The 57136-nt window shown below is 42.0% G+C and overlaps 1 protein-coding gene across 1 annotated transcript; it reads right to left on the reverse strand.

The window, feature by feature from the left end:
• Positions 1–44473: 44473 nt before the first annotated feature.
• On the reverse strand, positions 44474–54953 carry AKIRIN1 (akirin 1). Its single transcript, XM_075195384.1, has 5 exons — positions 54560–54953; positions 52749–52886; positions 52051–52182; positions 49937–50008; positions 44474–47282 (listed from the first exon to the last, which is right to left on the reverse strand). The coding sequence occupies exons 1-5, from the start codon at positions 54759–54761 to the stop codon at positions 47272–47274; spliced, it is 555 nt and encodes a 184-aa protein (XP_075051485.1). The 5' UTR covers positions 54762–54953; the 3' UTR covers positions 44474–47271.
• Between the last annotated feature and the right edge of the window lie 2183 nt (positions 54954–57136).

The raw sequence follows: 57136 nt of genomic DNA on the forward strand, positions 1-57136 counted from the left end.
ACAGGTTTTCTGTGCTCTACTACACTAGGCACAGCAGGATACATCCAATACCTATGGGGATTATAAATATGCAAAAGAATGCACAGGAAAAAAATTTAAAAATTGCATTATTGTTACCTGATAATAATAATAAAAGCATTATTGTTAAAACAGTAAACATTTTTTTTCCCATGAAATACATTTATTATAATGTTGTTAATGTCTACTGAGCAAAAAATACATTTGTAAGTTGCTTGTGATTGCAAACACATGTTATAGCATGCATATGATACTGACATAACTAGTACTCAGGACTTAGACTAGCCCTTAGCTGGAGCAGGAGATACAGCAGAAAAACAAGTAATTTTCAGGTGCTCAGAGCTTGATTCGGACGTGGGTGCGTGTGCTTGAGTTTGGCACGCCTCTACTGTAAATTCACTATGGCAAAACGCCCCTTCACTCCCTGCAATCGTAGGCAGTTGCGAGGGTCGCAGGGACACGGAAGAGGAATGCGTTCTTGGATGTTTCTGCCGATTCTGGGCATGCGCATAGTGATTTTGCATACGATACGTTCAAAATCGGTAGACGTGCCTTTATGAATATATAGGGATTGTCTTGGCTTAGTGCGACAAATATTGAACTGTAACGCCATGCAACAACACCTGTGTCCACATTCAACAGATATTGCTGTAAAACCTACATGTGCTGGGACCCCTGGTCGCTTATGCCCACGTCCAAGAGCTAGCCAGAGCAGGGGAGAGAGCAAGTAAGGAGTTGTATTACCTACCCATGCACCACTCCAATACCACACACAGTGACAGGGGTTTACACTTATCATGCAGTCCTCGCATAAAGCCCATTCCAGAAATCATTTTATATATCTACAGATCAAACATTATGTTGACTCCCGGACCAGAAGCTGTAAATGTGTCCAAGCAATTTCCACCTTTGAACATCTGTCAAGACCTCAGTGCCTGGGCGTCATCTCTTGGTCTATGGATTGTTGAAAACAGACATACTCTGTAACTAATTAAAGGACATAGGTCTTTGCCAACTGGGGGTGGTTAAGTGACTCACGCCAAGAGGAGCTGCTCAGCAGACAGAACAAAATCATATGGTATGTGGAATCCACATTTAATTTAAACCATATACAAAAAGCATAAGCTAATACATGTACCTATTATTGCCTCAGTATGTTTGCAAATGTCTCATAGAAACAAAAAGTCTGTGTAGCAGGACACAGGATAATTCTTCAAAAAAAACAAAGAAAATACCTAATCGCATCCAAATCACTAGTGAGCCAATGTCTCTGAGGAGGAGGAGGACCTGGGTCATGGTGTGCAGGAACACCAATAACAGCACTCTAATAGCTTCTTATACTTTCTAAAACAAATGTTAGTATTGAATTTACTATATAAATCTAGTGTGATATGATTGGGTAAACTACTATTTCTAAGATTTATGTTTTTCCATCCTTCAGCAATTTTCAATAATTATCTTTGCTGTTTATCCTTCTTACAGACATTCTGCTTATACATGCAAAAATAGAATACAATCTAAACATTGTTATCCATCACTCCTAAGAGACTGAAAAGACGTTAAATTGGTGACAAGCACTCAACTTCCACCATGTGAAGTGCCTGAGCAGCCCCGTATCAGAGAAGCCATGGTATGGCAATCTAACCACTCAGGGCCTTATTCATCTTCAAGCAAAGGTCCCTTTGTGTGCTGTATCTTGTGTAACATTGCTCTGTGCTTGCTCAGAAATGGACTTGCCTATATATGATCCTCTATTTAGTGGTGAATATTCTGTTCTTGAGGTTAATTTGTTGTTTTGCCAAAAACATGATGGTGTCAGTGATTGTGGGGCATTTCCCATAGCAAATGCTGGCAAATATAATAGCTAATGAATTCTACTCGTTTTACTCAGCATGCCTGATTCTGCCCCAAAATCAATTTCAGGTTTCATCACAGCATATTTAAATTCTTGTTGGCTTCCAAAAGTTCTTCTCTTTCTTGGATGGGAATTGAAGGAAACTTCTTTCAGGGAATTTTATAATTATATTGTAACCCTTCAGCTTATCCATTTATTAATGTCTTTTGTCTGCTTCGTTTCAGATAACAGATGCAACTACACAGGGCTGTCTGCTATCACCTTTGATTTGTGCCGTTGCCATATTGGGGGTTCATCTTAATAAAACATAATCTAAATTAGTTCTACATGCAGATGATACTCTTCATACACGCACTGACCGGAAATCTTCACTTCCATCACTCCGAGAAGAAATTCAATTATATAGTTCAATTTCAGGATACAAATTGGATCCATCAAAAACAGAAATACTAGATTTCAGTCTTTCTCCTATGACTATAAAAATTACATTTAATTATTCAGGGATGTATTTGATTAAAAACTATGACAAACTTTTTTCAGGCAATGTTGATCCTCTTCTAAATTAACAAAAAAGACTTCTCAAGATGGCAACTTTTATTTATTTCTTGGTTTGGAATTGCAGCTTCTGTTAAGATAAATGTTCTTCCAACATTGTTGTATTTATTTTAAGCTCTTCGTATTAGAGTCTCTAATTTTTATTTGTCTAATTTACTTAGTGAAATTAACTTCAAAATGAATATGGAGTGGAAAACGTCCTTGAGTTAAAATGAAAACAGGTTTTCAGAAATATTATTTAGTATTCATATTTCACAGTGCATTCAAATACATGTTCCCTTGAAAAGCAAAATATGGGTTGATTTTGAAGAAGAACTATTACAGATGGTATAGAGCGCTACTAGTTTATGGCTTTGGAGACCCCTTAGACCTCTATTAGTAAAATCCATACATACTGTGGCTTTTTCCGACAAAATTTGGGGGAAAGTGACATCTTTATTTACATTAATCTCACCAATACCTCCTGTTTGCCCTCTGTCGAACAATCCAAATTTTCCACCTTAGAATCTTAGTTCCTATTCAGCTTTGATAGAAAATGGTATTAGATTTGTTCATGAATTGACTATATTAGACATTCCACCAAAATTTTCTGCAATTCAAATGAAACAACATCTTTCATAAAAACATTTCTATTAATATTTCCAAATATGAAACTAATGATTCCATTTACCTCAATAGTAAAAGAACTTCTAGCTCTTTCCTAGTCTCTTTGTAAAATTTACTCAGATTGGAAAGGTCTTATTTCATCTATTTGAAATTTCTGATAACTTTACCAACAGCTGAAAAAACATAATTTTGAGATATCATGGGAGCAGGATATGGGGGTTATGTTTTCCTATAATGATTGGAACATTGATATGTACCAGAATTAAAGAACACTACAATAAAAATATATTATAGATAGTGTCTTGTTCTCGCCAGGATTCATGTCTTTTCACAATAATCATCTGGGGGTAAATGTATGAACATGCGGGTTCTTCAACACCCGCGTGTTCAGCGTGTTCGGCGATTAAATTTCAAGCGGCGCTGCATTGTAAAGGGAAACTTCCCTTTACAATGCAGCGCCGCTTGAAATTTAATCGCCGAACACGCGGGTGTTGAAGAACCCGCATGTTCATACATTTACCCCCTGATCGTTGTTGGAGAAATTGCTCACAGTCAGGTAGTTTTGCCCATATTTGGTGGTCTTGGGCTAACTTAGTAAGATTTTTGGGTGAAAATAAAAATTTGAACAACTGTCAACGTTCCTCTTTTACCAGAATTTTTTATTTTTCTGTTCCCAAATCCTGATGTTAATAAATTCTGTAATAAATGAAGATGCCATATCCACACCACTGCAACTACTTAATTGGCTGTAAATCTCCAGTTCCACCTGCAATCACCGCTATTGTTAATAGAGTTTGTTTACAAAATTGAGCACCTCCCATGCCTTCTTAATAATTCATCTAAAGTATTATACATTGCACCTTTCTAACTCCATGTTGGACGGTTGTCATACATATTGCCCTGAACAACCATCTCATCTCGGGTAGCATGGCATTCCTCCTCTCTTGATCATCATATTGCCTGCCCTGCTGTGCATGTGCAGTCCCAGAACTTTTCAAACTTCTCCTGGATCCACATTGGCTGATTACCGGCCTGGCACTATTTTAACAGCTTCCTCCTATCTCCCATTTTCAGATCTTCAGGACTCCTACCTGTATGGATGCAGTCCTCCGTTTCCTGTTTGCGTTCTGATTCCTGATCGCTTCCTCGCATACCTGCCTGCTGATTCCTGTGACAGCTGTACCATCATTGTGATCCACGGCTGTATTGCTAGTACATTGTGTCTTAATCATCGGACCTGTTCTTAGGCAATGACCTCAAGGGGATCTCAGCACCTCTATCATCGCACTCCTGGTTCTAACCAGTGTCACCTGTTCCACGATCAGATCAGTGGATATATCGCAGTGTCTGGTGCCTTATCATCGGTCCTGTCTATAGGCTATACAGCCCGCAGGGATCTCAGCGATCAGTCATCTACCATTCATCGTGTCCTCGTTGCTCATACCTGTCCTTATTCTGGACAGTGATTATACTGCTGAATATCACGTCTCATCTATTTATTTCTGCTCTGAGCTATTCTGCCACAGGGATCTCAGTGCACAGTTCTCTACAGTGCTCCCTCTACTGTTCCTGGATCATCTGTTCCTCAGTATATGTTCATGTAAAGCCAGCATTATATCGCACCTCAGCATTGATCCTGAATCAAGCCTTCGCTACCCATCTGGGTCCTCAGTGCTCTTACCTGCTCTAGTGTGTTCCACAGTTTATCTGAAGGGTTACTAAAAGGCATCGGGCATCATCAGAGCTGCCAAGAGGAATTCAGGGCCCCGGTACAACAACTTAATGGAGCCCCCCTTATATTTGAGCATTGTAAAAAAAATTGCACTGAAGGGTGTGTGGTCATACCATTGGGGGCGTGGCTATGCATCATTGAGTTGTGGCTAGCAGGTGAAAAGCGCTAGACCCTGAATTCGCCGGAGCGTGACATATGTCCAAGCACTCCTGACTTTCAGGACATCTAGCACAACAGTGTAGTACAGTGGTTCCCAAACTTTCTCAACTCGAGGCACCCTTAGGGTCACCATAATTTTTCCAAGGCACCCCTAAGCAAAAATAATTACTGGGTAGTCCCGTTTTTTAAGTAGTTGGGTCAAAATGACGTAAGATGTATTTAGACCCCTTCACCATCACATTGTGCCCCTTTATCATATCACTCTGTGTCCCCCTCTTCGCCATCTCACTCTGACCCCCCTTCAGCGTCTCTCTCGGCCCCCCTCCTTCAGCGTCTCTCTCTATCCCCCTCCTTTAGTGTCTCTCTGCCCTCCTCCTTCAGCGTCTCTCTGTCCCCCTCCTTCAGCGTCTCTGTCCCCCTCCTTCAGCATCTCTCTCTGCCCTCCTCCTTCAGTGTCTCTCTGTCCCCCTCCTTCAGCGTCTCTCTGCCCTCCTCTTTCAGTGTCTCTCTGCCCTCCTCCTTCAGTGTTCTCTCTCTGTCCCCCTCCTTCAGTGTCTCTCTCTGTCCCCCTCCTTCAGCGTCTCTGTCCCCCTCCTTCAGCCTGTCTCTGTCCCCCTCCTTCAGCCTGTCGCTCTGTGCCCCCTTCAGCCTCTGTGTCCCCCTTCAGTGTCTCTCTGTCCCCTTCAGTGTCTCTCTGTCCCCTTCAGTGTCTCTGTCCCCTTCAGTGTCTCTCTGTCCCCTTCAGTGTCTCTCTGTCCCCTTCAGGGTCTCTCTGTCCCCCTTCAGCGTCTCTCTCTGTCCCCCTTCAGCGTCTCTGTGTCCCCCTTCAGCCTCTCTCTGTCCTTCTTCAGCCTCTCTGTGTCTCCCTTCAGCGTCTCTCTGTCCCCTTCAGCGTCTCTCTGTCCCCTTCAGCGTCTCTCTGCCCCCTTCAGCGTCTATCTGTCCCCTTCAGCGTCTCTCTGTCCCCTTCAGCGTCTATCTGTCCCCTTCAGCGTCTCTCTGCCCCTTCAGCGTCTCTCTGTCCCCTTCAGCGTCTCTCTGTCCCCTTCAGCGTCTATCTGTCCCCTTCAGCGTGTCTCTCAGTGCCCCCCTTCACTTACCTTCTTCCCTGACGTCTTCTCTGCTGCTGCTCACTTAGACTGCCGGACATGATGAGGTCACGCCCCCGGCAGTCAGTGAGGAGGAGGATCCGGCGCTGGATGATGGGTAAGTTGTTTGTTTTTTGTTTGTGTTTTCTATTTTCTTTTTTTTTTTCCCTGTGACAGCGCCGCGGCACCCCAGGGAGCCACGGCGCACAGTTTGGGAACCGCCGGTGTAGTATATAAAGAATGCAGTGTGTACAGAAAGAGTTCACAGTCTTGCCCTGCACCTTACATTGGGCAGAACAGTCACCAAAAATTGGGATTGTCCCACTAGAATCACAACATTTCACAGACTCTCCTGCTCTCTCCTACCTGTCCTTGTCACTTTCACCACCTATGGTTGAAGGTTTTTTTAGTTGTGGCTTGTCTGGATCCTGGAATGTTGGGGGCCCTATTTGGAAAAAAATGGGTACATTTAGAAAATTCCAGCCTGCCCCGGCGTTAAATCAATAGCACCCACGTTTAATGATCAGACTTTCCTCCAGCCCCAACATTAAAATGATAGTATTCCCATTTAATAAATAAACCTATTTCCCACAACGATCACTGCCATTAAATTAATTCATAGTCACATTTAATAAAGAGACCTCATTCTCCCCAAACTCACCCCACATTCAATAGCCCCCAAACCACCCCATCTTAAATTAATAGTCCCCACTATTACATTGCCCCACCATCATCCCACAAACAAAATTGCACCCATTAATTAGCCACCACCTACCTCATACACACTACATTGCCAAAAGCTCCCTGTGCCATCACACACACATTACTATGCCCCTTCATCATCACCACGCTGTGCCTCCTTATGATCACGTTATGTCCCCTTATGATCACACTGTGCCCTCCATGCTGCTTTTCCCCCCTTCACCTGGCCCCACTTCATCACACTGTGCCATGCTGCTTTTGCTCCCCCCTACTCCTGGCACCCCTTCATCACCCTGTGCCATGCTGTTTTTGCCCCTCTTCACACTGTGCCATGCTGCTTTTGCCCCTGTTCATACTCTGCCATGCTGCTTTTTCCCCCTTCACACTCTGCCATGCTGCTTTTGACACTCTTCTCACTCTGCCAAGCTGCCCCCACTTCATCACTCTGTGTCATGCTGCTCCCCCCTTCATCACTCTGTGCCATGCTGCTCCCCCTCTTCTTCATCACCCTGTGCCTCCTCCTCCCCCCACTTCTTCATCACCCTGTGCCTTTCTCTCTCCCCTCTCCCTCTTCTTCATCACCCTGTGCCTTTCTGCTTTCCTCTCTTCTTTTACTTACCTTTGTATTGGCTTCTTTCATTTCTTTTCTTTTCTCCTATCTTCTCTCTTCTATCTTGGTCCTCTCTGTGCCGTTCCTCACTGAATGTCGAGCATGACGTGATGACGTCATGCCCATCACACTATGCTTCCTTATGATCACACTGCGCCATCCATGCTGCTTTCCCCCTTCATCACACTGTGCCATGCTGCTTTTTCTCTCCCCTTTTCCTGGCACCCCTTCATCACCCTGTGCCATGCTGATTTTACCCTCTTCACACTGTCACAAGCTGCTTTTGCCCCCTTCACACTTTGCCATGCAGCTTTTGCCCCTCTTCAAACTCTGCCATGCTGCATTTGCCCCTCTTCACACTCTGCCATGCTGCTTTTTCCCCCTTCACACTCTGCCATGCTGCTTTTGACACTCTTCTCACTCTGCCAAGCTGCCCCCCCTTCATCACTCTGTGTCATGCTGCTCCCCCCTTCATCACTCTGTACCATGCTGCACCCCCCTTCATCACTCTGTGCCATGCTGCTCCCCCTCTTCTTCATCACCCTGTGCCTCCTCCTCCCCCCACTTCTTCATCACCCTGTGCCTTTCTCTCTCCCCTCTCCCTCTTCTTCATCACCCTGTGCCTTTCTGCTTTCCTCTCTTCTTTTACTTACCTTTGTATTGGCTTCTTTCATTTCTTTTCTTTTCACCTGTCTTCCCTCTTCTATCTTGGTCCTCTCTGCGCCGTTCCTCACTGAATGTCGAGCATGACGTGATGACGTCATGCCCATCACACTATGCTTCCTTATGATCACACTGCGCCATCCATGCTGCTTTCCCCCCTTCATCACACTGTGCCAGGCTGCTTTTTCTCTCCCCTTCTCCTGGCACCCCATCAACCTGTGCCATGCTGATTTTACCCTCTTCACACTGTCACAAGCTGCTTTTGCCCCCTTCACACTTTGCCATGCTGCTTTTGCCCCTCTTCACACTCTGCCATGCTGCTTTTGCCCCCCTTCACACTCTGCCATGCTGCTTTTGCCCCTCTTCACACTCTGCCATGCTGTTTTTGACCCTCTTCACTCTGCCATGCTGCTTTTTCCCCCTTCACACTCTGCCATGCTACTTTTGACCCACTTCACACTCTGCCATGCTGACCCCCCTTCATCACTCTTTGCCGTGCTGCTCCCCACTCTTCTTCATCACCCTGTGCCTTTCTCCCCTCCTCTTCTTCTTCATCATCACCTTGTGCCTTTCTGCTTTCCTCTGTTCTTTTACTTACCCTTGTATTGGCTTCATTCATCTCTTTTCGTTTCTCCTGTCTTCTGTCTTGGTCCTCTCTGCGCCGCTCCTCACTGAATGTCGGGCGTGAAGTGATGACGTCACGTCCGACATTCAGTACAAACGGAGGAGTGAAGAGAGAGTATTTGTATCCCTATCTGTCTATACTGACACTCAGGTTAGTGTGTCCCTTCAATGATGATATAAACATTGGGGGATATTATAATGGCAAATAATAACTAAGGACACAGCACAGGGGCTTAGTGGTTAGCACTTCTGCCTCACAGCACTGAGGTCATGAGTTTGATTCCCGACCATCTCCTTATCTGTATGAAGTTTGTATGTTCTCACCGTGTTTGCGTGAGTTTCCGCCCACACCCCAAAAACATACTGGTAGGTTAACTTGTTGCTATTAAATTGACCTTAGTCTCTCTTGGTCTGTGTATATTAGGGAGTTTAGACTGTTAGCAAGAGTGATACTTTGTAGCAAACTTGTATCAAACAGTGTGGCAGGGAGTTACATTGTAAAAAAGTAAATTGAATCAATGTACTTTTAATTTGTGTTTACTCAGTTGTCGAAGTGGAAATTTAGAAGTAACGGTATGGAAAAATGTACGTGAACAGAATTTGATACTATTACAATGAAAGCAGTAGGAGAAGTGGCGGTATGACACACCATTGTATATCAGCCCACTTCGACCACTGTTTTTACTGATAAATAAATCAGGAGCAGGAAAGGAGTGGGAATGAAGGCTTAGTATATATGGTTATAAAGATAACTATAAAAATAATAATAGGAGTACTGATATCAACAAGCCCAATAATTATCAGTAAGAATGGAAACTGAGAAAGAAGCAAAAGTGAAACTTGGTAATAAACCTGTATTACTGTCAGTGGGAGGAAAATAAACAAAGTGGTGTCTCATAAAATCACCACTAGATGGTGAAATAACCTGGAAAACTAAGATGAATATAGAGGAAAACCCAATCTAAAATAAATATAGGAAGGAAAATTGTTTCCATGTATTTCAGATAATTGATGAAGTGAAACACATCAAAAAATATTTTTAATCACAAGCTTTAAAATTACACTTTCTTTAAATGTAAAAAAAAAAATCTACTTTTTTAAAAGAATTAATGAGCTATTCCGAAATAAATTTTAAATGTTTGAATAAAGAAATAATAATGTTTGACTATTGTAATAATTATAACTGCTATAATTGGTCCTAGTGTACCACAATCTTCTTAGAACTCTCTTTTGTGCCAAGATAAGTTGTACCAATATAGATCAGTGGCACCATTACTGCCAGTTTAATACATGAGAAATACAATTTCAAAATAATAAATATATAGACAGGGTGAGACTTGAAGGATTAAAGTTTCACAATTCATATTGACGCTGGTGCTGTGATGCTTTTCTTTATTAAGCATATACACTCAGGTTAGTACAGCAGGATGGTTTTCTAGTGCCTGGAAACCCCCCTCCAAGCCTGGGGCCCTGTATAATTGAGGTGGCTGGACCCTGCTTGAAAAGGGAGAGCTGTGTGCACCTAACAGTAGTGCATGCAGCATTGCCATTGTATAGTATAGGAATAGGAAGAGTTGGAGAGCAGCCAAGCACCATCTAATATTATAGCCATGCCCCCATGCATGCTGGTCACGCCCACTGGTGGCGTGGTGTGGAAACCCTCCTCTGCAAATCCTGCATTTGCCCCTGGACCAGTATCTTGTCAGATTCTGCGCACAAATCAAAAAACACAAGTTAGTTTTGTAGAACAAGATATCCTAATAAACTAGGTGCAAGAGATTGTTATGTCTGTAAAACAGACAGATTTTTAGAATACCAGGAAGGTTGCAGTAATCTGATCTTAGTTGGTACTTTCAATTAGATGTCCTTTGTGCTATCTAGGAAGTGCATTATGTGCTTATAAGCCAATGTGAATAAAACATTAAAAAGTAAAATTATGCTATTTATGATACAGGACGCCACAATGTCCCCTGACTGTCATGAGTTAGTTAAGACATAAATGAATACACACAGTGGGGAATTCAATTGGCCGTGTTATTGCCTAAAGTAACACGTCCTGCGCACCGTTACCATTGGTACGGTAATGTTTAGCACTGATTTCTGCTCGTGGCTCAGGGAGCCGCAAGCAGATATGTGAGTTAAAATTACCGTGGTAATCATAATAGTGCGCAGGCCACGTTACTTTCAGCAGTAATGCGGCCAATTGAATTCCCCTCACAGTGAAGAGAAAAATACCTCTCAACTGTCCCCATTTTAACAGGAAAGCCTCGATTCATGGAGCTCGAAAAAGGCAGGGGTTACATGAAAGTAAATGGTATTTCAACCAAAAGTAGTCATTCCTTAGTGGATAGGGGCGGAGTATTTGTGGATCAGCAAATGCTTATTTTGTCCAAAATGTGCATGTCTAAATGTAGGGGGGCATGGAGATGCAGTAGTGAAAATAGTTGAGGATACATGTAGAGATGTAGAACAGAGCACTGTCAGTCCAGTCTGGGCAGTACATAGAGACATGGGGTGGGGGACAGAGAGAAAACAATACATGTGTGAGAGGAACCTTTCTCCTATTACACACTCTGCAGTCCATCATTTGTTGTGCACAGCTCACCTCTCTAATGTGTATGACTGGGGATAAACAACTACATAACACCCTCAGCAGGTGGGAGGCCTTAATATCAGGAGATAACAGAAAGTTATAAAGCACTATGGAATTTGCTGGCACTAAATAAATAAATGTTGATGATGATGATGATGAAAGTGAAAGGTGAATCTTATCAGCAGCAGCACCAGCAACAGAAGCTATTTATATAGCGCCACTAATTCTGCAGCGCTGTACAGAGAACTCCCTCATATCAGTCCATGTCCCATTGGGGCTTACAGCCTAAGTTTCCTAACCTACACACACAGACACACACACACACACACACACACACACCAAGACAGACTACGATCAATTTAATAGCAGCCAATTAATCTACTAGTATGTTTTTCACAGTAATACAATAAAAAAATTGACTGATTCTCTATGGCTGAGCTGGGCCAGATTGAAAGTGCCAGGGTGCTGCACTGGCCTTGTGTCCAAGACATTCTCGGATCCAGGAGCATTAAGCCATACAATTCCAACAGAAGGCTGCATTGTATGACTAATATATCCATTCTCCATACCTCCCAATGTTCCAGGGGATAAAAATAAGACAAAAATCAACCATGCTCCTAACCTACATTTACATTTACCTGTGTAAGCCTCCATTTAGTAGGCAAAGAACCCACTGTTTTCTCCTAAGCAACAATGAGGACACACCATGATACATGTGCATGTAGCCCCTTTCCACAGGTGCTACATTACATCTGTGCACCTAAATACTACTCAGATACAAACTTGCCTAGTCTTCCAGAATGTCCAGGCGACTTCCAAATTTCTGGAATTTCTCCCAGAAGAGTAGGGCATGCTCCTGGTTTCTGCCCAATTTTCTAGTGAAATGGCCTTGATGATGCAATCTATAGCGATTCGCACCATCATAGCTTGCTCCATGCTGCCCGAAGATGCAAATGCATCATCATGGCCCCCTCCCGAACTTGCTCTCTGGAGCTCCCCTCCAAGCCCTCGTGAGGGGAAGCATGACAAGTATGCTCAGATACCTCTGGGCTTGTTTGGTATCTTAACATCCCTGAGCTCTGTGTGTTGGTATGTGGGAAGGGCCTTTACACATACATGTTTAAAATTCAGTTTTTAGATTAAAAGCCGCAGGATGAGAGGAAAGGAAACTCCAATAGATCAAGTGGTGTTTAAGGGAAGTCTAAGGTTAGAATAAATGTGCCTTGACGTAAAACAATATCTTCAACAGACTATAGAGACAAGTATAGTGAAACATTGAGGAGCATCCCTAAATACTAAGGGCCTGATTCATTAGGTATACATTCTGAGAGCAACTGACGCTTCATATTCTACGCACATATCCATGAGTCCTGGACTCCAGAATTCAACAAGGAACGGATCTCAAGATACGTGCGCTATTGAATTCAGGTGTAGGTCTGCTGCGCTCTACTACACAAGACACTGCAGAATGCATCCAATCCCTGTTGATTATAAATTCTCAAAACAATGCACAGGAAATTAAAAAGTATATACAATTAATGTCACATTAATGGAAATAATAAATGCATTAATGATAAAGCAAAAAAAAGTGTTTGTTTTAAAAAAACAAACAAAAACAAATTCCCATGAAATAAATTAATGAGAATGTGTTTAATGTCTACTGAACAAACAAATACATTTTACAGTTGCTCGTGATTGCAAAATCATGTTACAGGATGTATACAAGACTGTCATCATTACAGATCGGTGTTGGTTATACCTTCTGAAGTTACTAAAGGAGTTCAGCAGTGTTAATGTGGATGTTAAGCCACAACACTTTTGTAACTTAAACAGGTTGCTGTTTATTTAAAGATGATAACAACAGATGAATGCAGTTACTCACAGTTGCTTGTAGTACAGCAGTATTCAGCAGCAACAACAGTTGCAGCAATCAGGTAATACAGTTTATATATGCAGTCATGCTCTTGTGGCGATATATGTTGGTGGTGATGCACTCATATATATACACAGATGCAGGCAGGTTTGCTATACACTGCACAGCTGTCCAGTTTATGTTGTGGCAGACTCCTCTAATATATATTTGGGTACAGTAGGGAACTTCCGGTCACTGTTATGAGGGATTTGGGAACTTTATATATTATGTGCCACGCAGCTCTCTAAGCTGCGACTGTCCCCATATACTGTCTGAGTGTAAGTGTGGAGCGAAAAGCCAAACTTCCAGTTTCGGAGGTTTGGGCATGTGCAGTAGCACAAATCGGACATTGGAGTCCTGCCCCACTTCCTGTTTCCTCCTAGACCACCAGGGATTACAGTGGTTGCCATGGAAATGCAGCAACACACAGGAGACGGAGCGAAAGCGCTCCTACACACTAACAATTGGGACTTAAACTAGCCCCAGAACCAGTGCAAGAGATGCGGCAGAAAAACAAGTTTCTTTCATGGCCGTACAGTTTCATATATGGCCGTGGCTGCGTGAGCTCGAGTTGGCACTTCCCATTGAGTATGGCAAAACGCCCCTTCCCCGTCCACTTCACTCTCTGAAGTCGGAAACTGTAGTAAGTGCTCCTTGCGCTCACTATCGCCCGAGCATTGCTTGTGTACACGTCCATGTCTCTCTGTTTCTCGGGTATACGCAGAGTGATTCTGTGCACTATACGCTCAAAATCTGCAGATACGTGCCCTAATGAATCAGGCCCTAAAACTCTAAATTCTTAAAGCAGGTGCTGAATAATTTCACCCACTCATAAGTGATTTAAGGTCATAGTTTGATATGTTAATGCAGTTGAAAATACTTTCACTCAGCAAGACATCATGGATAGTCTGCAACTGACCAGCACAAATCTACAATAGAACAGGGAATGCCTACATGTGCAAATAAATTCGATTTTTTTATTTTAATACACTTAAAAATTGATATGTACCAGAAGGTACATAAAAGTAAGCTTATCACAGCTAGGCTGTATGATGTGGCTGCCTTTTCGTTATCTGAATGCAACATTTACGACACTTACTGCTAGCAGCCCTGACTCTAACAAAAGAGTTAAGGTGGGGCGTAGTTGGCTTTCAGTGATGCTGTGGTAGACAGGTTCTGGGTAGCCCACGGAGTATGAAAGACAAGACATGAACTAAAGGGGAGTAGAAAAGTGTGAAATTAATTAGAGGGTGGGAGAGGTCCCATTTCTTTTGCTTTGTCATTGGCTTCTTGTTCATTGAAAGTCATTGTGTGTTTCATCTGGTTTTAAGTGACTTGCTGAGAGCCATGGTGTTGGAGAGGCAGGTGCTGAGGAGACCCAAAGGCAGTCAGTGAACCATACAGTGGTGCGCTCTGGATTACAATGAAGAATGAAGGGAGTTGGAAGTGGACTAATACTTGTTAAGTGCTAATCACACACACTCCAAACTGGTAACACACCCTGCAATTAGCTGGCCAAGCACATAATATTTATTCGTGTTTATTATACATAAGAGGTCCATTTCTATTTTTGTACATGTACATCAATATTCTATTATTACGCATGTCCAACTTAGCATTAGCCTTATTGTGCATAAAAGATAATTTTCTATTGTGGAATATCCTTAGCCCATGAAATTAGGTCCATGGAGAATGATGAAGGCAAGAAAGATTTCTTTATTTTTTAGCAAATAATTCAGAACTGTATTTGCAGAGCATCAAAGCAGACGCTCTTTTGCCTTGGAACAGTGTCCAAGACTCATGTTATATAGAAACATTTCACATAGCAAGATATTAATGACCAATCATGTTACAACATGTATTAATCAATTAATTCATTCAATAACATAGATACCAAACGACACGGTATATTATGGTCCTATGACTGATATAACCTTTGTTTATTTACTCATAACTGAACCGGTGACCTTAGGGAGCTTTTCTTTTCTTAATGTATCTATTACCTTGTATCTCACGATATTACTGGAAAATAGTGAGCAATAGCAGATTGCTAAATTTTGTCCGTACCTCTTCCTTCTGCCCTATCTTTAGTTACATGAAGCAATATAGCAATGAAAAAAACAAAAACTTCCTCATAAAGTATTGTGTTGTATAAGGATCTTTAATGTTCGTTAACTGGTTTATTTCTTCCTACAGACCTACTGTAAGTATTTAATTAGAAAGAGAATCATACTGAGACACATTCCCATTAAATTTTCCATACCACCACTTCTAAATTCCCATACCGCCACTTTTACATTTCCACTTCGACCACTGCCTACAAGTGTGCAGATCCCACCTTTATCAAGTAACACAAAATCCAAGGCCATCCTATTGTGCAATGCTATTAGCTTAGTAGCCCTCACTTCCTCCCTAAGTTTGTCTAAAGCCTTGGTTATTTTATTTATTATCTTGTCTAATAACCCAGAAAATTAATTTTTGTGAATAACAGTGAAGTATACACCATAGCTTGAATTGTTACATTGTATGTCATATACCAGGGGTTGCATGAAGAAAGTGACATTTACAATGTTTGCTATTCCAATGGCACACATTTATAAGCTTTATTACCCCATATTGAAAAAATTATGAGGGAAGCACTCTATATCCCAGATTTCTAAGCACCCTAACCCCATACAGAAGCACAAGATCTATGATAATAGAGCCTGGGTCAGACCAATTTTTGAAGAGGTTATGCTACATTGTGGCAGTACCATTTACTGTGTGCTTCTCAAGTTCCAACTAATCTATATTGTTATTATTTGTACATCATGAGGTAAAGTTCTGATTACTATTACCAAGGTAGATGTTACCTGAGCGTTTCACACATATAAGTAATTTGGGAGAGAATAAAACAGCTATAATATTTTCAATTGGACTGAATTCTTTAACACACTCACTTGATGTCCTGGTCTCTTTTACCAAATTGAGATATTGATCTCTGTCAATAACAATACCTGTTGTAGGAACTAATATGAGAGTGGAAGGGGCTGCTATAATTGTAAGTCCTTCATCTGAATGAACAGGAATCTCTGCACACACCTAACATTTAGTCAGTTTTGCATAAAGTTTAGCTATTATGAGCTAAATATTCAAATGAGTCCAAATAGTTGGTCAAATTAATTGTCACAGTTAAACACTATACAGCAGCATGAAAGTGATACTTGGTATAGAGCAAGCCTTGGTTTGAAGAATCTGGTTCCAGGGCTGGTATGCCTGCAGAGTCTTGTTTTCCAACTCATTTGCAGTGGTAGGCATGCTTCCATGTAGATTTCCCTTAACACTTTACAGCAGAATTTGTGGTCAGTGTTACATCCGTATGTATCGTAGGAAATAAAAATTCTACAATGCGATTGCTGTGGTTCCAAAGCACAAGAGTTTTATTCGCAAAATTGATTACAGGCAAAGTTTCACATACATGCGATTGCGCAGTGGCACAGACACAAGCTTCTATCCGAACTCTCTGGTTTCCAAAGCCAGAGGTGAACAATTTTATACACTATACAGTCATATAAAGTAGTGACTTCCCAAAGATACATAGTTACAGTATTAAGGACCATGTTCATAGGTCAATGGATGATGACCTCCCAAGAACTTGATGCTCCATTGGTTGATTCCTCTGGTCATCCTCTGATGTAATTTTGTTGCTGTCTCAGCTGTTTGCCCATCTATATAAAATATTAAACTGTCACTTCATTGTTGCATTTTAAATCATCTTGGGGATCTACCATCAAGTGAGGTTGTCTTCCAAAACGTATTTCAAAAGGTGACAGGTTAAAAGGTGGTCTAGGAGTGGTTCTGATGCTGTGGACTAGTGGCAATGGTTCAAGCCATGGCAATCCAGTTTCAGCCTTAACCTTACTCAATTTGTTCTTAATAGTACCATTTACCATCTCTACTTTTCCACTGGCTTGTGGCCTATAGGGAGTGCGTAACTTACCATCAATAGCCATGAGCTTGCACATAAGCTGAAAGACCACTCCAGCAAAATGTGTACCCCAATCACTTTTAATGATTTTGGGAATACCAAACCTACAAACTAATTCCTGAATTATTTTCTTAGCAGTGAAAATAGCAGTAATAGAAGCAGCTGGATAATACTCTACCCAGTTAGAGAAAACATTGATACATACTAATACATACTTAAGATTACTGCAGGGTGGTAATTAGATGAAGTCGATTTGTATGACCTAGAAAGGTGTCACTCACCGGACGGTTAGTGCCTCTGGTCTGGTACGTGGCTCTCTCTCATTCCTGCCGGCGCCTGTCCTAAGCCGCGGCCGTCCGCCATCTTGACTGGATTGCGCATGTGCAGGACTCTTGAACTTAAAACCTTGCTTTTATTCCTATTGGTGAATCAATCACCACTCACTATTTAAGGCACCTGTGTCCTTAGTATCGTTGCCTGTTCTTGGTTCTCATTCCCTTGAGACTCCTAAGTGTTTCCTGTGTTCTGCTCGTGTGATCGGTTTTGCTGTGGACAAGTCCTCTCTGCTCATCCGTGGTAAATTCGCCCGCTACAGACTACCTCTACTCCGCTGCATGCCTACACCTGGACAAGCCTTATCCGCTCTTCTGTGGTAAACATACACGCTATAGACTGTTTGCCATTCCGCTGCATACCTGCACCTGGACAAGCCTGCTCTGCTCATCAGTGGTAACGTACCCGCCACAGACTATTTGCTATTCAGCTGCTTGCCTGCATTTGGACAAGTCTCCCTTGCTCATCAGTGGTATACTTGCCGCTACAGACTACCCTCTATTCCGCCACCTACCTGCACCTGGACAAGTCTTCCCATCACCGCAGTGGTACAACTTGCTATCCGCAGATCACTGACGCTCCCGCTACCTACCTGCACCTGGACAAGTCTTCCCATCACCGCAGTGGTACAATTTGCTATCCGCAGACCACTGACGCTCCCGCTACCTACCTGCACAAGTCTTCCCATCACAGCAGTGGTACAACTTGCTATCCGCAGACCACTGACGCTCCCGCTCTTACCTGCACCTGGACAACTCTTCCCATCACAGCAGTGGTACAACTTGCTATCCGCAGACCACTGACGCTCCCGCTCCTACCTGCACCTGAACAACTCTTCCCATCACAGCAGTGGTACAACTTGCTATCCGCAGACCACTGACTCTTCCCGCTACCCACCTGCACTGGCACGAGTCTTCACTGCACATCAGTTGTTATACCTAACTCAGCATTATAGTTGCAAGTCGCTGACTCTCCTGCTGCATAGCTGCAAGTCGCTGACTCTCCTGCTGCATAGCTGCAAGTCGCTGACTCTCCATTGACATTCCTTATCCTAAGTTGTTGTACTGTTCCAACCATTCACCATACTGCCCAGAGGATCGCTGTGATAAACTCCGCCCCTCAGGTAAGCATAATCACACCTGGTAAATCCTGGGTAGAAACTCCTAGTGCCCATGACAAAAAGTCCATCTGTAGGAGGAATGTTCAGTGGCTCTGTTGGCATCGTTCTTCCCATATACGGAGGACTCACAACCACATCCCGTTGATTTCCAGACAGCCAACTCCTGTAGGGAACACAAATCCTGCATTTCTATTAATTTATGTACACTGAGAGCTTCAAAAAAACATTAATTTGGTTACATTTGTTTTTATGATTGAGCCTTCTGCTCTCTTGGCAGCCTCATCTGCTCTATCATTACCAAGTGTTATGGGGTCCCTGGTGTATGTGTGCTATATACTTGATAATAGCTACTTCCTTAGGTAGTTGTATCACTGTCAGAAGTCCTTTTATGTAGTGTGAATGATTTACTGGTGTGCCTGCCTCTGACATAAAGTTCCTAAAATGCTATAGAGCCCCAAAGCCTAGGGGTATATTTACTAAACTGTGGGTTTGAAAAAGGAGATGTTGCCTATAACAACCATTTAGATTCTAGCTATCAATTTGTAGAATGTACTAAATAAATTGAATCTGATTGGTTGCTTTAAGCAACATCTCCACTTTTTCAAACCTGCAGTGTAGTAAGTATATCCCCTAGAGTCAGTATATTAACTAATTTGCCCTCTGCCAACTCATATGCTATTCTCAGTGCCATGAGTTCAGCTACTTGGGCTGAATGAGGTGGGCCAAGGAGTTCAGTTTCTATAACACCTTCATCACTTTTGTGCATCTCAAGGCACATATGGTGATATGTAGCTGGATTTAGCGTATTACACCTCTTAATTGTGATGTTTGCAGATCCCATTAGTGCTAACTCCCATTTTGTGAATCTTGCTAAGGAGACATGCCTAGTTTGGGCAGAATTTAGGAGAGCAGATACTGCATTTGGTGTATAGACAGTTGAATCATGACCCAGTACTATGTCCTCGACCTACTTACCAGAAGAGCAGTTGCTGCTACACTTCTCATACATGTAGGGAAAGATCTTGCCACAGTGTCTAATTGTACACTGTAGTATGCAACTTGGTAGCATGTTGAGTAAGAAAAGGGTGCATTCTGGCAATGTTTATAAGGTGGAATCGACAGGAATAGTAGAGAGTCTGGATGTGAGGAATAAAGCAGAGGGCAGAGTCAAGGCAGCAGTCTTGGGAGACTGAAGAAATTGTGATGTTATTAACAGTGAGGGAGATTTGAGGGGAGGTGGTGATTCTGGTAGGAGGGAAGATAATAAACTCTGTTTGGATATGTTGTGCTTTAGGTAGCATTGGGCCATCCATGTGGAGATAGCTAAAAGACAGTTGTTTACACAATAACCATATAATAATGTATAAAGTACATACTGGAAAGGTTTTTATGCAAATGGGAATACAATGAGACCAAACTTGGTGCAATTAATATGTTGGAAACATTAATTAGCTTTTTCAGCACATTATATTTTCTATTAAATTATAGAAATACATTAAATTTATTTACATGTTGCTATGATAATGTTTCGGTTGCGTATTAAATGCATCGCAACCGATTGTAGTGTACAGAAATGATTGATTACCACCTTCGTCCAATGATTAAACCTGGTACATTCCTTTCCACCTAGATTAAAGTGAATTATTTTACCCAGTCTCCAGGAAGCACCTTGTGACTCTGCAGGTCATCGTGGTTGGGCACCTGTTTAGAATAATAATAAGTAATTCACATTAAATCTTTGATAGTATTTAAGGGGGATTCCAGGAGTTAGGATGAGAGATAAATTGCTGGGTGTGCTTCCTGCAGGTAAAGGCATATATTAAAGTAATTTTATAGTTTTAAAATAAGCATTGCCCAATCAATTGTATGTGTTTCCAAAGCACAAAGTGATTTATTTTAGCAGATGTAAATAGTCAACAATTCAATACATTATTATATTATGATACAGTAAGGTACAGCCAATACCAGAAAATAAGTACATACCAATGCTATCGCATGCGCTCGCTGCGCACCCACGGGACCCGGTGGACAGTATATCTGTTAGAATACTGTGTCAGAGTTGACTGAGAGCCAGGGTGTGTGCAGCTATGATTATATACAGTACAGTGTTACACAGTGAACAATAGAGATTGTCACTCACCGGACTGTGAGTGCTTCTTCCCGTACATTTAGGAACCGTGGTCGTCCTCCATCCTGAGGGACTGCGCATGCGCAGCCCTTTCTATACCTCCAGTGTATGTTCCTTTAACTTAATTGGCAGATCAGGCAACCTCCCTATATTAAGCACCTGTGGTCAACACCACGTTGCCTGATCTTGGAGTCTCATTCCCCATGAGTCTCTGAAGGTGTTCCTGTGTTTCCTCGTTTATTCAGCCCAGCTGATTCCTGTGGTTTCCAAACCACTTCTACCTCTGTGGTTTCCAAACCACTTCTACTACTGTGGTTCCCATACCACTTCTACCATCTACTGTATCATCGTGACTGTGAGCTGATTCCTATCCGCTGCCTCCGTGCACTACAGTCTTCTAACCACTTCAACTCTACCTTGTATCATTGGGACTGTTAGCTGATGCCTATCCGCTGCCTCCGTGCACTACAGTCTTTCATTCACATCCACTCACCTGTTCATGATTGTGACTGCCAGCTGATTCCTATCCGCTGCCGCCGTGCACTACAGGCTTCAACCTGCAACTCGTCTGTGTTTCATCATCGTGACTGTTTGGCTGATTCCTATCCGCTGCCTCCGTGCACTACAGTCTTCAACCTGCAACTCGTCTGTGTTTCATCATCGTGACTGCTCGCTGATTCCTATCCGCTGCCTCCGTGCACTACAGTCTTCAACCTGCAACCCGTCTGTGTTTCATCGTGACTGTTTGGCTGATTCCTATCCGCTGCCTCTGTGCGCTTCAGTCTTCAGTCCTTGTCAACTCTCCCGTGTTTCCTTGAGCCTGCTGCCACTATTGCTACCCGCTACTCTTCGTGATCAACTGTTCCAGTTCAACTCTGCTCCGGTGTGCCATCGTACTGCACCTGCTGGTTGCTATTGGCTACCTCCGTGTTCCCGCAGAGACCCGCTGCTGTTACTTCTCAGCGCTACGCATCCATCTACTGCTGATCCGCTCTCCACGCCTTCCTGGGTTCCCTGTTGGTCTACCTACCTGTGCGCTGCACCTGCTAGACCACCGCTTCACCCATCCAGGGACTTTGCATCCTGCCGGCCTCCTGCCGTTCAGGTATCTCTGCACTTCTGTCTGACTGCCTTCTCCTGAACCACGGTATGCATACTTCCCATTGACTGTGCTGTGTATTGCATACCTTGCTGGACTGTGTTGGTTCTCCTCTGGAGTGTACTATCCGCTGAGTCTATTGCCATCATTGACTGTGTTATCTCATGCTGGATTACTTCAAGAGACTTTCTATATTGGCAGTGTTGTTCAGTCATTTATACATTTATATTGTGCATATTACTGTGGATCAAAGTCAAGGTGCCCGTGTATATATTGTGTTGCAGTCTCTCCCCGTGCACCTCCTCACATATATATTCAGTGGTACAACTTGCTAGTGGCAGACCACTGACCCCTGTTTCCAGTTTCACCTGCTCCAGTATCCTCTCACATAGCAGTGGTACAACTTGCTAACGCAGACCACTGACTCCCCGGATACCTCCACTTGGATTCCATTCCTTCACTCGGACAGCGGTACAACTTGCTATCCGCAGACCGCTGACTCTCATCACCTCCTCGTTTCTGTTGGACATTCCTCCTCACTATAGCAGTGGTACAACTTGCTACCGCAGACCACTGACTACCTTCACGTGTCCTTTGTCCATACAGTTCCTCGTGTATTACTACCTCCTTATTGCCAGTGCTGCTAGTCATAGACTTTCCTGAGCATCTCATCATCTGCTATTTCCTGTTCCGTGATCACCCTGCTACCAGAGTACCATATTACCACCTATACTGCTCTGGTAAGCCTATCACCTGGTGATCCCTGGGTAAAGACTCCTAGTGCCCGTGACAGTAAGATCAGGCCATGACAGACCCAGATACGGAACCTACCGCTAAAGAGATGCTGCAGCATCTGGTCAGCCGTGTGGAGCAACAGGATGCTCGCCAACAGCTGTTACTTCAATGTTACCAATCGTTAACCTACCAAGGAACATCTGGACAGACTGTTACAGCTAATATTGAAGCTCCTGTGCTTTCCTCCGTTTCCCCAGTGCCATCCCAGGTGTCTACAGTTCCTACGCTTCACCTGCCTACTCCGTCAAAATACGACGGGGACCCCAAAACTTGTAGAGGTTTCCTTAACCAATGTTCAGTCCATTTTGAACTCCAACCTCAAAATTTTTCTACTCATCGTTCCAGAGTGGCCTATCTTATCTCATTGTTTTCGGGACAAGCCCTGGCTTGGGCCTCCCCCCTGTGGGAAAGAAACGATCCAATTCTACAAGATAGTGCCAAATTCATTTCCACGTTCCGAAGTGTGTTCGATGAACCAGGTCGTGTGACCTCCGCTGCTTCCAGCATTCTTCGTTTGCGACAAGGCTCCCATACAGTAGGACAGTATGTCATTCAATTTAGGATCTTAGCCTCTGAACTTCAGTGGAACACTGAAGCATTAGTTGCCGCCTTCTGGCAGGGGCTCTCCGATAAAATTAAAGATGCACTGACTACCCAAGAGCTTCCTTCGTCACTAGAAGATTTGATCTCTCTTTGCCATCGTGTAGATATGAGATTTCGTGAAAGAGAGTCTGAGAAAACAACAGCTGTCAAAGCACCTCTTCGTTTAAACCCTCAATTTCGTCCAGCTCCATCCTCTGTGATTCCCATGGAGATAGGACGTTCCAAATTATCTTCAGAGGAAAGGAAACGAAGAGTAAAGAATAGACTCTGTATCTATTGTGCTGATTCCACGCATATGCTCAGCTCTTGCCCTAAGAGATCGGGAAATGCCAGGCCCTAACTAGTTCTGGAGAGGTGAAGTTAGGGTCCCTGGAGTCCTCTCCATTGTCTATGAAATCTAAAGTCTGCGCTTTTGATGTTACGATTTCCTTTGCTACCAAATCCTTTGAGTCACAGGCATTGATTGATTCCGGAGCAGCAGGAAATTTCATTTCTAAATCACTAGTGAATCAATGGTCCCTACCAGTGATCACTTTAAAAACACCCATTACTGTGACGGCTATAGATGGATCACGCCTCATCAATGGTCTCATCACCCAGAGTACGACTCCAGTAACCCTTCAGATTGGTGTACTACACCATGAAGAAATTTCGTTTTTAATTCTTCCAGTTACGACAAGTCCGATTGTCTTAGGCCTTCCATGGCTTCAGTGTCACTCTCCCCAGATTGACTGGCGCACCCCTCAAGTTACGTCTTGGGGGTCTGAATGTCACCATCGTTGTCTCTCTCAAGTTATTCCTCTTAAAGTACAGAGATCTTCCATCTCATCTTCCTCCCCGGGACTCCCTCCTCAGTATGCTTCATTTGCCGATGTGTTTGATAAAGCTCAGTCTGAACGTCTTCCTCCTCATCGTTCTTGGGATTGTCCGATCGACCTTCTACCTGGCAAGACTCCTCCCAGGGGTCGGGTCTATCCTCTCTTGTTACCTGAAACTCAAGCTACATCTGAGTACATACAGGAGAATCTCCAGCGTGGGTTCATTCGACCTTCCACCTCTCCCGCTGGAGCTGGGTTCTTCTTCGTCAAAAAGAAGGATGGATCATTACGCCCTTGTATAGATTTTCGTGGACTCAACGCCATTACTATCAAGAATCGGTATCCCATTCCGCTGATCACTGAGCTATTTGATCGCATCAAGGGAGCTCGGATATTTACTAAGTTGGATCTTCGTGGTGCCTACAATTTAATTAGAATCCGTTCCGGTGACGAATGGAAGACCGCGTTTAACACCAGAGATGGGCATTACGAATATTTAGTAATGCCCTTCGGGCTGTGTAATGCCCCCGCTGTTTTCCAGGGTTTCATCAATGAGATCTTTCGGGACTTATTATATGTATGTGTCGTTGTCTACCTGGACGACATATTGATCTTCTCACAGGACCTGCCTTCTCATCACCAACATGTGGCAGAGGTCCTCTCCAGACTACGGAAAAACTCGTTGTTCTGTAAATTGGAAAAATGTTCATTCGAGTTACCCCAGATTCCATTCTTGGGGTATATAGTTTCCGGAGTTGGCCTGAAGATGGATCCAGATAAAGTAAATGCTGTACTACATTGGCCTCAGCCAACTACTCTTCGTGCCATCCAGCGTTTTTTAGGTTTTGCCAATTACTATAGACGCTTCATTCAAGACTTTTCATCCATTGCATCTCCCATTGTGGCCCTAACTCGGAAAGGGGCTAATACTAAGCAATGGTCATCTGAGGCTCTCCAAGCCTTTCAAATCCTCAAAGAGGCCTTCTCGTCTGCTCCCATTCTGCGACAGCCTGATGTGACACTCCCCTTCTTCCTAGAAGTAGATGCCTCTAATGTGGGCTTAGGAGCTATTCTCTCCCAACGCTCGGAGCAACAAAAATTACATCCTTGTGCCTTCTACTCTCGGGGTCTTCTGCCCGCAGAGAAAAATTATACTATCGGGGACAAGGAGTTGCTGGCCATCAAAGCTGCATTAGAGGAATGGAGATACTTGTTGGAAGGAGCTCGCCATCCGGTGACGATCTTCACGGATCATAAGAACTTGTCATATTTGCAATCTGCCCAATGCTTGAACCCTCGTCAAGCAAGATGGTCTCTTTTCTTTTCCCGTTTTGAATTAATTATAACCTTCAAACCAGCCGCTAAGAACAAGAAAGCTGACGCTCTATCTCGAGCTTTTGTGACGTCCTCTGATGTAGAAGAGGTTCCCAACCATACTATTCTAGACCCCAAATGTATTTCTCTGGCTGCTTCATCCACCAAAATGCTACCATTTGGGAAGACCCTCGTGCCTCCTACTCTGAGGAGGAAAATCCTTTCGTGGTTCCATGCCTCTCGTTTTTCTGGACACGCCGGTGAACACAAGACCTTTGAGATTCTCTCTCGAAGTTACTGGTGGCCTTCAATGAGGAGAGACGTCAAAGAGTTTATTGCTTCCTGTGATTTATGTTCTCAGTTCAAATCCTCCCGCAGAACTCCAGCAGGGTTGCTGCGACCGCTACCCATTCCGTCCAAGCCTTGGACCCATATTAGTATGGATTTCGTTACTGATTTGCCACCAAGTAAGAATCACAATACTATTTGGGTAGTGGTAGACAGATTTTCGAAGATGGCCCATTTCGTCCCTCTGTCCGGTTTACCTTCCTCGTCTACTTTGGCTGAACATTTCATTAAAGAAATCTTCCGCATCCATGGATGTCCGTCTGAGATCGTGTCGGATAGAGGAGTGCAATTCGTTTCCAGATTCTGGCGGGCCCTTTGTAAAACCTTGGACATACGATTAGCACTCTCATCGTCTTACCATCCGCAATCTAACGGACAAACGATACGAGTCAATCAAGATCTTGAGACTTTTATTAGGATGTTCTCTTCAGCCAACCAAGACAACTGGGTAGAATTGCTCCCTTGGGCTGAATTCGCCCATAACAACATGTACCATGAGTCATCATCCAAAACTCCATTCTTTGTGGTCTACGGTCACCATCCGTCTTTTCCGGAAGTTCCTGCCCTCCCGCCCACCCAAGTTCCTGCTGTGGAGACTGCTTGTCAGACTTTCAAAAATATCTGGTCTCAGGTCAAAACCTGTTTAAAGAAGACATCTAATAAATATAAGTCTTTCGCAGATAAGAAGAGGCGGGCTATTCCACCACTAAAAATTGGAGATCGTGTCTGGTTATCTACCAAAAATATTCGTTTGAAGGTTCCATCTATGAAATTCGCCCCTCGTTTTATTGGTCCATATAGGATCATTCAAGTTATCAATCCAGTATGTGTTAAACTTCTTCTTCCTAAGAATCTTCGGATTTCCAATGCCTTCCATGTGTCCTTGCTCAAACCTCTCATCATCAACCGTTTCTCGACTCCTCCCTCAGCACCGCAGCCAGTTCAAGTTCATCAGGAGGAGGATTTCGAGATTACTGAGGTATTGGATGCAAAAATTTCGCGAGGAGTCCTCCGTTTCCTCGTTCATTGGAAGGGCTTTGGTCCTGAAGAGCGTTCATGGATCAAAGCTGAAGATCTTAATGCTCCTGCCCTTCTGAAGAAGTTTTATTCCAAAAATCCGGACAAGCCCGGTTCCAGGCGTTCTGTGCCCACCTTTAAAAGGGGGGGTACTGTCACTCACCGGACTGTGAGTGCTTCTTCCCAGACATTTAGGAACCGTGGTCGTCCTCCATCCTGAGGGACTGCGCATGCGCAGCCCTTTCTATACCTCCAGTGTATGTTCCTTTAACTTAATTGGCAGATCAGGCAACCTCCCTATATTAAGCACCTGTGGTCAACACCACGTTGCCTGATCTTGGAGTCTCATTCCCCATGAGTCTCTGAAGGTGTTCCTGTGTTTCCTCGTTTATTCAGCCCAGCTGATTCCTGTGGTTTCCAAACCACTTCTACCTCTGTGGTTTCCAAACCACTTCTACTACTGTGGTTCCCATACCACTTCTACCATCTACTGTATCATCGTGACTGTGAGCTGATTCCTATTCGCTGCCTCCGTGCACTACAGTCTTCTAACCACTTCAACTCTACCTTGTATCATTGGGACTGTTAGCTGATGCCTATCCGCTGCCTCCGTGCACTACAGTCTTTCATTCACATCCACTCACCTGTTCATGATTGTGACTGCCAGCTGATTCCTATCCGCTGCCGCCGTGCACTACAGGCTTCAACCTGCAACTCGTCTGTGTTTCATCATCGTGACTGTTTGGCTGATTCCTATCCGCTGCCTCCGTGCACTACAGTCTTCAACCTGCAACTCGTCTGTGTTTCATCATCGTGACTGCTCGCTGATTCCTATCCGCTGCCTCCGTGCACTACAGTCTTCAACCTGCAACCCGTCTGTGTTTCATCGTGACTGTTTGGCTGATTCCTATCCGCTGCCTCTGTGCGCTTCAGTCTTCAGTCCTTGTCAACTCTCCCGTGTTTCCTTGAGCCTGCTGCCACTATTGCTACCCGCTACTCTTCGTGATCAACTGTTCCAGTTCAACTCTGCTCCGGTGTGCCATCGTACTGCACCTGCTGGTTGCTATTGGCTACCTCCGTGTTCCCGCAGAGACCCGCTGCTGTTACTTCTCAGCGCTACGCATCCATCTACTGCTGATCCGCTCTCCACGCCTTCCTGGGTTCCCTGTTGGTCTACCTACCTGTGCGCTGCACCTGCTAGACCACCGCTTCACCCATCCAGGGACTTTGCATCCTGCCGGCCTCCTGCCGTTCAGGTATCTCTGCACTTCTGTCTGACTGCCTTCTCCTGAACCACGGTATGCATACTTCCCATTGACTGTGCTGTGTATTGCATACCTTGCTGGACTGTGTTGGTTCTCCTCTGGAGTGTACTATCCGCTGAGTCTATTGCCATCATTGACTGTGTTATCTCATGCTGGATTACTTCAAGAGACTTTCTATATTGGCAGTGTTGTTCAGTCATTTATACATTTATATTGTGCATATTACTGTGGATCAAAGTCAAGGTGCCCGTGTATATATTGTGTTGCAGTCTCTCCCCGTGCACCTCCTCACATATATATTCAGTGGTACAACTTGCTAGTGGCAGACCACTGACCCCTGTTTCCAGTTTCACCTGCTCCAGTATCCTCTCACATAGCAGTGGTACAACTTGCTAACGCAGACCACTGACTCCCCGGATACCTCCACTTGGATTCCATTCCTTCACTCGGACAGCGGTACAACTTGCTATCCACAGACCGCTGACTCTCATCACCTCCTCGTTTCTGTTGGACATTCCTCCTCACTATAGCAGTGGTACAACTTGCTACCGCAGACCACTGACTACCTTCACGTGTCCTTTGTCCATACAGTTCCTCGTGTATTACTACCTCCTTATTGCCAGTGCTGCTAGTCATAGACTTTCCTGAGCATCTCATCATCTGCTATTTCCTGTTCCGTGATCACCCTGCTACCAGAGTACCATATTACCACCTATACTGCTCTGGTAAGCCTATCACCTGGTGATCCCTGGGTAAAGACTCCTAGTGCCCGTGACAGAGATGACGTAGATTGTTTCTATAGGTCCAGACGTTGGGTGGGTCCAGGGTAAACAGATCATAGGTTGATTCAATCTAAGGAATCCAAAGGTGGGGGTCGTCTCTCCAGGGGGTCTGCTCCTTTCATAGCCAGCATCATACAAAGGATTATTCCCTAATATCAATAACTAAAGTATGCAGTGTGCTATCTCTTCGCCGACTGCACCGGACAGCTGCTGATGAATAGGGTTTCAGTATGATACCAGACATGCCACCTTTCCCACAATCTGAACCATATATATCACTAAAGCGTACGTATAATCATTATATATATATATATATATATATACTACTAATAAACCAAATATTATCTGCTCATAAATTACAGTGTAACGGTACCAATATGAATACAAATTATATAGATAACTAAATGTTGTAATGCGTGTGCATGCGTATTTTACCGTGCGATCGCACCACGCCACGTGTTATGTGGAGTACGGATCGCAATTACACGGCAAAACGATATTAAACCAATATACTTTCGTTCATCTAATTATACGACTTCGACACATAGTTCTCCCTGTGAACTTTGGACTTAATTATATCCAATTTATCTAGGAGATGAAAAGCATCCAGGAACTTTTCAACGTAGGCACGTTAGAAATGTTCTCTTCTTTCAGGTAGCAGCATAATTATGTAGAACTCGAGTCTTGAGTCTATGTAGATATTTGCGATTTGACCCTAAACACATCTTACATGCTCTTATGAGGCAACCAGTTCTGCCACCTGAACAGAGGACACATTAGATAAACTTTCTGATCCTTTGATACCTTATTTGATATCTGTGTCAGTGACAACCTTAAGCAACCTTCTCCATACAACTACCATTGGAGCAAAGTGTAAAGTCAGCATTTTCGTTAGGAACATCTAACAGGGCTATTCTGGGTTCGACAGCTAAATCAGTGACTACCATAATTGTGGGTTATACCTTATCAGTATAGTTGGGTTAAGTATTTTGCACCTTTGAATTGTGATATAAAGATTCATGAACATCATTGTGCTATCATGTGTTGTGCATTTGTTTTACGTAACAGAGCACCTACAGCATGTGGTGCATTAAATGTGCAAGTGTGATCTCAGTACAACATAACAAGCACAGATACTGCAGCTACAGCTTTAAGACATCCAGGAAACCCTTGGGTTACTGCCTCTGTAATATGCAACAAGTTTTTGTCTCCATGTATTTGTGTAAGGACTCCCAGAACATGCCTCTGTTTCTCATGATAAAGCAGTGTGAATGGCTTATCATATTTTAGCAGCCCTAGTGCAGTAACAGCAGAGAGATTCTGTGTTAGTAAAGTGTAATCTTGATCTGCATGGATAGACCACTGTAATGGTTCAGGTTGGTCAGTAAGTATCATGCTTTTTAAGATCCTTATGCTGTAAAGCAGTGGTTCCCAAACTTTTGCAGTTTGCGGCACCCTTAGAGTCTGCATAATTTTTTCAAGGCACCCCTCTGCATCCTCACTCTGCCCTCTCTGCCCCCTCTGCATCCGCCATGGCTAGGAAGAGAGAAAAAAAACATACAAAAAAAACTTACCAATCCAGCGGCACCCGGGACCCGGCATCCTCTCTCCTGCCGCTTGTCATTGAATGTCGGGCGTGATGACGTCACGCCCGACACTCAGTGAGAAGCGAGGAGGATGGTGGGTCCCGGGCGCCGCCGACTTGGTTTTTCTTTTCCCTCTTCCTGTTCATGGCACTCTTGTGACAGTGCCGCGGCACAGTTTGGGAACCGAGGAAGTAGGGCATAGATTGTTAGTCCTAGATATGACCTAAGATGTGCCGTAGTTCTAAATTTGTGTACTTGTTAAGTGATCTTTATTCTTCACTTGCTAGGAGTTTTGCTACCTGAATAATAGTGTGACCTAAATAATGTACAGCCTCTTTGCAGTATTGTAATTTGTCTATCAAAACTTTGTGACCTTTTCTTGCTAGCTGGGAAGGTAAACGAATTGTGTCTTGTTGACATAGTCTGTCTGATCAGAATATCGTCTATGTACTGCAGGCATGTCAATCTCAAAACTCCTATTGGGCCAATTAATCAAAGTCTAAGATTGTGTGAATCGCAAGAAAAAGTCTCATATGCAATGTAAGGTTTATTATTAAAAAACAAACAAAAATAAAGTTTGTTTTCTTCCCGATGCCTGATACTGTGCCTTCCATGCGGCTTTTGCTTCCCTTCATCTGTCTCCCAAGTCACACTGCGCCCTTCATGCTACTTTTGCCCCCCTTCATCTGTCTCCATTTTCACAGTTTCCTTCATGCTGCTTTTGCTCGCCTTCACGTACCTTTATATTGCCTTCTTCTTTTCTATTTTCCTTTTGTCTGCCTTCTTTTCGTGGGTCCTCTCTGTACGCTCCTCAATGCAAATGTCGGGGCGAGGACGTCAAGCCCAAAATTCAGTGCGAAGGGAACAGGGTGCCAAATGCCACCGCATCAGATAAGTATTTTTTTAAATTCATTTATTTATTTATTTTTGCTGGGCCCTGGTGGTGCCACAAAATTTTTTTCATTTGGGCCGCACATGGCCCGGAACAAGTTTGATATGTCTGATGTATTGAATGGGGGGGGGAATTCCCTGGGAGTATGATCTGATCAAGATCTATTTTAACTATTCTAACTGAAGATGCTTCTACTATCAGTATAGCCCTGCTACAGTCTTGTCTACCTTTGTAGGTGAAGTGGGGCTGCACGGTGATTAAAAATTCTGCTTCACAGCGCTGGGATCATTAGTTCGGTTCCCAACCTTATCTGTGTGGAGTTTATATGTTCTCCGCATGTTTGCCTGGGTTTCCGGCAGGTGCTCTGGTTTTCTCTCATACTACAAAAACATACTGGTAGGTTAAATGGTTGCTGACATAAAATAATGTGAGTGTGTGCTTTATACCCATGACAGCGTGGAAATCCCCATAGAGTATAAATGGACCTCGCGGCTGGATTCTATTCATTAGCGTCGGTCTGTTTGTACAATAAACAAGCAGAGGTTGCGTCATTTGTAAATTGGGTTTATTTTTGTATTCAAGCATATTCCAGATTTGGATTTACCAAAATGGAGGCCTTTGTTGCCTAAAGATAAGAAGACTGCAAGCAACTAGGGGGTCTTGATGACCAGAAGATATTTTCAAGCATGGACATTTGGATATACAATTATTTATGGACATGGTTTTCAAACACAGTTGGATTAAAAGCTGCTGACAAAAGAAGAAGAATTCAGATTAGTAAGTATTTTGGGTTTTATTATTTTTATTAAATATATATGGTATAAAAGAGGCTGTGTTATGTTTTTATTGTTTTTTTTATTAAATGTATGTGGTTTTAATGAGGGTGTTTTTTTTTTTAACATTTTGCTTTGTGGAACTACAGGTCTCAGCCAGCCAAGGGTCTCAAGCCATGTTCGCACTTGTGGTTCTCCAAGAGCCAGCATGACCTGGCTGCCATGGGTATGCTGGTGTTTGTAGTTATAGAAGCATCAGCATGCCCACACTGTTTATGGCACCCTGGTGTAGCTGGGACTTTTAGTTCCACAAAACAAAATGGTGTCCATTTGTTTTTTTACATTATAATCGCTGGTATTACCCTACACCCACCGCCCAGTGGTGTAGGAAGAGCCCTAGTGCTTTCAGCACTGGGCTGGTTACCCCTAAGGAATCCAGCTCAGCGCTGGGGTTGGCATGCCATTATGGCATGGGGACCACTGCTGCATGTCCCTGTGCTATAGTGCCAACCACCCTGGCTTGTTTGCATAGTGCTGGTTATGTGAAAATTTGGGGAACCCCACGCAATTTTTTTTCCAATTTTCACATAACCAGCAGTAGGCTGGCAGCACTAGGGTTAATAGTGCTTCGATGGGGGCACGCATTTTTTTTTGGAACACATTTATCTATTTTTAAACTTTTGACAGCCGCCGGACCTCTGGCTGTATAGGCAGGGCAGTGTAACAGTGATGCTTTTACTAATCACGCAGCTAGGAAACACAGGAGACTTTGCTAAACACGGGAGAGTTAGCCAAACATGGGAGTGTTTGAACTTGCAGCAAATCGCTAGAGATGACCAACGATTTTGAAGATCAGAGTAAAAATCGCAGATTAATACATCTGGTGACTTGGGGACTAAAATCCCCCGTTATCACCCACGATTTGCCACAATTTTTAATCCATGAAAAAAATCGGACCTTGATACATTTATCCCCAAGCGGAGAACCCTCCCAAAGATCAGGCCTTTAATAAGGACATAGAGCAAAATGCCCTCCTGAGGTGATAGCAGTGCTGGTTAAGACAATGGAGGTATCTGTATATATGTACATAATCTATGTACATTTTCTATGTGTGTGTCATGTGTTACTGCATACATACACTGATCAGCTACAACAAAAAACCACTGACAAGTGAGGTGAATAACATTGATTAACTCATTACAATGGAAGGGGTGGGATATATTAGGCAGCATGTGAACAGTCAGTTCTTGAAGTTCATGTGTTGTAAGCTGGAAAAACGGGCAAGCGTAAGGATCTGAGAGACTTTGACAAGGACCAAATTGTGATGGCTAGACAACTGGGTCAGGGCATCTACAAAAAAAAGACAGATTTTGTGGGGTGTTCCCAGTATGCAGTGATTAGTACCTACCAAAAGTGGTCCAAGGAAGGACAACCAGTGAATCAGCGACAGGGTCATGGGTACCTAAAGCTCACCGTTATGTGTGGGTAGCGAAGGCTAGCCTGTCTGGTCCAATCCCACAGAAGAGCTACTATAGCATAAATTGCTGAAAAAGTTCATTGCTAGCTATGATAGAAAGGTGCCAGAACACACAGTGCATTGCAGCTTGCTGCGTGGCAGCAGACCAGTCAAAGTGGCCATACTGACCCCTCTTTCCTGCCAAAAGCGCCTACAATGAGCATGTGAGTGCCAGGACTGGACCATGGAGAATAAGGTGGCCTGGTCTTATGAATCCTGTTTTCTTTTACATTATGTGAATGGCCGGCATGTGTGTCATAAATGGTGCAAAGATGCACTATGGGAGGAAGGCAAGGTACCAGAGGCAGTGTGATTCTCTGAGCAATGCTCTGCTGGGAAACCTTGGGCCTTCATATGGGTGCTATTTTGCCACATAGCATCTGCCTAAACATTGTTGCAGTCTAAGTACACTGCTTCATAGCAACGGTATTCCCTGATGAGCGTGGCTCCTTTCAGCAGGATAATGCGCCCTGCCACACTGCAAAAATTGCTTGGGAATGGTTTGTGAAATATGACAAAGGGGCATATTCAATTGGCCGCGTTACTGTTAGAAGTAACGCTTCCTGCGCGTTATTACGGTAACAGTGCATGTAATTAATGTTATTACGGTAGTTCTAACGCCGGCTTTTTGCTCGCAGCGCAGAAAGCTGTGTTAAAACTACCGTAATAACGGTAATAGTTTTAACCCGACGGTACATTGGGGGGAATTGAATTCCCCCCAAAGAGTTTAAGGTGTATACTTGGTCTCCAAATTACCCAGATCTCAATTCGGTCGAGCATCTGTGGGATGTGCTGGAAAAACAAATCTGAGCCATGGATTCCACATCTTGCAACTTATAGGACTTAAAGGATCTTCTGCTAACGTCTTCGTGCTAGATACCACAGGGCACCGGCAGAGGTCTTGTGGAGTCCATGTCTCGATAAGTCAGAGCTGTTTTGGCAGCACAAATGGGACCTACACAATATTAGGCAAGTGGTTTAAATGTTGTGGCTGATCGGTGTATGTGTGTCTGTAGTAAATTGTGGACCACTTAAATTGCTCACATTTCACATTGAAACGGTTACGCTGAGTCAGTACACAAACTCACAGAACTAGTTGGCGGAGGTCTTCACCTTTAGCAGCCGCCTTTCCCATAGAGCTTTATACGCTCACCGGTACTCAGATGCCCACAGGACTTATCTCCAGATGTAGTGTGAGTTTGTGAGACTAAACCGTAGCGGCAGGCCAGGAGGCAGCTAAGATGGCAGCGGATGGTCAGATGAAATCCAAGGTCAGGGGTCACTTGCGAGCAGGGATAGTCGGGAAACACGCCAAGGGTCAGGGTCACGAATAATATAGTGGGGTCCAAGGCACAGGCAAGATGAGTTAGGGTCACAGGGAAAAAGGCAAATCCAAGGTACAGGCAGGGGTCATACACGGCAAAAGAAAGTCCAAAGGTTTTACACCAAAAGCACAACAGCAGGTAGCAAACAGAAATCTGGAAGCTATAACCGGCAGGGCGACTAAGCCCTCCCTGCTTTAAATACAAAAATAAACCAATGAGAGCCTAGCTCTCTAATTGCGCTCAGACTGGCCATTGATTATATTAATTAGCCCACAGGCTTGCTGGACTGCTGCGCACGCGCCCGGCTGCCCCATTGTGCCGGGACGCGGCGCTGAAATGAATAGCGTCCGACCATTGCCGGGCTGGCCTCCGGAAGTGAGGGCCGGGACGCATGTGAGAGTCGCGGCGGCTGGGCACCACCGCGGCTCGTAACAGGAACAGTTGAAATGAGTAGATAAAAGTTAGTTACCAAGAAGTTGGATGTAACTGCCAACCTTTTTAAAATAATTAGCAGATTTTACAACACAGCCATGAGGTGGCTGCCCAGTTGTTTTTGTTTTTATATTAAATGTCATCCAAACCCATCCAGTGAAACATCCAGAACAGGCACCCGGGCTCAAAGTTCTGCCCAGCACACAAGAATGGGAGTTCTGACTGGGACCTCAAACCCCTAATAGTGTTGGCTAACCTGTGACACTCCAAGTCCCAGCATGCTTTGCCAATATTTAACAGCTTATTGCTGGAAGGGTATGCTGGGACTTGTAGTTTCACAACACCTGGAGTGTCACAGGCTAGCCAACACTGCCCAAGTATGTCTTCTGGGATCCAATAGGACCAGTCTGTGAAGTTTTCATCCAAATCCATCCAGTGGAAAGCTCAGAACAGGCACCCTGGATCAAAGTTCTGCCCAGCATACACAAACAGGAGGTCCAACCAGGACCCTAAACCCTCCTAAAATCTGACCAGGATCCAGCTGGACCACCTTGCATTGGTTTCATCCAAAACGGTCCAGGGGTATCCAAATGCATAAACGGACAGACAGAAAAAAATATACGAATGAATTTTATGTACAAAATAAAAATGCCACTTATTTTGGTTACCAAAGCATTAGGACAAGACTTCAGTGTGTGACTATGGGGATTGGGCCAAGTGTGGCTAAAACTAGTGAGACTTCTCATCTTGTTGATGTTTTACAAAGAACATGGACAGTTTTTTATGCTATGGCTACAACTGGTGGAATTGAATTTAAGACTCAGGTTCTATTATTAGGTAACCACACTTTAGGTCAACAGTTCCCCTCACTAATCAAAAGAAACAGCTATTTACATGGAATAAATTGTTAAAATTGTGTTGTATTTGTTTGTAAGCCAGTGCCATTTTAAACAGCACTAACCTATCCCATCTTTATCATAGCAGATGTACTAACAAAATATTTACCCAAATGAATATAACCATTTTTATTATTTTAGCACTTCAGAGAAAGGGTAGTTAGGGGCCTGTCCAGACTGCACCATACATTTTATACCGCAGGCAACAAATAGGGTAGTCGATTGGAAAGGAAGCTTAGAGGCCAGCAAGCCAGACATAGAATTAGACATATGACAAATAATGAGGGATTAAAAATCTAATTTGAGACTAATTTGTTCTCAAATGCTTATATAAGCTCAAAAATAAAATAAAACTACCCATTGTTACGAGTGGGAGCCGCCGCTCGTTCCTACCTGTTCAAAGACAGCGCCGCGTCCCGGCAATGCTGCCAGCCGCATGCGCTCTCGCATCTGTGGGGCTAATTAGTTTATTTATTATTCTACTCCTGGGGGCCATGTACTACATCTCCCATCTCCCTTGATTGGTGCATTACAGTATTTAAGGGAGGGAGGCTAAGCCTCCATGCCGATTATAGCGATTAATTCCCTGTGGATAGCTGACCTGCTGTGTGCCGAGTTGCTGACTCCTGATAGATTTCTGGTTTTGACCTTGGCTTTGTTTTGGACCTGCTTGAACTCTGATTGCTGCAGCCCTGACCTTTTCGCCTGTCTTTGACTACCCTGCTTGCTTTGGACCCTTGACCTCGGCTTACGTCTGACCATCCGTTATCATCTGAATTGCTTCCTCCGGCCCTGCCCCTGTGATTTTGTTAATAAACTTACACTACAATAGAGTTAAGAGCTGGGGGCATCCGAGTACCTCAGAGAACATCAAACTTTACGGGAAAGTCGGCTGCTATAGGCAAAGACTTCTGCAGCTAGTTCTGTAAGCTTATTACGAGACCGGCAGCCTAACACCCATCAGCCCTCAAAAGAAGACATCAAGAATTTCCATATCCATCTACACCTCCCCTTCCCTTTACCATGACGCCATTCAGACACTAAATGCCCCCTGGACTCATTTAGAGATCCAGGACGTTATTAAAACATTTATTAAACAAGGCTCCAGACCCTATAATGATTTCTATGTTACATTACAAAATAATTTTTTACCCATTTTAGTGAATCTGTACAATACGCGCACCGACTATGGCAGGTTTCCAGAGGAAATGCTGGAAGCTTAAATCATAACGATTCCAAAACCTGGTAAAGACTAAGCCGAGAGTGGGAATTATAAGCCAATAGCCCTAGCCCACACAGACACAAAAACGTACATCAAACTGATAGCCAACAGGCTGGGGTCTCGAATCCCTAATTTAATATAGCCTAAACAAGTCAGTTTTTTTAATGGGACACAAGACCTCAGATAATAAAAGGAGAGTCCTTAATATTGTGGAGCATGTCTCAAGACAATGGGGTCAACATTTTTGGGTTTATTTCTGGACACTGAGAAAGCATTAGACAGGCTACACAGAGACTTTACAAGGGACAACTTGGTTAAATTTGGTTTTAGCAGGGCGATTATTAATGCAATTATAACCCTATACCACAGCCCATAGGCTAGTCTTTACCAATAGCTTATTCTCAGAAAAAGTCTGTATTACAATTGCACCAGAAGGGATGCCCCTTCTCTCCCTTTATCTATATCTTGGCTATAAAGCCATAATGGGATACCTGCGAAGATCTACTAGTTTCAGAAGTTTAAATCTCCAGGGAACTAGCTACAGTTTATGGCTGTTCAGAGTACATTCTCTGATGGCTCGTATTTTAGACCGCTATAGCAGAGCCTCCCAGAATGTTTCTGTATTTGATGTCAATCCCTCTGCGATAATCGCATAACTCACACATTTGTCTAATTCGTGGCTAGGCTAAATGGTCTCCTGGCTGGGGAGAGTGGCAGCATACAAAATGATGCTACTTCTTAAGCAGATGTATGTTTTTCAAACAATACTTTACCTCTGCCACATTAGTATTTAGACTCGCTCAAATATATCTGGAAAAGCAAGCGTTCACGTTTGACCATCGCCTAGCATGAAGTTGGTCTCAACCATGGATGTGCACTGGCCACTTTTGGTGTCTCGTGTTTTGGATTCGGATTTGTTTCGCAAAACACTTGACGAATGGTTTTGGTCCGGATTTAAGGTTTTGGATTCAGATTTTTTTTTGAAAAAAACAAAAAAAAAGTGTTAAAATAAAGTTTTTGGGTTTATTTTCACTCCTACGCTATTATTAACCTCAATAACATTCAATAACAATCATTTCCACTAATTCCCAGTCTATTCTGAACACCTCACAATATTGTTTTTAGTCCAAAACATTTCACCGAGGTAGCTTTCTGGACTGCATAGTGCAGTGGTCCCGGTACACAATTTGGTATCGGGGCCACAATATATCACCCTCAACTGGTCTCAATTCCACCAAAAAATTATCTGAACTGCGTAGTGGAGTGGTCCCCACAATATAATAAAAAAAAAACTCAACTGGTCTGAATTCCAGGGAACAGATGGCGGACACCGGATGGACGTCTAAAACCAACATAGCAGTTAAGGGCGCAGTTCCTCTTTTTTGTGACTGCACAAACAATTAACGTAGTAATAGAAATGTCAGGTTTTTTTTGTTTTAAATATAGAAAGAAAGAAGGTAGTACTAGAAATGGCAGTTATTTAGTTTCTTTTAAATAGAGATAGAAAGAAGGTAGTACTAGAAATGGCAGTTATTTAGTTTCTTTTAAATAGAGAAAGAAAGACGGTAGTAATAGAAATGGCAGTTATTCGAATCCCCAGGAGAGTCTAAGTGGGGTGAGCCACAGAGAGATTATTTCCCTCAGTTTCTCTAACAGGTTGTCAGTGTTGTGCCTCTTCTTAAAACCTGTGATACATAACTACACACACTCGGCAAAGCTTTTACAAATTATCTGCGGCACAGGAGAGTACCACTGGACTGTACTTTAATAGCAGTACCTATTATTTTTGGGTACAGCAACAGTGAATGATCGTAGTTAAACTTTTAAATAGCAGTACAAGCTAGATTTTTTTAAAAAAATTAATATTTTTTTCCAACTAATTTTTTTTTTTTTTTAATGAATTTTTTGTAAAAATTTTTTATAAAAATAACTTATTTTTTTTTAAACTTTTGGATAACTTGTAAATAACAATGCCCTTAGCAGAACAGACCACAGGACAAAAGAAATACAGAAAGAAAGAAGGTAGCAATAGAAATGGCAGTTCCTCTTTTTTGGAACTGCACAAACAGTGATGAAAATGAAGGTGGAGCTGGTGGCATGTCTTTGCACCACAGTAGACTTGTGTCCGCCGGAAACAGAGACACAACATACGCTTTAAACCGAGGATCGAGAACGGTGGCCAGAATGTATTCCTCTGACTTTAAAAGACTGACCACCCTCGGATCCTGGCAAAGCGTGCGAAGGGCTTCATCCACAAGAGCTACATGCTTGGTGGAATCGCAATGGTGTACCAGCTCCTCCCTCACTTTCTCCAGCTGCTTCTGCAAAAGCCTGATCAGGGGAATCACCTGACTCAAGCTGGCAGTGTCGGAACTGACTTCTCGTGTGGCAAGTTCAAATGGCTGCAGAACCTTGCACAACACGGAAATCATTCTGCAGTGCGCTTGACTCAGGCGCATCCCCTCTCCTTTTCCTATGTCGTAGGTGGCTGTGTAGGCTTGAATGGCCTTTTGATGCTCCTCCATCCTCTGCAGCATATAGAGGGTGGAGTTCTAGCACGTCACTACCTCTATTTACTTTAGATTGCAAGGCTTGTAAATACTTTGAAGATAAAAAAAAGCAGGCTGCACAGACTGTGGAGCTAGAAAGTGAAATTAAATGGACCACGTTACTTTGGTGGCTATCTATGCCCCCCCTCCCCCGCCCTACACTTGTAGTTGAATATAAAAAACGCAGCCTGCATAGACTGTAGAACTAGAAATTCAAATATACAAAGAAATGGACAAAGGCAGTTTGGTATCTGTCTGCATCAGATCCCCTCTCCACTAGGAGTAAAATAGAAAACTATTCAGCCGCTATATAATCTAGAATATAAATAGAAATTGAGAAAGGCAATTTGGTATATGTCTGCATCATAATCATCAACATCCTCCTCAGCGCCAGCTACATCAATATCCTCCTCCCGGTGTACAACATTCACACCTTCATTAGACAAATACTGGACTGTGGGTGATCCTTCCAGCATATGCAGAGGGCGTGCTGCAAATGCTGGATGGAGTCACCTCTTCCCATACAGTGATGGGAAGGTCAGGCTTCACAACCACCAACACCCTTGGACTCGCCTTGGGGATTTGTGATGTCATCTGTTTAGAAGGCAGAGTTCTTTGCTGTTTTGTTGTTGTTGACAGCATAACTCTCTTACATTTTTTGTAGGGGGGGGGGGGGGGAGGAGGAGGGCTTAGATCCTTGGGTGAAGCTGGACCACTAGTCATAAACACAGGCCAGGGCCTAAGCCGTTCCTTGCCACTACGTGTCGTAAATGGCATTTTGCCAACTTTACGTTTCTCTTTTTGCTACTTTTTGAGAACTTGGGCTTTTTGGATTTTACATGCCCTGTACTAGGAGATTGGGCATCGGGCTTGCCAGACGACGTTGATGGCATTTCATCGTCTATGTCATGACTAGTGGCAGCAGCTTCAGCATTAGGAGGAAGTGGGTCTTGATCTTTCCATACTTTATCCTCCAAATTTTTGTTTTCCATTATATGTAGCACAAGAGAGCGTACCCCTAAGCCACACACACTCGGCAAAGCCTTTAAAAATTATATGCGGCACAGGAGAGTACCACTGGACTTATACTGCTGAATCAGTGAACTTTGTAATATAGCAGTGCCACTGGACTTATACTGCTGAATCAGTGAACTTTGTAATATTGCAGTACCACTGGACTTATACTGCTGAATCAGTGAACTTTGTAATATAGCAGTGCCACTGGACTTATACTGCTGAATCAGTGAACTTTGTAATATAGCAGTGCCACTGGACTTATACTGCTGAATCAGTGAACTTTGTAATATAGCAGTGCCACTGGACTTATACTGCTGAATCAGTGAACTTTGTAATATAGCAGTGCCACTGGACTTATACTGCTGAATCAGTGAACTTTGTAATATTGCAGTGCCACTGGACTTATACTGCTGAATCAGTGAACTTTGTAATATAGCAGTACCAATGGACTTATACTGCAGGATTGTTTTGGGATAGTTTTTCTTTTTTTATTATAATTACTTTTTTTGTAATTTTTTATAATTTGGGAATAATGGGGAAATAACAATGCCCTTAGAAGGACAGAGCACAGGACACAGCACCACTGGAATGAACAGGACAGAGCACAGGACACAGCACCACTGGACTGAGCAGAACACAGAACTGAACAGCACAGCACAGAACTGAACAGCACAGCACAGCACAGAACTGAACAGCACAGCACAGCACAGCACAAGATATAGCAGGACAGAGGACCACCTAACACACCCTACCTCTACCCTGATCAATGCCCGAGTAAAGATGGCGGCAACTAGCGGGGAATTTATAGGATCCGATTATCGAGAGATCCGACAGCGGGATTATGACTCAGAGCCTCGGTTTCAGTTTTGCAATTGGCGGGAATACCCGGATCTGTCTTGGATCGGCAACGTTCGGGTGGGCTCGGATTTCAGATATCCGAGCCCGCTCATCTCTAGTCTCAACCTACAGAACTTCATCAAATACCAAGAGGCATGTATCATATCAGCATAGTAGTAGGTTAATTGGCTGATATTGAATTGACCTTAGTCTCTCTCGGTCTGTGTGTCTGTTAGGGAATTTAAAATGTAAGCTTCAATGGGGCAGGGACTGATGTGAGAGAGTTCTCTACAGTGCTGGTGGTGCCATTTAAATAGATGATGATGATCTCCAGGAACAGAGACTGGGCATTCCCACTCCATCATACACCCTGGGTTGATCAGTGTTCCAAACTGTCGAACTCCAGCAGTTTGAAACACTGGCCGAGGAACATTTACCTACCAATTGCCAGTCGAGCTTGTGCCCCTAAGCCTTATAAAAACTTTAATCTAATTTTGCTAATCTATACCTTGCCTAATTAAACACAAATGTCCTAAGCAAACTACTAACTTAAACAATACTGATCTACCTACATGCTTAAATAAAATAATCTATGTATACAGCAGTTACATATGGGGGACATATCTTAATCCCAACAAGAGCGGCAATAGCCCAACTCTGGAAATATCCTTCCCCCCCAATACATTGTCACCAAAATTCAAATTGGATTCATCCTACTCCACTGCATAAATGTCACGAGTTTGTTACAGATGGAGAGAGCTCCCTGCTTCTCCCCGCACAAGTTCAGTGGACACCCAACCTATCGCCTGATGGAATCGCCTCATCTTTAACAGTCCACATTGAGGGGGTAATGGTTTGTCAGTAAGAATATTGTACCATCTGTGATTTATTAAATGTACCTCTTTCTCCCTGTTGAGCTCAAAGACCTCAAACAAAAACTAATGTTTAGAAAAAAAGAAAAGAAATAGCGGGGTAAAGCATTTTGTTAAATTGGTGTAAAATTAAATGAAAATGTACTATATTTGAAACAAGTTTGCTATATGAACTTTGCATCATATAGAAGTCTTTCACAGAAATGGTGTGGTTTCTATTGTGTTTTAATTTGAGTTCTAAGGTGACTGCTCTAGGCCTGCCAACATTCTAACATAATACACAGACTGGGTAGGACCACCTTTATTTTTTTAAGTCACTGATGTAATTATGTACAATGCTGGGTAATATATCAACGTTTCATATATTAGTAAGAAAGCTCTTACTGGCTACAGGTTGGGTACATTCATTTGCATCTGCCACAAGTGAACACATTGCCTAAGCAACCGCCATGGCTTCCCAGATGAGTAAACGCAGGATTAACAACTGCACACATTTGAGTTTACCATGCAGTTTCAATGGCACTTGGATTTGCATATTCTTAACGCAAAACAATGTACAGTAGGTATGAGGTCTGACACTGTGCACTTAGTTGTTTACACATACAAAATCTGAGTAACTATTATTGGCTGCAACTATGCTGGACATCTTCACACACAGACTGAGGAGGGTTATTATGCATGTTAGAGAAAGTATAAATGTTGTTAAATGTGAACAATAATAGTCACACAGATAAAAAGCCACCTGTGAATGCTCTCTCTCTACAGCTCACACGAGCAGAAAACATACTAAAGGGAAGTGTTTAAACAGTTTTTTGGATTGCATGATTATTATCCTTTATTTATTAGGCGCCACAAGAGTTCCGCAGCGCCGTACACAGCAGCATGAATCTATAAATAAGAAAAAACATAATTTCATAGATTGGACATATTAAAAAATAAATTAAGAATCCTAAAACCTGGTTCTTGGGTCAAAATCATTTTCCTCGATGGACTGCAGCATCTCATCTGCTGTGTAGAAATGTGGACAGCACTTTACCATACCTGCAAAAAGGTGTCCCTTGCAGGCTGTTAAATTTTGCATTAAAATAATGGTAATTAGTTGGCATCCATTAATTTAATGAGTTTTTAACCTTCTTTATTGTATTTTTCCCCTCATTTTGTCTTATTTTTAAATCATTTATAGTAAATATTTGAGTGGCGATATTGATCCTATGGGTATTTTAAAATCCAACCTGTTCTTGTACAAATAGAGGAACACGGACCTCCAGGTATACTATGGCAAAAAAAAAAAATTCTTGGGGGGGGAAGATCAACAGTTTTCTAATTAAATATATAAAGGAAAAGTTCATCCTCACCTGTTAAGAGGCAAATATTTAGATATTATATTAAATAATGATAATCCGGTAACAATACAGAGAAAAATAACAACTACTTTCTCTAATGGCTTCTGTATGTGTAAAGAGACCTACATATATATAGGACATTTTAATTTGTAAGAATAAATAAAAAAAACTTACTACACAGATCCATACAAAACAAAATTATATTTTTGAAGTACTGGTTTAATATTATTTTTTTTCAGTGGTTCATATTCTTGAATAAAAGATCATTAATCCAAACTACTAAGACGTCAAATAAAGATGGTTTTAACATAGATATTGTATTTATAATGCAGCTGACCTCTGAGGTAGTCTGTTAGCATTCATTTTAAAAAGACTAAAAGGCCGACTACCTGCAGTAAACAGAATGACTTTCCCCATAATCAGAACTCTCTCAAATGGTTTATTTACCTTTCCTCTAGTGGTAGTTACTACATTTATTTCTAGGGTATAAAATTACCACTCTTAATATTTATAAGAGCAATTTATAGCCAGAGAGTAATATAGCATTGTATTGATAAAACAATGGCAAAATGGCTTATAATATGCAAAACGCAACATACCAGCAGGGCAGCATCATAACATGCACATGTTTTATACAAGAACAAACATTATAAATGCTTACCTAAAAACTCACAATAAAAAAAACATTCGAGACCCTCACACCTTCAATATGCCACACGCACACCTTCATTTTGTCCAAAATTACCCCACATGATGCTCAAACCTCCGACTTATCTTTTATCCTGTCCTGCAGAGTTCACCCTCTCTAGGAATGCAGCTGTTATGTCCAAACAAAATTTACAGCATTACATTTAAATTGACTGTCCATGAAGTCAGGAAGAGAGGGGGGGTGTTTGGCAGTGGCAACATCAGAGACAACCCTTCATCGTCACTTGAAAGATTAACAGAAATGTTCATTTAAAATATATACTTGGGAGAGTCTATATTGTGTACTGAAACGTTTTTTTTTTGTTTTTTCCATGTCAACCAAAAGATAAAACAAAAAACGTGTTGCGTCTACAGAAGCCAGTGAAAACAGCTGTGTACAACAGAATCTTAAAAATTTGGTAGAATGAGGTATACTAATAACGGTGGCGGACTTTCAAAAACTTCTTATAAATTGAAGATATTTAAACAGTCACTGCTGTGATGTGGAAACAAAAGCACAAAATGTATAATCCATCTGAAAAATTTAAACCCAAGTATTTCTTGATTACTCTTAAGGGAATCCAATAAATTACAGCTGCATACTTGAAAAGCGAGACTGCTACCAATTCGTCATCAAGTTATTTTATACTAAAATATGAAAAGAAAAAAAAAAGTCAAATAATTGAAGAGAAACCCACTGGTTGGGTAACCTCCAGGATACCAGCTGTTGAGTTTAAATCACCCTTTATTCCACTGGAATATAGAATACTGTACATCCCCAAGTCTCAGGGTCTCATTGCATGAGAAATCGCTCTAGTTTGAAGATACTATAAGATAAAAGTAGTTCAGAGCACTTAAGTCCTCTGGTCATATTTGGGACATGCAAGTTCTACAGATTTGGTCAAAGCTTAGTAAAAACCAATGCATTTTGAGAATAAAACAGATTTCACAGTTTCTATAAATGACATTTATGCATTTAATGTGATCAGAATTTTACATTAACGTCTTCTACCTACCTCTGAACATGCATATGTATATATAAAGGAACTATAAACTGAGCTAGCACAGTATGATGTGACATTGAATTAAAATACAAAAAACATTACTTTCTATTTTAATTTTTTTAACGATAACCCTCCTCCAGAAAAAGGCAACCTATAGCTCTCCAGTGACCTTAAACATTTTAGTTAAACTTTACAGATTTGTCCACAGACCTGGAGGATTCTCTGTATACTAACCAGCATGGAGTACCACTTTGAAAATCCCAGTTTATACACTACAGTGTTCTCCCCAGAAAATGTTGCCAGCCGGGCGGCAGTAAGAAGCAGCCAGGTGGTGGCAGTGTAATACTTTGCAATAATATTGAAAAATGTTGGAGGTTAAAGCCCAACCCTGCCAGGACCGGTGGTCAGTGGTCTAACACACACTGCTGGTTGTAGCGCTCACATAGTTCCTGTTCCAATAGGAGAAACAATGGTTTATTCTATTATAATTGGACTCTGTTGGGCTCCCAAGAGCTAGGGGGCAAGTAAAAACAGACGGGTGGAGCACCCGTGAAAAAGGTGCTGGGGAGAACACTGCACTACTGATCTGTAAATGCAGAGCACAGAGGAGAACACAGAAACCGTTCTATACACATGCAAGTTCATTTCGCTAGTAGGCACAGACAGAAACGGCAGCCTCTTCCACAGCCTTACTCTTTAAAGTATTGGTTCACTTTCATCTATCAATCAAAACGGTTCATAAGAAATTCGACCCAAGTACTTTTATTTCAACTACTTTAAAAGGACACTAGAGGCACAATATTATGTAACGGCTCTGTGTGTAACTTGACTTCTTTCACATCCTCTCTATTTTGAAGTATTATATTTTTATGTACAGTCTGACAACCACTCGGTATAGTTTCATGCCAAAACAGAAAATGTTAAACAATGTACTCAGTTTCCCAGTAGATATTTTACTACAAAGTCCATAAACAATGTTGTCTCTGTAGCAAACAAAATATATCCCCCCCCCCAAAAAAAACCCCCAAAACATTTCAGAATAAACAGATTGGGATTGTGTGGTTATGTATACAGCAACAAGGTTATAATCACTATTCACTAAATACGCCACAGTTATAGCCTGTATGGTCCTTTGTCCTTTTTGGACCAATTCACCCCCAACCCCAAAAAGAAGGGAAAAAAAAAAAAAAAAAGTTCTCACAACTTGCTGTAGTGCATCAAACAAAGGCAACTGGATCCTCAATATTATTTAGAGGTAAAAGGAAAAAAATATATATGATCATTCCATGAAAATAAATGGTCCATGTCTAGTGCCATATATGACCAGGTGAAGATGGTAAAAAGCCATAAAAAATAAAAATACAACCTGGCAGATTACTGTCTGTTTTATTGGGAGACGCAGTATTAAAACAAATGTTCATGTAGAGAACAGGAAAAAGAAAATAAAAAAAAAGTGAAGGCAGCCAGCAATGACGCTAAAATTCTCTAGTTGACACGATGTGAAGACAAAAAAAATAAAATGATGATATATTTATAATGTGGCACCTCATAGGTGGCAAGAACGTGGAGCAGCTGTAAAAGTCAAAACTGGTACCCAGATGGCAAATGAAAGTTTCAAGACACATCTATAAAGACAGAAAAAGAAATTAGTGCTGGGTATAGAACAGTATAAAACACGTGGGTTTTTGGCACACAATTTAACAGTCAAACTAGTACTTTGTTGCATCTAAATAAAGTGCAGACATATGGCACTGTGCAAGTCATAACATAACATAACTTCGGCATGAAAGAACATATTATCTGGATCCATGCACAGAACCAAAAATGCCCCTCTCCCTTCTCCATTGAAGTGCTGGCATTTTCAGACAAGAACCTTACTTCCCCCACCAGTTTATTTTTTGAAACACTTAAGGCTATATTTACTAAAACCTCTAGAAAGGAAAAAAATGGTGTTGGTCATAGTAACCAATCAAGTTAGAACTATCATTTTTAGAATGTACTATGCCATAGGAAACACCCCACCTTTCCTTTTTAGAAGCATCCTTTTTTTTTGCTATTTCATTTCTATCAGAACCCATGTTACTCAGTTTTGTATTTTGCATGTACTGCCAAGCTCATTACTTTGCTTTCAATTAGTTTTCACTCAAAACTTTTATTGTTCTAATTTGGCAAAGGATTTTAGCTTCCCTGTGCTTTAGGCTGCCAAGCCCCTTGCAGTGTTTATGTTGTAATAAAATCCATGTTTAATAATAATAAAAAAAAATAATACACCTCTCCAGGCACTGATGCTCAACATTTCACTTTCCCAGCGCTCACCCACATCTTTTCTAAGTATTTAACAGACCCCTAGTATTTCATACCTGATCATTCTAGCAGATGGTTTGTGGTCACATCCTATTGTCACAGGCTTGCTGAATATACTGAAAAGACATACCAGACTTCCAGGAAGGATAATAAAAGTGAGCCCTCTGCAATTTCATTCATGAAACTCAGGGGTCTCTTAAGAAACCACTGCAATTTTAGACTGTAAAATTGCAGTGGTTTCACATTTTGAAGCCAATCACCTTCAGCAATAAGTCATATATCACATGAATATTGAAATTAGATCACGAATATATGTGCCACCAGCTGTGCAATGCTGATGTGTGAAAATACATGAAGTTTTTTTGTTTTGTTTTTTCAGTGTAGTTTTTCAACAGCCAGCCCTATATCTATCTATATTATTTTTTTTACACAAGTATTCACCCCCAATGGTTTTATACACTTGGTAAAAGTATCTTCTCCTACATCTGAACACTGCAATTTCACCTATTTTTTGCAATATTGCTCCAGCTGTTTAGGATTAGGGTAAACAGCAATTTTCCAGTCTTGACAGATTCTTGATGGAACTTAAGTACAGGCTTTGACACTTAGACATTTTTCCTGTATTTAAGCTAGATGTGGATAAATGAATATAGAATTCTATATTGACCCCAAAACGGACACTCAAAAGTTACTACCAGCAGTCCATTATTAGGTGCATTGGTTACCAGCTTCCTGGTATTTGTCTAGCACTGATTGAAGACACTCCAGAAGGGCTTTTGCAGTGCCCATTGTCCTACTAGAATAATCGTTTTCTTAAGTCCCAGGCTTCTTGCAAAATGCAGAAGGCTTTATATGAAGATTTGTCTATCTTGTTCCATCAATTTGAAAGTTTTCCAGTCCCTGAAGGAGTAAAGCATACTCCTAGCATTATGCTAAACACAGAACTTAGCATTGGTGTCAAAAAGTTAATTATTGGTCTCATCAGACTGTAGAATCTTCCTCCACTTTGTATGTGGTTCACACACACATGCATTCTGGCAAACTGTAGGCAAATTTCATGCAAGTTTTCTTCTACCACCAAATGCAGATTTAGGAAGTGTCCAGGCTATTTTCATCATATGGACAGTTTCTCCCATCATTGCCATGAAAGACCAACACAATCTCCTGAACAAGTGCCAGTCTCATACGGATGCACTGATTTGGAGGACAGCCTGTTCTAGACAAAGAGTTGTGCATATTTGTTCCATTTTTTCCATATGATGGACTCAACAGTGCTCCAAGGTATAGCACGTCTCTGATATCTTCTTATATTCTTCCCCTGATAAGGGCTATTTAATACTTTAATATCTTTCTCTTATCTGCTTTAAATGTTCTTTGATCTGCAGGGTGAAGCTCGTTTGAAAATGCACAAACTGGGGGACCCCTCAGACAGGTATTTAGCAATTAACTAAAATGCTAATTGTACACAGGTGACTACAATCAATTTTGTAACCATGCAGTCAACCAATTGCTTCAGGGTATATTTAGGTGTATCTTGGTAGCATCAGGTGAATATTTATTCACTTGTTCTTAATGAATTACAAATATAGAAAAGTTTTAGAGCTGTATTTCTGACTTTAGAGTTTTTTGTGTTGATCAGTGGTAGAAATTTCCAAAATAAATAAGTTTTGATAGCATGATGTAAGAAAATAAGATTTAAAAAAAAACTGTCAAAAGGGGGGAAAATTTTGTATAGTGATTGCATATGATACAATATTTCATAGTTAATTCACATTAACCTTTATTTCAAGAAGATCCTTTGTCCAATGCTGCAAAAATTTATTTTTAACCCTGAAACAAGTGAGTCCTACGGAGTAACTGTTACACACTTGAAAATTTCCTTAAATTCACATTTCACTACAGAAGCTTAGGCCATAGACTAGTCGTAGCTTTGAAAATCTAAAAAAGTTTAAAGATTAAAAAAAGTCACACTTACAGCTTGTGGGCCTTGCCCCATACCGTCGCATAATCTGATCATGTGTAAATTTCACAAATGATTCATATTGTTCTGGATAAACAAAAACAAATATAGGTACAGAGTGAATGAGTGTTTTCAAACAGTTATTTATAAAAAAAATAATAAAAAAATAGTACAATAACTTCACTTTTTAATTTTCCCTTGTGTATGTCTTTTTCATGTTGCAATATCTTTCCTAGCTTCATTAAGGGTTACTTGCTCATGGACAGTGGCCCACAGTGCTTTGCGCTTTATTCACTGTATGAAACACTAACTCTGCTCACAGCAATTTTTATAAATAATATGGATCTAGGGACTCAACTTGTTGCATCCATGATCCAACTTTTTAAAAAATATTAATAGATCACTATTTTGTCAAACATTGAAGCTGGGTTCACCTTACGGTGAATACTCTTCACAGCAATGCTCCATGGGTGGATATAACCGGCCTTCAAATACATAACACTAAGGCCTCATACATACTGAGTCAATTTTGTGCATTGCACCATTGTTAGTTACTTTAATACAGTACACAAAAATGGATCTGAAAGTGTAAGAATGCAAGCCATAGTTTTCAATGATCCTATAACCACTCGCAACGTTATTTGCGTTGGGGAGCGACTTCTGCCAAAGTTTAACACAAAATGCATGGATAGCAATAAAATGACCTCTCTACTGACCTCCTGAACATGACTAAATATGCAAGTTAATAATCACATGCATTAAACAAAAGCCAAATACAATAGCTAAAACGACTTAAGGAGTTCAAAGTAGGCTTGGTTTGCAGTATAGCTTGCCTTCAGCCACTACATCTGGGTGTCTTTACCTTACTCCCCTCATCTCCTTACTCTTTTAACCACAGGTTAAGAGTGCAGGCTGATTTACAACTGATCTGCCTGAAACTGCTCTTGAAATGTTAACAGTTATCACAATTTTAACATAAGTCACTCCATTTATCTTCCTCCCAAGTGAACATTACTATATAAGAGAGAACGTTTGTCTCAAGTTTATTATTTAGTCAAAGTTGAAATATAAATAAATAATTGGAATTTGTCTAGTCAGCAGGTTAGTTTTAGACTAGAGTGTCAATGCCCAAGCTTTCACCACACTTCTTAAAAACACATAATTGAATAATTCCACGCAATACTAAAATAAACTTCAGCTTCGGATGCACCTGTTCCAAAAAAATACTTACTTGGAGTCTGGTGTTAAGGCAATGCAACGAATCCCAAGATATCTTGTGCAGCACAATGCAGCTCCAGTCACTACTGGTTATCAGGGGTCACAATGGTCTGGCATAAGTGAGGAGAGTGCTGCAAACATCGTGGGACTCCTCACACATTGTCTTTTATCAGACAGGCACCATGTTGGGCAACACCACTTGAAAGCACACAATATGTCTGCCGTCATTGTGGATTTTGCAAATGGCAAGTAATCTTTTGTGACAGGTTTTTACTTATGAGATTCCACCCAAAACTGTCCTTTATCAGATCTCAATGGTTGCAAACAAGTAACCAACAGTTTAGAAATATTTAGCAAAAAATAAAATAAAATCAGAAACAAAATATCAAGTTTCCCTATATCCAAAGTGGGAGAATTATGAAAATGGATTAAATCCACACAATGGAAAATAATAAAATTACACATTTATATTTTGTAAGAATATAATACCTAGATGTCTAGCGCTTCTCCTTGCTTTGTTTAGAGAATAAATCATATCAAAATGGAGAATCTCCCCTGAGCTACCCAATGCAGGAGTTCAATGAGGGTGCTAGGATATCTTCCCTTACAATTGCAGTTTGAACAGAGGCAGGAACTGCCAGAATCTGGAAAGGTGGAGCTGCTGGGTAACAAACAAACAGAAGCCAATGGGGAGTGTGCAATGAAAGTGCCAAGTGATCGGACTCCTTCATTCATCCTTCTGCCAAAGTGACAATATTCAGTTACCAAACAACCCACATATATCAGAAAGGTGCCATACAAATCATTTTAATTCTAGTATATGACATGCAATCTAGTTCAGTCAGAAAAACAAAACAAAACAAATAAAATATTATTTCAGCTAACAGCCAATAAATAGTTTGACGGCTGACCTTCTAGTTTTGTGTTGAGAATTTGTTCATATTCTTCCCTTATCTTGTCCTCATGGTCCTTCAAAAGTCGCTCGCACAGAATTCCTACTTGTCTTAAGCTGAAGCTTGGCTGGTCTTTTTTCACGGCTGACCCTGCACAGAAATGGAATGGATTTAAAATTAGCTTCCAAACGTTATCAATAGGCTCAGAGTTATTCAATATGGAAAACAAGAATTATATGGGAATTTTATAGGTCTACAAGACTTCCTACCAATCTACTGAATTCCCTACCATACCTGATCAGACTCCCCAGTCACCAAATTTTTAAACGCTCTTTCAAAAGCCACCTCTTTATTAGAGTCTACCCTGCTCCCACTAGTACGCTTTTACAATGGCCCTAACCTCCACTCTGAGCCACACTCACACCTCGGGCAAGATTTACTAAGCTGCGGGTTTGAAAAAGTGGGGATGTTGCCTATGGCAGCCAATCAGATTCTAGCTTTCATTTATTTAGTACCTTCTACAAAATGACAGATAGAATCTGATTGGTTGCTATAGGCAACATCCCCACTTTTTGAAACCTGCAGCTTGGTAAATCTAGCCCCTCGTCTCCTATCTGCCCTTTTCCCTCATGAGACTTACAAATCACCAACATTGTTTAACGTACAGGTCTTCATTCAAGTATAACATTATTATTTTTCCGCAGGAGTCACATTACCTGGAGAGGATGGGGCTGTGAGAGATGAACTGGCTTGAACCTCACTTGAGTGCCCAATTTCACTTTGGTTGAAAGCTTCTAGCTGCCTTCGTCTCTGGTAGCGTGTGTACTCCTGTCTCAGGTTTTGAAAGATTTGTTCTAAACGGAAGGAAAAATATAGAAAGCTCCAAAAAAACAGCATGAAAAAGTATAGAGCAATAGTCGCTCTCTTTTTTTGCATGACATTCACACACTTTTGCGAGTGCAATCGTAAACAAGGGTCACAGTTTATCAAACTGTGGAGGAGCATTGGGCCATAAATTAGATTATTTTTTAAGACAACCGAAATATATCTAGAACAGCAACAAATGGAAGCGCAATGCCTGAAACAGTAACAAAAGTGCGTGGCTGTGTGTGATATATATATATATATATATATATATATATATAATTACACACACGGATGCTTGGTTGTATACATGATGAATCATCAAGACAGCTATTGGACACATAAATAAAATAGAGATATTGACTGTCTTGCCTATTTTCAGTACCAACATATTCTGTGCAAAGTGGATTTAATAGCAACAAACATGCCATTGACGTGCTAGAGGATACTAACCCACTTGCACCACCATTCATTTAACGGTACCCCAGGGGACATCAAGGGTAGTATAAAGAGGGAGCACCACTATTAGCATTTTAAAGAGCAAGTAAGAACCAGGCCTGTGATTAGAGAGGCAGAGGTGCAAAGGAGGCAATTCGCTCACTTTACACATCATCGGTTTTCTGTTTTTTTTGTATATTAATAATACAGGGGTTGACACAATACTGTAGAATTCAGAAGCAAATTTGTTAAACCTTGGAGCCAGCAGGATCTTTTAATGAAGCCCGATAAAATGTGCATCTATTGACCTCCGTTGACAGAATTCCCAAAAGTTAAGCGACAGCAGAAATTTTTGACCACATTGGTCAGATCCCAAGAGCCAAGTTTATGCACAGTATGATAAACATTTAATAAAGTTGGGCAAAGGCTCAGTTTGGTCCAAATGGTCTCCATGTATTTTCTACAAATGCTAGGCAGCAGAGGTGAAACCATGGAGATCTAAAGCAGTGTGGAAAAGGGTAGTATGGGTACTGCTTTAAAAAAAAAAGAAAAAAAAAAAAAAAAAAAGCACATCTGTCTAGCAACAACACCATTACATGGATCAGCCAACCTTGTCATCTTCACTGATCAGAAGTGTTACTTTTAAAGAACTAATGCAGAAGATCCAGCTGTGAAAACATGGTCCTCCACTTGTGTGAAGCTATTACCACCGAAAACTCCTACAGCAACAACTACTCTGCATAAGCCACAGCATGTAATGAAAAGCTCCATCACTTGAATAGAGGGACTGATCTCCAGACAATAAGCAAATATAAAAGGATGGCGATAAAAAGCACATCATCCACCAAGCAGTGTGTTAGACACACACAGGTATCTGCTACAAAATGATAAAATAGTACACAGGGCATATATTACACAGACCTATTCTCACATCCCAGCAAATACACACCTCGTCAAATGTACAGATGGCAGGGTGCCCAGAACACCATTATTATTCATGGAGTTAAACATATATCAGGCCACCAGCAAACCTTCCTTTATAGTTGTCTGTAAATGACCAAACAGCATACAGATACTGCAAGTCGCATGAATCCATTATTGTACACAATGTGATAGCTGAGCCGGTGGTTATCTTTCAATTGCCGAAAACATAAAGCTGTATAATATATAAATGACAGACAGAGCGCTATGGCTAGGTCGGTATAACACACGCATCCATACGTACCCGGGGTAAGTCTGCGGTCTCCCCCCAGCTGGGGCAGAGGAGACTGCTGGCCTGGCTGACTCTCTGGCCTGAGGCCGCACCTCTGGGGGGAAGGGGTGGCCGGGGATCCCGGGAGTGGGGTGCACCGACGCCGCTTAGGAGATTGTGGGCTCAGCAAGGCCTCAAACTCCATTGAGCGCTTTAACGTCGCCCCGCAGGCCATGGTCGCCCTTAACAATCCTAATAGGAGAGGAGATAAAGTTGCTGCGAGGCCGGATTATGGTCGCGGAGAATATCACAATGGAGGTAAACCAGGCTCGCTGTAGACCTCCCCAAGCTCCTTTCTCTCTGCTAACTTCAGACTAAAGCAATGGCGACTCCTCTCCGGCAACCGGCCAACTGCCGCGATTGTGTCGTCACGGGAAGGACTGTGCCACTCTGCGAGTAAGGGGTGTCCGAGGAGCATTCCCTCGTTTGTAGCCATTAAATCGGATTAGTGTGAAACCTTTTTATTTCTTTTTAAAAATCACATACACGTTCTAAGAAGGGGTTGATGTTACGTGTTAGATTTTGTCAAAATGCAGATTTTGCCCCCCTTATCTTCCGTGAGCAGTGGCATATTCCAATACAAATGATAATGTTTCAGTGGCAGAGGTCAGAAGCTGGGGTGGCTTCTCTGGCTGGAAGGGTGGATGTGTGTCTAGGCAGTTTAGAGCTTGTCTATCCATGTCTAGTTTGACTTTCCTTTTGTTTCCAATTATATTAGATTCAAATAACTAAGGTTTTGATATTTACCAAAAAAGTAAATATAAATTGTTACTATACTTTGTGTTAGTAAAGCAGTCAAACATACATGTATTTATCAAATGTAAAGTTTCAATATTACTTGTTCTATTATAAAGTTACCCATCTATACTCTGGATATAACACATTTGCTATTACATGAAATAGTGGTAGGTTGTTGAATTGAAGATTCAAAATATAGAAGGTCTAGTAACATTTGAACTATCACAAGGCAAATACAGAATTGCCATGGTCACCAATCTGCCTTTTTTGTCACATGCCACGTTAGATTTTTTTTATCCGTATAATACACACACATGTAAAGTATATATAAATCAGCCCTAGTATAGGTTACAAATACTATTGTACAATAAATATGGAGTTGGGCTGGATCTCTGCACTGCCACTTGGTGTTTAAAGGTGATACTGCAGTTTTATTTATTGTTGGATATAAAAATAATTCTCAGGTTTCATGTAACTAATCCCCCCCCCCCCCAAATTTTTTTTCCTGTGTAAGAGTATTTACCAGACTTCTGCAGTTCCACACAAGGCAACGTGGACAGCTATTAATGGTAGCAGATTAAAGGACCTAAGGATTTACTCAATTGGGATTGGATGTGTGGAGTGAATGCAGCATCTGATTGAATGACTGAGGTTCAATTGCAATCAGGTATTGCATTCACCATACACCTCCAGCATTGGAAGTTTAAATCCCCTGTCCAGTTTTTTCCACCACACTAACACCTCTTTTGGTTCCTCTTTTCTTGGTTCATGATACGTATTTTTGTTAATCTTTATATATTGGGTCATAAGCAGGGCTGGCTTTAGACCAAGTGAAGCCCAAGGTCAAAAAGACCTTTGGTGCCACAATTTATAGAAACAAAAATATTACCAGGGCAGCTCAGCGATACTCAGCTGCCCAAACTACACTGACCCAGAGCGTTAAGGGTTAATTTACAGGTTCATCAGGCCAGTCTTTGCTTATGTGTGCATGAGTAAGCCAATTTGCCAGATTTGGCCTTTCAGTTCCACTACTGTGGAAAAAAATTTGAAAAAAGTTTATAAAATGTATTACAAAAAATAAATAAACCTTTAAACAGTACAAAATGCTTTTTTTCAGACAATAAAGCAGGCAATAGGACCCATAATGTATTAAAAGTTTACTATTCAGTCGCTTAGCAAAAATTATTACAATTAGAAGAATGTGCTTACCTGCCATCCTCAGGTTCTATGGCGTTGGACACAGTTGTCCCTCCATTTGTCCACGTGGCTTCTGATTGGCAGCCACCAGGCCTCTATCGTTAACTTCAGCATAAAAGGAGGAATGTAAGAAGTGAAGGGAAACAGAGGAACAAATCTTTAGACGCTCATTGAAATCCAATCTCATTTTTAGAGGTGACCTTATCCCCGATAACACTATTCACACTAATGCACCCTCACAACTATCCCAATCTCCACTCTGAGCCACACTCTTGTTTCAGCTGTGCCCTCTCCTACTTAGAATGTAAGCTTTCTAATGAGCAGGGTTCTCCATACCCTTTGTTTTCATGTCTGTATTTATTTTGTATACATTGTACGTCCCTGTTTTCTGTATGTACTGTTTTCCCTATTGTACGGCACTGTGGCGTCTTACAAATCTCCGATAATAATAACATATGGGGAGACCCAAAGATACTGGGACGGTAACTGGTGGGAGGGGAGAGGCTGGCTCATGCGTGAAGAGAGCCTGGCACAGATAAAGGACAGGGAGAGACTGGCACAGACTGGACTGGCGTAGACAGGTGAAGGGAGTGAGACTGGGACAAATAGGGAAAG

Source organism: Mixophyes fleayi, chromosome 2 (assembly GCF_038048845.1).
Source record: "Mixophyes fleayi isolate aMixFle1 chromosome 2, aMixFle1.hap1, whole genome shotgun sequence".
In the NCBI taxonomy this organism is placed as follows: domain Eukaryota; kingdom Metazoa; phylum Chordata; class Amphibia; order Anura; family Limnodynastidae; genus Mixophyes; species Mixophyes fleayi.

Coding starts and splice junctions, on each gene's coding strand:
- AKIRIN1 (XM_075195384.1), bottom strand. CDS start 54,761: ATGGCCTGCGGGGCGACGTTAAAGCGCTCAATGGAGTTTGAGGCCTTG. Junction 52,887..54,559: donor AGACCGCAGACTTACCCCGG/GTACGTATGGAT, acceptor CCTTCCGTTTAG/AACAAATCTTTCAAAACCTG. Junction 52,183..52,748: donor CACAGCCCCATCCTCTCCAG/GTAATGTGACTC, acceptor ATTTCTGTGCAG/GGTCAGCCGTGAAAAAAGAC.